The following is a 71,515-nucleotide window of genomic DNA, read 5'->3' on the forward strand; positions in this document are numbered from 1 at the left end:
ACCCACGGGATATGGGCAGGCAGGGCGTAGTGCGGATCTGGCTGTGTCCACTCACCCACGGGAGACGGGCAGGCAGGGCGCAGTGCGGATCCGGCTGTGTCCACTCACACACGGGAGATGGGCAGAGATGGCGGTGTGTGGATCTGGCTATGTCTACTGACCCACGGCAGATGGGCAGGCAGGGCGCAGTACGGATCTGGCTGTGTCCACTCGCCCACGGCAGACGGGCAGGCAGGGCACAGTCCGGATGTGGCTGTGTCCACTCGCCCACGGGAGACGGGCAGGCAGGGCGCAGTGCGGATCTGGCTGTGTCCACTCGCCCACGGCAGGCGGTCAGGCAGGGCGCAGTGCGGATCTGGCTGTGTCCACTCACTCACGGCAGACGGTCAGGCAGGGCGCAGTGCAGATCTGGCTGTGTCCACTCGCCCACGGGAGACGGGCAGGCAGGGCGCAGTACGGATCTGGCTGTGTCCACTAACCTACGGCAGGCGGTCAGGCAGGGCGCAGTGCGGATCTGGCTGTGTCCACTCACCCACGGGAGACGGGCAGGCAGGGCGCAGTGCGGATCTGGCTGTGTCCACTCACCCACGGGAGACGGGCAGGCATGGCGCAATGCGGATCCGGCTGTGTCCACTCACCCACGGGAGATGGGCAGAGACGATGCTGTGTGGATCTGGCTATGTCCACTGACCCACGGCAGACGGGCAGGCAGGGCGCAGTACGGATCTGGCTGTGTCCACTCACCCACGGCAGGCGGACAGGCAGGGCGCAGTGCGGATCTGGCTGTGTCCACTCACCCACGGCAGGTGGTCAGGCAGGGCGTAGTGCGGATCTGGCTGTGTACACTCACCCACGGCAGACGGGCAGGCAGGGCGCAGTGTGGATCTGGCTGTGTCCACTCACCCACGGCAGACGGTCAGGCAGGGCGCAGTGCGGATCTGGCCGTGTCCACTCACCCACGGCAGACCGGCAGGCAGGGCGCAGTGCGGATCTGGCTGTGTCCTCTCGCCCACGGCAGACGGGCAGGCAGGGCGCAGTGCGGATCTGGCTGTGTCCACTCGCCCACGGGAGACGGGCAGGCAGGGCGCAGTGCGGATCTGGCTGTGTCCACTCACTGACGGGAGACGGGCAGGCAAGGCGCAGTGCGGATCTGGCTGTGTCCACTCACCCACGGGAGACGGGCAGGCAGGGCGCAGTGTGGATCTGGCTGTGTCCACTCACCCACGGGAGACGGGCAGGCAGGGCGCAGTGCGGATCTGGCTGTGTCCACTCACTGACGGGAGACGGGCAGGCAAGGCGCAGTGCGGATCTGGCTGTGTCCACTCACCCACGGGAGACGGGCAGGCAGGGCGCAGTGCGGATCTAGCTGTGTCCACTCACCAACGGGAGACGGGCAGGCAGGGCGCAGTGCGGATCTGGCTGTGTCCCCTCACCCAGGGGAGACGGGCAGGCAAGGCGCAGTGTGGATCTGGCTGTGTCCACTCGCCCACGGGAGACGGGCAGGCAGGGCGCAGTGCGGATCTGGCTGTGACCTCTCGCCCACGGCAGACGGGCAGGCAGGGCGCAGTGCGGATCTGGCTGTGTCCACTCACCCACGGCAGACGGTCAGGCAGGGCGCAGTGCGGATCTGGCTGTGTCCACTCGCCCACGGCAGATGGGCAGGCAGGGCGCAGTGCGGATCTGGCTGTGTACACTCACCCACGGGAGACGGGCAGGCAGGGCGTAGTGCGGATCCGGCTGTGTCCACTCACCCACGGGAGACGGGCAGGCAGGGCGCAGTGCGGATCCGGCTGTGTCCACTCACCCACGGCAGACGGTCAGGCAGGGCGCAGTGTGGATCTGGCTGTGTCCACTCACCCACGGCAGGCGGTCAGGCAGGGTGCTGTGCGGATCTGGCTATGTCCACGCACCCACAGCAGGCAGTCAGCCAGGGCGCAGTGCGGATCTGGCCGTGTCCACTCACCGACGGCAGACGGTCAGGCAGGGTGCAGTACGGATCTGGCTGTGTCCACTCACTTACGGCAGACGGGCAGGCAGGGCGCAGTGTGGATTTGGCTGTGTCCACTCACCCACGGCAGACGGTCAGGCAGGGCGCTGTGCGGATCTGGCTGTGTCCACTCACCCACGGCAGATGGGCAGGCAGGGCGCAGTGCAGATCTGGCTGTGTCCACTCGCCCACGGGAGACGGGCAGGCAGGGCGCAGTGCGGATCTGGCTGTGTCCACTCACCCACGGCAGGCGGTCAGGCAGGGCGCAGTGCGGATATGGCTGTGTCCACTCACCCACGGCAGACGGTCAGGCAGTGCGCAGTGCGGACATGGCTGTGTCCACTCACCCACGGGAGACGGGCAGGCAGGGCGCAGTGCGGTTCTGGCTGTGTCCACTCACCCACGGGAGACGGGTAGTCAAGGCGCAGTGCGGATCTGGCTGTGTCCACTCACCCACTGGAGACGGGCAGAGAGGGTCTGTGTGGATCTGGCTATGTCCACTGACCCACGGCAGATGGGCAGGCAGGGCGCAGTACGGATCTGGCTGTGTCCACTCACCCACGGCAGGCGGTCAGGCAGGGTGCAGTGCGGATCTGGCTGTGTCCACTCACCCACGGGAGACCGGCAGGCAGGGCGCAGTGCGGATCTGGCTGTGTCCACTCACCCACGGGAGACGGGCATGCAGGGCGCAGTGCGGATCTGGCTGTGTCCACTCACCCACGGGAGACGGGTAGGAAGGGCGCAGTGCGGATCTGGCTGTGTCCACTCACCCACGGGAGACGGGCAGGCAGGGCGCAGGGCGGATCTGGCTGTGTCCACTAACCCACGGGAGATGGGCAGAGACGGTGCTGTGTGGATCTGGCTATGTCCACTGACCCACGGCAGACGGGCAGGCAGGGCGCAGTACGGATCTGGCTGTGTCCACTCACCAACGGCAGGCGGTCAGGCAGGGCGCAGTACGGATCTGGCTGTGTCCACTCACCCACGGGAGACGGGCAGGCAGGGCGCAGTGCGGATCTGGCTGTGTCCACTCTCCCACGGGAGACGGGCAGGCAGGGCGCAGTGCGATTTTGGCTGTGTCCACTCACCCACAGGAGATGGGCAGGCAGGTCGCAGTGCGGATCTGGCTGTGTCCACTCACCCACGGGAGACGGGCAGGCAGGGTGCAGTGCGGATTTGGCTGTGTCCACTCACCCACGGGAGACGGGCAGGCAGGGCGCAGTGCGGATCTGGCTGTGTCCACTCGCCCACGGGAGACGGGCAGGCAGGGCGCAGTGCGGATCTGGCTGTGTCCACTCACCCACGGGAGACGGGGAGGCAGGGCGCAGTGCGGATCTGGCTGTGTCCACTCACCAACGGGAGACGGGCAGGCAGGGCGCAGTGCGGATCCGGCTGTGTCCACTCACCCACGGGAGATGGGCAGAGACGATGCTGTGTGGATCTGGCTATGTCCACTGACCCACAGCAGACGGGCAGGCAGGGCGCAGTACGGATCTGGCTGTGTCCACTCACCCACGGCAGGCGGACAGGCAGGGCGCAGTGCGGATCTGGCTGTGTCCACTCACCAACGGCAGGCGGTCAGGCAGGGCGCAGTACGGATCTGGCTGTGTCCACTCACCCACGGGAGACGGGCAGGCAGGGCGCAGTGCGGATCTGGCTGTGTCCACTCTCCCACGGGAGACGGGCAGGCAGGGCGCAGTGCGATTTTGGCTGTGTCCACTCACCCACGGGAGATGGGCAGGCAGGTCGCAGTGCGGATCTGGCTGTGTCCACTCACCCACGGGAGACGGGCAGGCAGGGTGCAGTGCAGATTTGGCTGTGTCCACTCACCCACGGGAGACAGGCAGGCAGGGCGCAGTGTGGATCTGGCTGTGTCCACTCGCCCACGGGAGATGGGCAGGCAGGGCGCAGTGCGGATCTGGCTGTGTCCACTCACCCACGGGATACGGGGAGGCAGGGCGCAGTGCGGATCTGGCTGTGTCCACTCACCAACGGGAGACGGGCAGGCAGGGCGCAGTGCGGATCCGGCTGTGTCCACTCACCCACGGGAGATGGGCAGAGACGATGCTGTGTGGATCTGGCTATGTCCACGGACCCACGGCAGACGGGCAGGCAGGGCGCAGTACGGATCTGGCTGTGTCCACTCACCCACGGCAGGCGGACAGGCAGGGCGCAGTGCGGATCTGGCTGTGTCCACTCACCCACGGCAGGTGGTCAGGCAGGGCGTAGTGCGGATCTGGCTGTGTCCACTCACCCACGGCAGACGGGCAGGCAGGGCGCAGTGTGGATCTGGCTGTGTCCACTCACCAACAGCAGATGGTCAGGCAGGGCGCAGTGCGGATCTGCCTGTGTCCACTCACCCACGGCAGACCGGCAGGCAGAGCGCAGTGCGGATCTGGCTGTGTCCACTCGCCCACGGGAGACGGGCAGGCAGGGCGCAGTACGGATCTGGCTGTGTCCACTAACCCACGGCAGGCGGTCAGGCAGGGCGCACTGCGGATCTGGCTGTGTCCACTCACCCACGGCAGACGGTCAGGCAGGGCGCAGTGCGGATCTGGCTGTATCCACTCACCCACGGCAGGCGGTCAGGCAGGGCGCAGTGTGGATCTGGCTGTGTACACGCACCCACAGCAGGCGGTCAGCCAGGGCGCAGTGCGGATCTGGCTGTGTCCACTGACCCACGGCAGACGGGCAGGCAGGGCGCAGTACGGATCTAGCTGTGTCCACTCACCCACGGCAGGTGGTCAGGCAGGGCGCAGTGCGGATCTGGCTGTGTCCCCTCACCCAGGGGAGACGGGCAGGCAAGGCGCAGTGTGGATCTGGTTGTGTCCACTCACCCACGGGAGACGGGCAGAGAGGGTGCTGTGTGGATATGGCTATGTCCACTGACCCACGCCAGAAGGGCAGGCAGGGCGCAGTGCGGATCCGGCTGTGTCCACTCACCCACGGGAGATGGGCAGAGACGATGCTGTGTGGATCTGGCTATGTCCACGGACCCACGGCAGACGGGCAGGCAGGGCGCAGTACGGATCTGGCTGTGTCCACTCACCCACGGCAGGCGGACAGGCAGGGCGCAGTGCGGATCTGGCTGTGTCCACTCACCCACGGCAGGTGGTCAGGCAGGGCGTAGTGCGGATCTGGCTGTGTACACTCACCCACGGCAGACGGGCAGGCAGGGCGCAGTGTGGATCTGGCTGTGTCCACTCACCCACGGCAGACGGTCAGGCAGGGCGCAGTGTGGATCTGGCCGTGTCCACTCACCCACGGCAGACCGGCAGGCAGGGCGCAGTGCGGATCTGGCTGTGTCCTCTCGCCCACGGCAGACGGGCAGGCAGGGCGCAGTGCGGATCTGGCTGTGTCCACTCGCCCACGGGAGACGGGCAGGCAGGGCGCAGTGCGGATCTGGCTGTGTCCACTCACTGACGGGAGACGGGCAGGCAAGGCGCAGTGCGGATCTGGCTGTGTCCACTCACCCACGGGAGACGGGCAGGCAGGGCGCAGTGTGGATCTGGCTGTGTCCACTCACCCACGGGAGACGGGCAGGCAGGGCGCAGTGCGGATCTGGCTGTGTCCACTCACTGACGGGAGACGGGCAGGCAAGGCGCAGTGCGGATCTGGCTGTGTCCACTCACCCACGGGAGACGGGCAGGCAGGGCGCAGTGCGGATCTAGCTGTGTCCACTCACCAACGGGAGACGGGCAGGCAGGGCGCAGTGCGGATCTGGCTGTGTCCCCTCACCCAGGGGAGACGGGCAGGCAAGGCGCAGTGTGGATCTGGCTGTGTCCACTCGCCCACGGGAGACGGGCAGGCAGGGCGCAGTGCGGATCTGGCTGTGACCTCTCGCCCACGGCAGACGGGCAGGCAGGGCGCAGTGCGGATCTGGCTGTGTCCACTCACCCACGGCAGACGGTCAGGCAGGGCGCAGTGCGGATCTGGCTGTGTCCACTCGCCCACGGCAGATGGGCAGGCAGGGCGCAGTGCGGATCTGGCTGTGTACACTCACCCACGGGAGACGGGCAGGCAGGGCGTAGTGCGGATCCGGCTGTGTCCACTCACCCACGGGAGACGGGCAGGCAGGGCGCAGTGCGGATCCGGCTGTGTCCACTCACCCACGGCAGACGGTCAGGCAGGGCGCAGTGTGGATCTGGCTGTGTCCACTCACCCACGGCAGGCGGTCAGGCAGGGTGCTGTGCGGATCTGGCTATGTCCACGCACCCACAGCAGGCAGTCAGCCAGGGCGCAGTGCGGATCTGGCCGTGTCCACTCACCGACGGCAGACGGTCAGGCAGGGTGCAGTACGGATCTGGCTGTGTCCACTCACTTACGGCAGACGGGCAGGCAGGGCGCAGTGTGGATTTGGCTGTGTCCACTCACCCACGGCAGACGGTCAGGCAGGGCGCTGTGCGGATCTGGCTGTGTCCACTCACCCACGGCAGATGGGCAGGCAGGGCGCAGTGCAGATCTGGCTGTGTCCACTCGCCCACGGGAGACGGGCAGGCAGGGCGCAGTGCGGATCTGGCTGTGTCCACTCACCCACGGCAGGCGGTCAGGCAGGGCGCAGTGCGGATATGGCTGTGTCCACTCACCCACGGCAGACGGTCAGGCAGTGCGCAGTGCGGACATGGCTGTGTCCACTCACCCACGGGAGACGGGCAGGCAGGGCGCAGTGCGGTTCTGGCTGTGTCCACTCACCCACGGGAGACGGGTAGTCAAGGCGCAGTGCGGATCTGGCTGTGTCCACTCACCCACTGGAGACGGGCAGAGAGGGTCTGTGTGGATCTGGCTATGTCCACTGACCCACGGCAGATGGGCAGGCAGGGCGCAGTACGGATCTGGCTGTGTCCACTCACCCACGGCAGGCGGTCAGGCAGGGTGCAGTGCGGATCTGGCTGTGTCCACTCACCCACGGGAGACCGGCAGGCAGGGCGCAGTGCGGATCTGGCTGTGTCCACTCACCCACGGGAGACGGGCATGCAGGGCGCAGTGCGGATCTGGCTGTGTCCACTCACCCACGGGAGACGGGTAGGAAGGGCGCAGTGCGGATCTGGCTGTGTCCACTCACCCACGGGAGACGGGCAGGCAGGGCGCAGGGCGGATCTGGCTGTGTCCACTAACCCACGGGAGATGGGCAGAGACGGTGCTGTGTGGATCTGGCTATGTCCACTGACCCACGGCAGACGGGCAGGCAGGGCGCAGTACGGATCTGGCTGTGTCCACTCACCAACGGCAGGCGGTCAGGCAGGGCGCAGTACGGATCTGGCTGTGTCCACTCACCCACGGGAGACGGGCAGGCAGGGCGCAGTGCGGATCTGGCTGTGTCCACTCTCCCACGGGAGACGGGCAGGCAGGGCGCAGTGCGATTTTGGCTGTGTCCACTCACCCACAGGAGATGGGCAGGCAGGTCGCAGTGCGGATCTGGCTGTGTCCACTCACCCACGGGAGACGGGCAGGCAGGGTGCAGTGCGGATTTGGCTGTGTCCACTCACCCACGGGAGACGGGCAGGCAGGGCGCAGTGCGGATCTGGCTGTGTCCACTCGCCCACGGGAGACGGGCAGGCAGGGCGCAGTGCGGATCTGGCTGTGTCCACTCACCCACGGGAGACGGGGAGGCAGGGCGCAGTGCGGATCTGGCTGTGTCCACTCACCAACGGGAGACGGGCAGGCAGGGCGCAGTGCGGATCCGGCTGTGTCCACTCACCCACGGGAGATGGGCAGAGACGATGCTGTGTGGATCTGGCTATGTCCACTGACCCACAGCAGACGGGCAGGCAGGGCGCAGTACGGATCTGGCTATGTCCACTCACCCACGGCAGGCGGACAGGCAGGGCGCAGTGCGGATCTGGCTGTGTCCACTCACCAACGGCAGGCGGTCAGGCAGGGCGCAGTACGGATCTGGCTGTGTCCACTCACCCACGGGAGACGGGCAGGCAGGGCGCAGTGCGGATCTGGCTGTGTCCACTCTCCCACGGGAGACGGGCAGGCAGGGCGCAGTGCGATTTTGGCTGTGTCCACTCACCCACGGGAGATGGGCAGGCAGGTCGCAGTGCGGATCTGGCTGTGTCCACTCACCCACGGGAGACGGGCAGGCAGGGTGCAGTGCAGATTTGGCTGTGTCCACTCACCCACGGGAGACAGGCAGGCAGGGCGCAGTGTGGATCTGGCTGTGTCCACTCGCCCACGGGAGATGGGCAGGCAGGGCGCAGTGCGGATCTGGCTGTGTCCACTCACCCACGGGATACGGGGAGGCAGGGCGCAGTGCGGATCTGGCTGTGTCCACTCACCAACGGGAGACGGGCAGGCAGGGCGCAGTGCGGATCCGGCTGTGTCCACTCACCCACGGGAGATGGGCAGAGACGATGCTGTGTGGATCTGGCTATGTCCACGGACCCACGGCAGACGGGCAGGCAGGGCGCAGTACGGATCTGGCTGTGTCCACTCACCCACGGCAGGCGGACAGGCAGGGCGCAGTGCGGATCTGGCTGTGTCCACTCACCCACGGCAGGTGGTCAGGCAGGGCGTAGTGCGGATCTGGCTGTGTCCACTCACCCACGGCAGACGGGCAGGCAGGGCGCAGTGTGGATCTGGCTGTGTCCACTCACCAACAGCAGATGGTCAGGCAGGGCGCAGTGCGGATCTGCCTGTGTCCACTCACCCACGGCAGACCGGCAGGCAGAGCGCAGTGCGGATCTGGCTGTGTCCACTCGCCCACGGGAGACGGGCAGGCAGGGCGCAGTACGGATCTGGCTGTGTCCACTAACCCACGGCAGGCGGTCAGGCAGGGCGCAGTGCGGATCTGGCTGTGTCCACTCACCCACGGCAGACGGTCAGGCAGGGCGCAGTGCGGATCTGGCTGTATCCACTCACCCACGGCAGGCGGTCAGGCAGGGCGCAGTGTGGATCTGGCTGTGTACACGCACCCACAGCAGGCGGTCAGCCAGGGCGCAGTGCGGATCTGGCTGTGTCCACTGACCCACGGCAGACGGGCAGGCAGGGCGCAGTACGGATCTAGCTGTGTCCACTCACCCACGGCAGGTGGTCAGGCAGGGCGCAGTGCGGATCTGGCTGTGTCCCCTCACCCAGGGGAGACGGGCAGGCAAGGCGCAGTGTGGATCTGGTTGTGTCCACTCACCCACGGGAGACGGGCAGAGAGGGTGCTGTGTGGATATGGCTATGTCCACTGACCCACGCCAGAAGGGCAGGCAGGGCGCAGTGCGGATCCGGCTGTGTCCACTCACCCACGGGAGATGGGCAGAGACGATGCTGTGTGGATCTGGCTATGTCCACGGACCCACGGCAGACGGGCAGGCAGGGCGCAGTACGGATCTGGCTGTGTCCACTCACCCACGGCAGGCGGACAGGCAGGGCGCAGTGCGGATCTGGCTGTGTCCACTCACCCACGGCAGGTGGTCAGGCAGGGCGTAGTGCGGATCTGGCTGTGTCCACTCACCCACGGCAGACGGGCAGGCAGGGCGCAGTGTGGATCTGGCTGTGTCCACTCACCAACAGCAGATGGTCAGGCAGGGCGCAGTGCGGATCTGCCTGTGTCCACTCACCCACGGCAGACCGGCAGGCAGAGCGCAGTGCGGATCTGGCTGTGTCCACTCGCCCACGGGAGACGGGCAGGCAGGGCGCAGTACGGATCTGGCTGTGTCCACTAACCCACGGCAGGCGGTCAGGCAGGGCGCAGTGCGGATCTGGCTGTGTCCACTCACCCACGGCAGACGGTCAGGCAGGGCGCAGTGCTGATCTGGCTGTATCCACTCACCCACGGCAGGCGGTCAGGCAGGGCGCAGTGTGGATCTGGCTGTGTACACGCACCCACAGCAGGCGGTCAGCCAGGGCGCAGTGCGGATCTGGCTGTGTCCACTGACCCACGGCAGACGGGCAGGCAGGGCGCAGTACGGATCTAGCTGTGTCCACTCACCCACGGCAGGTGGTCAGGCAGGGCGCAGTGCGGATCTGGCTGTGTCCCCTCACCCAGGGGAGACGGGCAGGCAAGGCGCAGTGTGGATCTGGTTGTGTCCACTCACCCACGGGAGACGGGCAGAGAGGGTGCTGTGTGGATATGGCTATGTCCACTGACCCACGCCAGAAGGGCAGGCAGGGCGCAGTGCGGATCCGGCTGTGTCCACTCACCAACGGCAGACTGGCAGGCAGGGCGCAGTGTGGATCTGGCTGTGTCCACTCACCCACGGCAGACGGTCAGGCAGGGCGCAGTGCGGATCTGGCTGTGTCCACTCGCCCACGGCAGACGGGCAGGCAGGGCGCAGTGCGGATCTGGCTGTGACCACTCACCCACGGCAGACGGGCAGGCAGGGCGCAGTGTGGATCTGGCTGTGTCCACTCGCCCACGGCAGACGGGCAGGCAGGGCGCAGTGCGGATCTGGCTGTGTCCACTCACCCACGGGATATGGGCAGGCAGGGCGTAGTGCGGATCTGGCTGTGTCCACTCACCCACGGGAGACGGGCAGGCAGGGCGCAGTGCGGATCCGGCTGTGTCCACTCACACACGGGAGATGGGCAGAGATGGCGGTGTGTGGATCTGGCTATGTCTACTGACCCACGGCAGATGGGCAGGCAAAGCGCAGTACGGATCTGGCTGTGTCCACTCGCCCACGGCAGACGGGCAGGCAGGGCGCAGTGCGGATCTGGCTGTGTCCACTCGCCCACGGGAGACGGGCAGGCAGGGCGCAGTGCGGATCTGGCTGTGTCCACTCGCCCACGGCAGGCGGTCAGGCAGGGCGCAGTGCGGATCTGGCTGTGTCCACTCGCTCACGGCAGACGGTCAGGCAGGGCGCAGTGCAGATCTGGCTGTGTCCACTCGCCCACGGGAGACGGGCAGGCAGGGCGCAGTACGGATCTGGCTGTGTCCACTAACCTACGGCAGGCGGTCAGGCAGGGCGCAGTGCGGATCTGGCTGTGTCCACTCACCCACGGCAGGCGGTCCGGCAGGGTGCAGTGTGGATCTGGCTGTGTCCACGCACCCACAGCAGGCGGTCAGCCAGGGCGCAATGCGGATCTGGCTGTGTCCACTGACCCACGGCTGACGGGCAGGCAGGGCGCAGTACGGATCTAGCTGTGTCCACTCACCCACGGCAGGCGGTCAGGCAGGGCGCAGTGCGGATCTGGCTGTGTCCCCTCACCCAGGGGAGACGGGCAGGCAAGGCGCAGTGTGGATCTGGCTGTGTCCACTCACCCACGGGAGACGGGCAGAGAGGGTGCTGTGTGGATATGGCTATGTCCACTGACCCACCGCAGACGGGCAGGCAGGGCGCAGTGCGGATCTGGCTGTGTCCACTCACCCACGGCAGACTGGCAGGCAGGGCGCAGTGTGGATCTGGCTGTGTCCACTCACCCACGGCAGACGGTCAGGCAGGGCGCAGTGCGGATCTGGCTGTGTCCACTCGCCCACGGCAGACGGGCAGGAAGGGCGCAGTGCGGATCTGGCTGTGTCCACTCACCCACGGCAGACGGGCAGGCAGGGCGCAGTGTGGATCTGGCTGTGTCCACTCGCCCACGGCAGACGGGCAGGCAGGGCGCAGTGCGGATCTGGCTGTGTCCACTCACCCACGGGATATGGGCAGGCAGGGCGTAGTGCGGATCTTGCTGTGTCCACTCACCCACGGGAGACGGGCAGGCAGGGTGCAGTGCGGATCTGGCTGTGTCCACTCACTGACGGGAGACGGGCATGCAAGGCGCAGTGTGGATCTGGCTGTGTCCACTCACCCACAAGGGACGGGCAGGCAGGGCGCAGTGCGGATCTGGCTGTGTCCACTCACCCAGGGGAGACGGGCAGGCAGGGCGCAGTGCGGATCTGGATGTGTCCCCTCACCCACGGGAGACGGGCAGGCAAGGCGCAGTGTGGATCTGGCTGTGTCCACACACCCACGGGGGACGGGCAGAGAGGGTGCTGTGTGGATATGGCTATGTCCACTGACCCACGGCAGACGGTCAGGCAGGGCGCAGTGCGGATCTGGCTGTGTCCACTCACCAACGGCAGATGGTCAGACAGGGTGCAGTGCGGATCTGGCTGTGTCCACTCACCCACGGGAGACGGGCAGGCAGGGCGCAGTGCGGATCTGGCTGTGTCCACTCACCCATGGGAGACGGGCAGGCAGGGCGCAGTGCGGATCTGGCTGTGTCCCCTCACCCACGGGAGACGGGCAGGCAAGGCGCAGTGTGGATCTGGCTGTGTCCACTCACCCACGGCAGACGGTCAGGCAGGGCGCAGTGCGGATCTGGCTGTGTCCACTCGCCCACGGCAGACGGGCAGGAAGGGCGCAGTGCGGATCTGGCTGTGTCCACTCACCCACGGCAGACGGGCAGGCAGGGCGCAGTGTGGATCTGGCTGTGTCCACTCACCCACGGCAGACGGGCAGGCAGGGCGCAGTGCGGATCTGGCTGTGTCCACTCACCCACGGGATATGGGCAGGCAGGGCGTAGTGCGGATCTGGCTGTGTCCACTCACCCACGGGAGACGGGCAGGCAGGGTGCAGTGCGGATCTGGCTGTGTCCACTCACTGACGGGAGACGGGCATGCAAGGCGCAGTGTGGATCTGGCTGTGTCCACTCGCCCACGGGGGACGGGCAGGCAGGGCGCAGTGCGGATCTGGCTGTGTCCACTCACCCAGGGGAGACGGGCAGGCAGTGCGCAGTGCGGATCTGGATGTGTCCCCTCACCCACGGGAGACGGGCAGGCAAGGCGCAGTGTGGATCTGGCTGTGTCCACACACCCACGGGGGACGGGCAGAGAGGGTGCTGTGTGGATATGGCTATGTCCACTGACCCACGGCAGACTGTCAGGCAGGGCGCAGTGCGGATCTGGCTGTGTCCACTCACCAACGGCAGATGGTCAGACAGTGTGCAGTGCGGATCTGGCTGTGTCCACTCACCCACGGGAGACGGGCAGGCAGGGCGCAGTTCGGATCTGGCTGTGTCCACTCACCAACGGGAGACGGGCAGGCAGGGCGCAGTGCGGATCCGGCTGTGTCCAATCACCCACGGGAGATGGGCAGAGACGATGCTGTGTGGATCTGGCTATGTCCACTGACCCACGGCAGACGGGCAGGCACGGCTCAGTACGGATCTGGCTGTGTCCACTCACCCACGGCAGGCGGACAGGCAGGGCGCAGTGCGGATCTGGCGGTGTCCACTCACCCACGGCAGGTGGTCAGGCAGGGCGTAGTGCGGATCTGGCTGTGTCCACTCACCCACGGCAGACGGGCAGGCAGGGCGCAGTGTGGATCTGGCTGTGTCCACTCACCCATGGCAGACGGTCAGGAAGGGCGCAGTGCGGATCTGCCTGTGTCCACTCACCCACGGCAGACCAGCAGGCAGGGCGCAGTGCGGATTTGGCTGTGTCCACTCGCCCACGGGAGACGGGCAGTCAGGGCGCAGTACGGATCTGGCTGTGTCCACTAACCTACGGCAGGCGGTCAGGCAGGGCGCAGTGCGGATCTGGCTGTGTCCACTCACCCACGGCAGACGGTCAGGCAGGGCGCAGTGCGGATCTGGCTGTATCCACTCACCCACGGCAGGCGATCAGACAGGGCGCAGTGTGGATCTGGCTGTGTCCACGCACCCACAGCAGGCGGTCAGCCAGGGCGCAGTGCGGATATGGCTGTGTCCACTGACCCACGGCAGACGGGCAGGCAGGGCGCAGTACGGATCTAGCTGTGTCCACTCACCCACGGCAGGCGGTCAGGCAGGGCGCAGTGCGGATCTGGCTGTGTCCCCTCACCTAGGGGAGACGGGCAGGCAAGGCGCAGTGTGGATCTGGCTGTGTCCACTCACCCACGGGAGACGGGCAGAGAGGGTGCTGTGTGGATATGGCTATGTCCACTGACCCACGGCAGACGGGCAGGCAGGGCGCAGTGCGGATCTGGCTGTGTCCACTCACCCACGGCAGACTGGCAGGCAGGGCGCAGTGTGGATCTTGCTGTGTCCACTCGCCCACGGCAGGCGGGCAGGCAGGGCGCAGTGCGGATCTGGCTGTGTCCACTCACCCACGGCAGACGGGCAGGCAGGGCGCAGTGTGGATCTGGCTGTGTCCACTCGCCCACGGCAGACGGGCATGCAGGGCGCAGTGCGGATCTGGCTGTGTCCACTCACCCACGGGATATGGGCAGGCAGGGCGTAGTGCGGATCTGGCTGTGTCCACTCACCCACGGGAGACGGGCAGGCAGGGCGCAGTGCGGATCCGGCTGTGTCCACTCACACACCGGAGATGGGCAGAGATGGCGGTGTGTGGATCTGGCTATGTCTACTGACCCACGGCAGATGGGCAGGCAGGGCGCAGTACGGATCTGGCTGTGTCCACTCGCCCACGGCAGACGGGCAGGCAGGGCGCAGTGCGGATCTGGCTGTGTCCACTCGCCCACGGGAGACGGGCAGGCAGGGCGCAGTGCGGATCTGGCTGTGTCCACTCCCCCACGGCAGGCGGTCAGGCAGGGCGCAATGCGGATCTGGCTGTGTCCACTCACCCACGGCAGACGGTCAGGCAGGGCGCAGTGCGGATCTGGCTGTGTCCACTCAGCCACGGCAGGCGGTCAGGCAGGGCGCAGTGCGGATCTGGCTGTGTCCACGCACCCACAGCAGGCGGTATGGCAGGGCGCAGTGCGGATCTGGCTGTGTCCACTCACCCACGGCAGACGGTCAGGCAGGGCGCAGTGCGGATCTGGCTGTGTCCACTCGCCCACGGCAGACGGGCAGGCAGGGCGCAGTGCGGATCTGGCTGTGTCCACTCACCCACGGGAGATGGGCAGAGACGGTGCTGTGTGGATCTGGCCATGTCCACTGACCCACGGAAGACGGGAAGGCAGGGCGCAGTACGGATCTGGCTGTGTCCACTCACTCACGGCAGGCGGTCAGGCAGGGCGCAGTGCGGATCTGGCTGTGTCCACTCACCCACGGGAGACGGGCAGGCAGGGCGCAGTTCGGATCTGGCTGTGTCCACTCACCAACGGGAGACGGGCAGGCAGGGCGCAGTGCGGATCCGGCTGTGTCCACTCACCCACGGGAGATGGGCAGAGACGATGCTGTGTGGATCTGGCTATGTCCACTGACCCACAGCAGACGGGCAGGCAGGGCGAAGTGCGGATCTGGCTGTGTCCACTCACCCACGGCAGGCGGTCAGGCAGGGCGTAGTGCGGATCTGGCTGTGTCCACTCACCCACGGGAGACGGGCAGGCAGGGCGTAGTGCGAATCTGGCTGTGTCCGTTCACCTAGGGGAGACGGGCAGGCAATGCGCAGTGCGGATCTGGCTGTGTCCACTCACCCACGGCAGGCGGTCAGGCAGGGCGCAGTGCGGATCTGGCTGTGTCCACTCACCCACGGCAGACAGTCAGGCAGGGCGCAGTGCGGATCTGGCTGTGTCCACTCGCCCACGGCGGACGGGCAGGCAGGGCGCAGTGCGGATCTGGCTCTGTCCACTCCCCCACGGCAGATGGTCAGGCAGGGCGCAGTGCGGATCTGGCTGTGTCCACTCACCCATGGCAGACGGGCAGGCAGGGCGCAGTGCGGATCTGGAGTGTCCACTCGCTTACGGGAGACGGGCAGGCAGGGCGCAGTGCGGATCTGGCTGTGTCCACTCACCCACGGGAGACGGGCAGGCAGGGCGCAGTGCGGATCTGGCTTTGTCCACTCACTGACGGGAGACGGGTATGCAAGGCGCAGTGCGGATCTGGCTGTGTCCACTCACCCACGGGGGACGGGCAGGCAGGGCGCAGTGCGGATCTGGCTGTGTCCACTCACCCACGGGAGATGGGCAGGCAGGGCGCAGTGCGGATCTGGCTGTGTCCACTCGCCCACGGGAGACGGGCAGGCAGGGCGCAGTGCGGATCTGTCTGTGTCCACTCACCCACGGGAGACGGGCAGGCAGGGCGCAGTGCGGATCTGGCTGTGTCCACTCGCCCACGGCGGACGGTCACGCAGGGCGCAGTGCGGATCTGGCTGTGTCCACTCACAGACGGGAGACGAGCAGGCAAGGCGCAGTGCGGATCTGGCTGTGTCCACTCACCCACGGGAAAAGGGCATGCAGGGAGCAGTGCGGATCTCGCTCTGTCCACTCACACACGGCAGACGGTCAGGCAGGGCGCAGTGCGGATCTGGCTGTGTCCACTCACACACGGCAGACAGGCAGGCAGGGCGCAGTGTGGATCTGGCTGTGTCCACTCACCTACGGCAGACGGTCAGGCAGGGCGCAGTGCGGATCTGGCTGTGTCCACTCACCCACGGCATACGGGCAGGCAGGGCGCAGTGCGGATCTGGCTGTGTCCACTCGCCCACGGGAGACGGGCAGGCAGGGCGCAGTGCGTATCTGGCTGTGTCCACTCACCCACGGCAGGCGGTCAGGCAGGGCGCAGTGCGGATCTGGCTGTGTCCACTCACCCACGGCAGACGGTCAGGCAGGGCGCAGTGCGGATCTGGCTGTGTCCACTCGCCCACGGCAGACGGGCAGGCAGGGCGCAGTGTGGATCTGGCTGTGTCCACTCACCCACGGCAGACGGTCAGGCAGGGCGCAGTGCGGATCTGGCTGTGTCCACTCACTGACGGGAGACGGGCAGGCAATGCGCAGTGCAGATCTGGCTGTGTCCACTCACCCACGGGAGACGGGCAGGCAGGGCGCAGTGCGGATCTGGCTGTGTCCACTCACCCACGGGAGACGGGCAGGCAGGGCACAGTGCGGATCTGGCTGTGTCCCCTCACCCTGGGGAGACGGGCAGGCAAGGCGCAGTGTGGATCTGGCTGTGTCCACTCACCCACGGGAGACGGGCAGAGAGGGTGCTGTGTGGATATGGCTATATCCACTGACCCACGGCAGACGGGCAGGCAGGGCGCAGTGCGGATCTGGCTGTGTCCACTCACCCCCGGCAGACGGGCAGGCAGGGCGCAGTGCGGATCTGGCTGTGTCCACTCACCCACGGCAGACGCTCAGGCAGGGCGCAGTGAGGATCTGGCTGTGTCCACTCGCCCACGGCAGATGGGCAGGCAGGGCGCAGTGCGGATCTGTCTGTGTCCACTCACCAACGGCAGACGGTCAGGCAGGGCGCAGTGCGGATCTGGCTATGTCCACTCGCCCACGGCAGACGGGCAGGCAGAGCGCAGTGCGGATCTGGCTGTGTCCACTCGCCCACGGCGGACGGGCAGGCAGGGCGCAGTGCGGATCTGGCTGTGTCCACTCACCCACGGGAGACGGGCAGGCAGGGCGCAGTGCGGATCTGGCTGTGTCCACTCACCCACGGGAGACGGGCAGGCAGGGCGCAGTGCGGATCTGGCTGTGTCCCCTCACCCAGAGGAGACGGGCAGGCAAGGCGCAGTGTGGATCTGGCTGTGTCCACTCACCCACGGGAGACGGGCAGAAAGGGTGCTCTTTGGATATGGCTATGTCCACTGACCCACGGCAGATGGGCAGGCAGGGCGCAGTGCGGATCTGGCTGTGTCCACTCACTGACGGGAGACGGGCAGGCAAGGCGCAGTGCGGATCTGGCTGTGTCCACTCACTGACGGGAGACGGGTAGGCAAGGCGCAGTGTGGATCTGGCTGTGTCCACTCACCCACGGGAGACGGGCAGGCAGGGCGCAGTGCGGATCTGGCTATGTCCACTCACTGACGGGAGACGGGCAGGCAAGGCGCAGTGCGGATCTGGCTGTGTCCACTCACCCACGGGAGACGGGCAGGCAGGGCGCAGTGCGGATCTGGCTGTGTCCACTCACCAACGGGAGACAGGCAGGCAGGGCGCAGTGCGGATCTGGCTGTGTCCCCTCACCCAGGGGAGACGGGCAGGCAAGGCGCAGTGTGGATCTGGCTGTGTCCACTCGCCCACGGGAGACGGGCAGGCAGGGCGCAGTGCGGATCTGGCTGTGACCTCTCGCCCACTGCAGACGGGCAGGCAGGGCGCAGTGCGGATCTGGCTGTGTCCACTCACCCACGGCAGACGGTCAGGCAGGGCGCAGTGCGGATCAGGCTGTGTCCACTCGCCCACAGCAGATGGTCAGGCAGGGCGCAGTGCGGATCTGGCTGTGTCCACTCACCCATGGCAGAAGGGCAGGCAGGGCGCAGTGCGGATCTGGCTCTGTCCACTCCCCCACGGCAGATGGTCAGGCAGGGCGCAGTGCGGATCTGGCTGTGTCCACTCACCCATGGCAGACGGGCAGGCAGGGCGCAGTGCGGATCTGGAGTGTCCACTCGCTTACGGGAGACGGGCAGGCAGGGCGCAGTGCGGATCTGGCTGTGTCCACTCACCCACGGGAGACGGGCAGGCAGGGCGCAGTGCGGATCTGGCTTTGTCCACTCACTGACGGGAGACGGGTATGCAAGGCGCAGTGCGGATCTGGCTGTGTCCACTCACCCACGGGGGACGGGCAGGCAGGGCGCAGTGCGGATCTGGCTGTGTCCACTCACCCACGGGAGATGGGCAGGCAGGGCGCAGTGCGGATCTGGCCGTGTCCACTCGCCCACGGGAGACGGGCAGGCAGGGCGCAGTGCGGATCTGTCTGTGTCCACTCACCCACGGGAGACGGGCAGGCAGGGCGCAGTGCGGATCTGGCTGTGTCCATTCGCCCACGGCGGACGGTCAGGCAGGGCGCAGTGCGGATCTGGCTGTGTCCACTCACAGACGGGAGACGAGCAGGCAAGGCGCAGTGCGGATCTGGCTGTGTCCACTCACCCACGGGAAAAGGGCATGCAGGGAGCAGTGCGGATCTCGCTGTGTCCACTCACCCACGGCAGACGGTCAGGCAGGGCGCAGTGCGGATCTGGCTGTGTCCACTCACCCACGGCAGACAGGCAGGCAGGGCGCAGTGTGGATCTGGCTGTGTCCACTCACCTACGGCAGACGGTCAGGCAGGGCGCAGTGCGGATCTGGCTGTGTCCACTCACCCACGGCATACGGGCAGGCAGGGCGCAGTGCGGATCTGGCTGTGTCCACTCGCCCACGGGAGACGGGCAGGCAGGGCGCAGTGCGTATCTGGCTGTGTCCACTCACCCACGGCAGGCGGTCAGGCAGGGCGCAGTGCGGATCTGGCTGTGTCCACTCACCCACGGCAGACGGTCAGGCAGGGCGCAGTGCGGATCTGGCTGTGTCCACTCGCCCACGGCAGACGGGCAGGCAGGGCGCAGTGTGGATCTGGCTGTGTCCACTCACCCACGGCAGATGGTCAGGCAGGGCGCAGTGCGGATCTGGCTGTGTCCACTCACTGACGGGAGACGGGCAGGCAATGCGCAGTGCAGATCTGGCTGTGTCCACTCACCCACGGGAGACGGGCAGGCAGGGCGCAGTGCGGATCTGGCTGTGTCCACTCACCCACGGGAGACGGGCAGGCAGGGCACAGTGCGGATCTGGCTGTGTCCCCTCACCCTGGGGAGACGGGCAGGCAAGGCGCAGTGTGGATCTGGCTGTGTCCACTCACCCACGGGAGACGGGCAGAGAGGGTGCTGTGTGGATATGGCTATATCCACTGACCCACGGCAGACGGGCAGGCAGGGCGCAGTGCGGATCTGGCTGTGTCCACTCGCCCACGGCAGACGGGCAAGCAGGGCGCAGTGCGGATCTGGCTGTGTCCACTCACCCACGGCAGACGGGCAGGCAGGGCGCAGTGTGGATCTGGCTGTGTCCACTCGCCCACGGCAGACGGGCAGGCAGGGCGCAGTGCGGATCTGGCTGTGTCCACTCACCCACGGGATATGGGCAGGCAGGGCGTAGTGCGGATCTGTCTGTGTCCACTCACCCACGGGAAACGGGCAGGCAGGGCGCAGTGCGGATCCGGCTGTGTCCACTCACACACCGGAGATGGGCAGAGATGGCGGTGTGTGGATCTGGCTATGTCTACTGACCCACGGCAGATGGGCAGGCAGGGCGCAGTACGGATCTGGCTGTGTCCACTCGCCCACGGCAGACGGGCAGGCAGGGCGCAGTGCGGATCTGGCTGTGTCCACTCGCCCACGGGAGACGGGCAGGCAGGGCGCACTGCGGATCTGGCTGTGTCCACTCCCCCACGGCAGGCGGTCAGGCAGGGCACAGTGCGGATCTGGCTGTGTCCACTCACCCACGGCAGACGGTCAGGCAGGGCGCAGTGCGGATCTGGCTGTGTCCACTCAGCCACGGCAGGCGGTCAGGCAGGGCGCAGTGCGGATCTGGCTGTGTCCACGCACCCACAGCAGGCGGTATGGCAGGGCGCAGTGCGGATCTGGCTGTGTCCACTCACCCACGGCAGACGGTCAGGCAGGGCGCAGTGCGGATCTGGCTGTGTCCACTCACCCACGGCAGACGGGCTGGCAGGGCGCAGTGTGGATCTGGCTGTGTCCACACACCCACGGCAGACGGTCAGGCAGGGCGCAGTGCGGATCTGGCTGTGTCCACTCGCCCACGGCAGACGGGCAGGCAGGGCGCAGTGCGGATCTGGCTGTGTCCACTCACCCACGGGAGATGGGCAGAGACGGTGCTGTGTGGATCTGGCCATGTCCACTGACCCACGGCAGGCGGGCAGGCAGGGCGCAGTGCGGATCTGGCTGTGTCCACTCACCCACGGCAGACGGGCAGGCAGGGCGCAGTGCGGATCTGGCTGTGTCCACTCACCCACGGCAGACGGGCAGGCAGGGCGCAGTGCGGATCTGGCTGTGTCCACTCGCCCACGGGAGACAGGCAGGCAGGGCGCAGTGCGGATCTGGCTGTGTCCACTCACCCACGGGAGACGGGCATGCAGGGCGCAGTGCGGATCTGGCTGTGTCCACTCACTGACGGGAGACGGGCATGCAAGGCGCAGTGCGGATCTCGCTGTGTCCACTCACCCACAGGGGACGGGCAGGCAGGGCGCAGTGCGGATCTGGCTGTGTCCACTCACCCACGGGACACGGGCAGGCAGGGCGCAGTGCAGATCTGGCTGTGTCCACTCACCCACGGGGGACGGGCAGGCAGGGCGCAGTGCGGATCTGGCTGTGTCCACTCACCCATGGGAGACGGGCAGGCAGGGCGCAGTGCGGATCTGGCTGTGTCCCCTCACCCACGGGAGACGGGCAGGCAAGGCGCAGTGTGGATCTGGCTGTGTCCACACACCCACGGGGGACGGGCAGAGAGGGTGCTGTGTGGATATGGCTATGTCCACTGACCCACGGCAGACGGTCAGGCAGGGCGCAGTGCGGATCTGGCTGTGTCAACTCACCAACGGCAGACGGTCAGACAGGGTGCAGTGCGGATCTGGCTGTGTCCACTCACCCACGGGAGACGGGCAGGCAGGGCGCAGTTCGGATCTGGCTGTGTCCACTCACCCACGGGAGACGGGCAGGCAGGGCACAGTGCGGATCTGGCTGTGTCCACTCACCCACGGCAGACGGTCAGACAGAGTGCAGTGCGGATCTGGCTGTGTACACTCACCCACGGCAGACGGGCAGGCAGGGCGCAGTGCGGATCTGGCTGTGTCCACTCACCCACGGCAGACGGGCAGGCAGGGCGCAGTGCAGATCTGGCTGTGTCCACTCGCCCACGGGAGACGGGCAGGCAGGGCGCAGTGCGGATCTGGCTGTGTCCACTCACCCACGGGAGACGGGCAGGCAGGGCGCAGTGCGGATCTGGCTGTGTCCACTCACTGACGGGAAACGGGCATGCAAGGCGCAGTGCGGATCTCGCTGTGTCCACTCACCCACAGGGGACGGGCAGGCAGGGCGCAGTGCAGATCTGGCTGTGTCCACTCACCCACGGGACACGGGCAGGCAGGGCGCAGTGCGGATCTGGCTGTGTCCCCTCACCCACGGGAGACGGGCAGGCAAGGCGCAGTGTGGATCTAGCTGTGTCCACACACCCACGGGAGACGGGCAGAGATGGTGCTGTGTGGATATGGGTATGTCCACTGACCCACGGCAGACGGTCATGCAGGGCGCAGTGCGGATCTGGCTGTGTCCACTCACCAACGGCAGACGGTCAGACAGGGTGCAGTGCGGATCTGGCTGTGTCCACTCACCCACGGGAGACGGGCAGGCAGGGCGCAGTGCGGATTTGGCTGTGTCCACTCACCCACGGGAGACGGGCAGGCAGGGCACAGTGCGGATCTGGCTGTGTCCACTCACCCACGGCAGACGGTCAGACAGGGTGCAGTGCGGATCTGGCTGTGTCCACTCACCCACGGGAGACGGGCAGGCAGGGCGCAGTGTGGATCTGGCTGTGTCCACTCACCCACGGGAGACGGGCAGAGAGGGTGCTGTGTGGATATGGCTATGTCCACTGACCCACGGCAGACGGGCAGGCAGGGCGCAGTGCGGATCTGGCTGTGTCCACTCGCCCACGGCAGACGGGCAGGCAAGGCGCAGTGCGGATCTGGCTGTGTCCACTCACCAACGGGAGATGGGCAGGCAAGGCTCAGTGCGGATCTGGCTGTGTCCACTCATTCACGGGAGACGGGCAGGCAGGTCGCAGTGCGGATCTGGCTGTGTCCACTCACAGACGGCAGGCGGTCAGGCAGTGCGCAGTGCGGATCTGGCTGTGTCCACTCACCCACCGGAGACGGGCAGGCAGGGCACAGTGCATATCTGGCTGTGTCCACTCACCCACGGCAGGCGGTCAGGTAGGGCGCAGTGCGGATCTGGCTGTGTCCACTCACACACGGCAGACGGTCAGGCAGGGCGCAGTGCGGATCTGGCTGTGTCCACTCACCCACGGCAGACGGGCAGGCAGGGCGCAGTGCGGATCTGGCTGTGTCCACTCACCCACCGCAGACTGGCATGCAGGGCGCAGTGTGGATCTGGCTGTGTCCACTCACCCACGGCAGACGGTCAGCCAGGGCGCAGTGCGGATCTGGCTGTGTCCACTCACCCACGGCAGACGGGCAGGCAGGGCGCAGGGCGGATCTGGCTGTGTCCACTCGCCCACGGGAGACGGGCAGGCAGGGCGCAGTGCGGATCTGGCTGTGACCTCTCGCCCACGGCAGACGGGCAGGCAGGGCGCAGTGCGGATCTGGCTGTGTCCACTGATCCACGGCAGACGGTCAGGCAGGGCGCAGTGCGGATCTGGCTGTGTCCACTCGCCCACGGCAGACGGGCAGGCAGGGCTCAGTGCGGATCTGGCTGTGTACACTCACCCACGGGAGACGGGCAGGCAGGGCGTAGTGCGGATCCGGCTGTGTCCACTCACCCACGGGAGACGGGCAGGCAGGGCGCAGTGCGGATCCGGCTGTGTCCACTCACCCACGGCAGACGGTCAGGCAGGGCGCAGTGCGGATCTGGCTGTGTCCACTCACCCACGGCAGGCGGTCAGGCAGGGTGCTGTGCGGATCTGGCTATGTCCACGCAACCACAGCAGGCGGTCAGCCAGGGCGCAGTGCGGATCTGGCCGTGTCCACTCACCCACGGCAGACGGTCAGGCTGGGTGCAGTAGGGATCTGGCTGTGTCCACTCACTTACGGCAGACGGGCAGGCAGGGCGCAGTGTGGATCTGGCTGTGTCCACTCACCCACGGCAGACGGTCAGGCAGGGCGCAGTGCGGATCTGGCTGTGTCCACTCAACAACGGCAGACGGGCAGGCAGGGCGCAGTGCAGATCTGGCTGTGTCCACTCGCCCACGGGGGACGGGCAGGCAGGGCGCAGTGCGGATCTGTCTGTGTCCACTCACCCACGGCAGGCGGTCAGGCAGCGCGCAGTGCGGATATGGCTGTGTCCACTCACCCACGGCAGATGGTCAGGCAGTGCGCAGTGCGGATCTGGCTGTGTCCACTCACCCACGGGAGACGGGCAGGCAGGGCGCAGTAGGGTTCTGGCTGTGTCCACTCACCCACGGGAGACGGGTAGTCAAGGCGCAGTGCGGATCTGGCTGTGTCCACTCACCCACTGGAGACGAGCAGAGAGGGTCTGTGGGGATCTGGCTATGTCCACTGACCCACGGCAGATGGGCAGGCAGGGCGCAGTACGGATCTGGCTGTGTCCACTCACCCACGGCAGGCGGTCAGGCAGGGTGCAGTGCGGATCTGGCTGTGTCCACTCACCCACGGGAGACGGGCAGGCAGGGCGCAGTGCGGATCTGGCTGTGTCCACTCACCCACGGGAGACGGGCATGCAGGGCGCTGTGCGGATCTGGCTGTGTCCACTCACCCACGGGAGACGGGTAGGAAGGGCGCAGTGCGGATCTGGCTGTGTCCACTCAACCACGGGAGACGGGCAGGCAGTGCGCAGGGCGGATCTGGCTGTGTCCACTAACCCACGGGAGATGGGCAGAGACGGGGCTGTGTGGATCTGGCTATGTCCACTGACCCACGGCAGACGGGCAGGCAGGGCGCAGTACGGATCTGGTTGTGTCCACTCACCCACGGCAGGCGGTCAGGCAGGGCGCAGTACGGATCTGGCTGTGTCCACTCACCCACGGGAGACGGGCAGGCAGGGCGCATTGCGGATCTGGCTGTGTCCACTCTCCCACGGGAGACGGGCAGGCAGGGCGCAGTGCGGATCTGGCTGTGTCCACTCACCCACGGGAGACGGGCAGGCAGGGCACAGTGCGATTTTGGCTGTGTCCACTCACCCACAGGAGATGGGCAGGCAGGTCGCAGTGCGGATCTGGCTGTGTCCACTCACCCACGGCAGACGGGCAGGCAGGGTGCAGTGCGGATCTGGCTGTGTCCACTCACCCACGGCAGACGGGCAGGCAGGGTGCAGTGCGGATCTGGCAGTGTCCACTCGCCCACGGGAGACGGGCAGGCAGGGCGCAGTGCGGATCTGGCTGTGTCCACTCGCCCACGGGAGACGGGCAGGCAGGGCGCAGTGCGGATCTGGCTGTGTCCATCACCAACGGGAGACGGGCAGGCAGTGCGCAGTGCGGATCCGGCAGTGTCCACTCACCCACGGGAGATGGGCAGAGACGATGCTGTGTGGATCTGGCAATGTCCACTGACCCACGGCAGACGGGCAGGCATGGCGCAGTACGGATCTGGCTGTGTCCACTCACCCACGGCAGGCGGACAGGCAGGGCGCAGTGCGGATCTGGCTGTGTCCACTCACCCACGGCAGACGGGCAGGCAGGGCGCAGTGTGGATCTGGCTGTGTCCACTCACCCACAGCAGACGGGCAGGCAGGGCGCAGTGTGGATCTGGCTGTGTCCACTCACCCACGGCAGACGGTCAGGCAGGGCGCAGTGCGGATCTGCCTGTGTCCACTCACCCACAGCAGACCGGCAGGCAGGGCGCAGTGCGGATCTGGCTGTGTCCAATCGCCCACGGATGACGGGCAGGCAGGGCGCAGTACGGATCTGGCTGTGTCCACTAACCTACGGCAGGGGGTCAGGCAGGGCGCAGTGCGGATCTGGCTGTGTCCACTCACCCACGGCAGACGGTCAGGCAGGGCGCAGTGCGGATCTGGCTTTATCCACTCACCCACGGCAGGCGGTCAGGCAGGGCGCATTGTGGATCTGGCTGTGTCCACGCACCCACAGCAGGCGGTCAGCCAGGGCGCAGTGCGGATCTGGCTGTGTCCACTGACCCACGGCAGACGGGCAGGCAGGGCGCAGTACGGATCTAGCTGTGTCCACTCACCCACGGCAGGCGGTCAGGCAGGGTGCAGTACGGATCTGGCTGTGTCCCCTCACGCAGGGGAGACGGGCAGGCAAGGCCCAGTGTGGATCTGCCTGTGTCCACTCACCCACGGCAGACGGTCAGGCAGGGCGCAGTGCAGATCTGCCTGTGTCCACTCACCCACGGCAGACCGGCAGGCAGGGCGCAGTGCGGATCTGGCTGTGTCCACTCGCCCACGGGAGATGGGCAGGCAGGGCGCAGTACGGATCTGGCTGTGTCCACTAACCTACGGCAGGCGGTCAGGCAGGGCGCAGTGCGGATCTGGCTGTGTCCACTCACCCACGGCAGGCGGTCAGGCAGGGCGCAGTGTGGATCTGGCTGTGTCCACACACCCACAGCAGGCGGTCAGCCAGGGCGCAGTGCGGATCTGGCTGTGTCCACTGACCCACGGCAGACGGGCAGGCAGGGCGCAGTACGGATCTAGCTGTGTCCACTCACCCACGGCAGGCGGTCAGGCAGGGCGCAGTGCGGATCTGGCTGTGTCCCCTCACCCAGGGGAGACGGGCAGGCAAGGCGCAGTGTGGATCTGGCTGTGTCCACTCACCCACGGGAGACGGGCAGAGAGGGTGCTGTGTGGATATGGCTATGTCCACTGACCCACGGCAGACGGGCAGGCAGGGCGCAGTGCAGATCTGGCTGTGTCCACTCACCCACGGCAGACTGGCAGGCAGGGCGCAGTGTGGATCTGGCTGTGTCCACTCACCCACGGCAGACGGTCAGGCAGGGCGCAGTGCGGATCTGGCTGTGTCCACTCGCCCACGGCAGACGGGCAGGCAGGGCGCAGTGCGGATCTGGCTGTGTCCACTCACCCACGGCAGACGGGCAGGCAGGGCGCAGTGTGGATCTGGCTGTGTCCACTCGCCCACGGCAGACGGGCAGGCAGGGCGCAGTGCGGATCTGGCTGTGTCCACTCACCCACGGGATATGGGCAGGCAGGGCGTAGTGCGGATCTGGCTGTGTCCACTCACCCACGGGAGACGGGCAGGCAGGGCGCAGTGCGGATCCGGCTGTGTCCACTCACACACGGGAGATTGGCAGAGATGGCGTTGTGTGGATCTGGCTATGTCTACTGACCCACGGCAGATGGGCAGGCAGGGCGCAGTACGGATCTGGCTGTGTCCACTCGCCCACGGCAGACGGGCAGGCAGGGCGCAGTGCGGATCAGGCTGTGTCCACTCGCCCACAGGAGACGGGCAGGCAGGGCGCAGTGCGGATCTGGCTGTGTCCACTCGCCCATGGCAGGCGGTCAGGCAGGGCGCTGTGCGGATCTGGCTGTGTCCACTCGCCCACGGCAGACGGTCAGGCAGGGCTAAGTGCGGATCTGGCTGTGTCCACTCACCCACGGCAGGCGGTCAGGCAGGTTGCAGTGCGGATCTGGCTGTGTCCACGCACCCAGAGCAGGCGGTATGGCAGGGCGCAGTGTGGATCTGGCTGTGTCCACTCACCCACGGCAGACGGTCAGGCAGGGCGCAGTGCGGATCTGGCTGTGTCCACTCACCCACGGCAGACAGTCAGGCAGGGCGCAGTGCGGATCTGGCTGTGTCCACTCGCCTACGGCGGACGGGCAGGCAGGGCGCAGTGCGGATCTGGCTCTGTCCACTCCCCCACGGCAGATGGTGAGGCAGGGTGCAGTGCGGATCTGGCTGTGTCCACTCACCCACGGCAGACGGGCAGGCAGGGCGCAGTGCGGATCTGGCTGTGTCCACTCGCCCACGGGAGACGGGCAGGCAGGGCGCAGTGCGGATCTGGCTGTGTCCACTCACCCACGGGAGACGGGCAGGCAGGGCGCAGTGCGGATCTGGCTGTGTCCACTCACTGACGGGAGACGGGCATGCAAGGCGCAGTGCGGATCTGGCTGTGTCCACTCACCCACGGGGAACGGGCAGGCAGGGCGCAGTGCGGATCTGGCTGTGTCCACTCACCCACGGGAGACGGGCAGGCAGGGCGCAGTGCGGATCTGGCTGTGTCCCCTCACCCACGGGAGACGGGCAGGCAAGGCGCAGTGTGGATCTGGCTGTGTCCACACACCCATGGGGGACGGGCAGAGAGGGTGCTGTGTGGATATGGCTATGTCCACTGACCCACGGCAGACGGTCAGGCAGGGCGCAGTGCGGATATGGCTGTGTCCACTCACCAACGGCAGACGGTCAGACAGGGTGCAGTGCGGATCTGGCTGTGTCCACTCACCCACGGGAGACGGGCAGGCAGGGCGCAGTTCGGATCTGGCTGTGTCCACTCACCAACGGGAGACGGGCAGGCAGGGCGCAGTGCGGATCCGGCTGTGTCCACTCACCCACGGGAGATGGGCAGAGACGATGCTGTGTGGATCTGGCTATGTCCACTGACCCACGGCAGACGGGCAGGCAGGGAGCAGTACGGATCTGGCTGTGTCCACTCACCCACGGCAGGTGGTCAGGCAGGGCGTAGTGCGGATCTGGCTGTGTCCACTCACCCACGGCAGACGGGCAGGCAGGGCGCAGTGTGGATCTGGCTGTGTACCCTAACCAACGGCAGAGGGTCAGGCAGGGCGCAGTGCGGATCTGGCTGTTTCCACTCACCCACTGGAGACGGGTAGGCAAGGCGCAGTGTGGATCTGGCTTTGTCCACTCACCCACGACAGACGGGCAGGCAGGGCGCAGTGCGAATCTGGCTGTGTCCACTCACCCACAAGAGACGGGTAGGCAAGACGCAGTGTGGATCTGGCTGTGTCCACTCACCCACTGGAGACGGGCAGAGTGGGTGCTGTGTGGATCTGGCTATGTCCACTGACCCACGGCAGACGGGCAGGCAGGGCGCAGTGCGGATCTGGCTGTGTCCAGTCACCCACGGCAGACGGGCAGGCAGGGCGCAGTGCAGATCTGGCTGTGTCCACTCACCCACGGGAGATGGGCAGGCAAGGCGCAGTGTGGATCTGGCTGTGTCCACTCACCCACGAGAGACGGGCAGAGAGGGTGGTGTGTGGATCTGGCTATGTCCACTGACCCACGGCAGACGGGCAGGCAGGGCGCAGTGCGGATCTGGCTGTGTCCCCTCACCAACAGCAGACGGTCAGGCAGGGCGCAATCTGGATCTGGCTGTGTCCACTCACCCACGGGAGACGGGCAGGCAGGGAGCAGTGCGGATTTCGCTGTGTCCACTCACCCACGGGAGACGGGCAGGCAGGGCGCAGTGCGGATCTGGCTGTGTCCACTCACCCACGGGAGACGGGCAGGCAAGGCGCACTGTGGATCTGGCTGTGACCACTCACCCACGGCAGACAGGCAGGCAGGGCGGAGTGCGGATCTGGCTGTGTCCACTCACCCATGGGAGACGGGCAGGCAAGGCGCAGTGTGGATCTGGCTGTGTCCACTCACCCACGGGAGACGGGCAGAGAGGGTGCTGTGTGGATCTGGCTCTGTCCACTGCCCCACGGCAGACGGTCAGGCAAGTCGCAGTGCGGATCTGGCGGTGTCCACTCACTCACGGGAGACGGGCAGGCAGGGCGCAGTGCGGATCTGGCTTTGTCCACTCTCCCTCGGGCGACGGGCAGGCAGGGCGCAGTGCGGATCTGGCTGTGTCCCCTCACCCACGGCAGACGGTCAGGCAGGGCGCAATCTGGATCTGGCTGTGTCCACTCACCCACGGGAGACGGGCAGGCAGGTCGCAGTGCGGATTTGTCTGTGTCCACTCACCCATGGGAGACGGGCAGGCACGGCGCAGTGCGGATCTGGCTGTGTCCACTCACCAACGGGAGACGGGCAGAGACGGTGCTGTGTGGATCTGGCTATGTCCAGTGACCCACGGCAGACGGGCGGGCAGGGCGCAGTACGGATCTGGCTGTGTCCACTCACCCACGGCAGGCGGTCAGGGAGGGCGCTGTGCGGATATGGCTGTGTCCAATCACCCACGGCAGACGGTCAAGCAGGGGGCAGTGCGAATCTGGCTGTGTCCACTCACCCACGGGAGACTGGCAGAGACGGTGCTGTGTGGATCTGGCTATGTCCACTGACCCACGGCAGGCGGTCAGGCATGGCGCAGTGCGGATCTGGCTGTTTCCACTCACCCACGGGAGACGGGTAGGCAAGGCGCAGTGTGGATCTGGCTTTGTCAACTCACCCACGACAGACGGGCAGGCAGGGCGCAGTGCGGATCTGGCTGTGTTCACTCACCCACGGGAGACGGGCAGGCAGGGCGCAGTGCAGATCTGGCTTTGTCCACTCACCCACGCGAGATGGGCAGAGAGTGTGCCGTGTGGATCTGGCTGTGTCCACTCACCCACGGGAGACGGGCAGAGAGGGTGCCGTGTGGATCTGGCTACGTCCACTGACCCACGGCAGATGGGCAGGCAGGGCGCAGTGTGGATCTGGCTGTGTCCACTCACCCACGGGAGACGGGCAGGCAGGGCGCAATGCAGATCTGGCTGTGTCCACTCACCCACGTGACACGGGTAGGCAAGGCGCAGTGTGGATCTGGCTCTGTCCACTTACCCACGGGAGACGGGCAGAGAGGGTGCTGTGTGGATCTGGCTATGTCCACTGACCCACGGCAGACGGGCAGGAAGGGCGCAGTGTGGATCTGGCTGTGTTAACTCACCCACGGCAGACGGGCAGGCAGGGCGCAGTGCGGATCTGGCTGTGTCCACTCACCCACGGGAGACGGGCAGGCAGGGCGCAATGCAGATCTGGCTGTGTCCACTCACCCACGTGACACGGGTAGGCAAGGCGCAGTGTGGATCTGGCTCTGTCCACTTACCCACGGGAGACGGGCAGAGAGGGTGCTGTGTGGATCTGGCTATGTCCACTGACCCACGGCAGACGGGCAGGCAGGGCGCAGTACGGATATGGCTGTGTCCACTCACCAACGGCAGACGGTCTGGCAGGGCGCAATGCGGATCTGGCTGTGTCCAATCACCCACGGCAGATGGGCAGGCAGGGCGCAGTGCGGATCTGGCTGTGTCCACTCACACACGGCAGACGGTCAGGCAGGGCGCAGTGCGGATCTGGCTGTGTCCACTCACCCACGGGAGACGTCTAGGCAAGGCGCAGTGTGGATCTGGCTGTGTCCACTCACCCACGGGAGACGAGCAGAGAGGGTGCCGTGTGGATCTGGCTACATCCACTGACCCACGGCAGACGGGCAGGCAGGGCGCAGTGCTGATCTTTCTGTGTCCACTCACCCACGGGAGACGGGCTGGCAAGGCACAGTTTGGATCTGGCTGTTTCCACTCACCCACGGGAGACAGGCCGAGAGGGTGCTGTGTGGATCTGGCTATGTACACTGAACCACGGCAGACGGGCAGGCAGGGCGCACTGCGGATCTGGCTGTATCCAATCACTCATGGCAGACGGGCAGGCAGGGCGCAGTGCGGAACTGCCTGTGTCCACTCACCCACGGCAGACGGTCAGGCAGGGCACAGTGCGGATCTGGCTGTGTCCACTCACCCACGGGAGACGGGTAGGCATGGCCCAATGTGGATCTGGCTGTGTCCACTCACCCACGGGAGATCGGCAGAGAGGGTGCTGTGTGGATCTGGCTATGTACACTGACCCACGGCAGACGGGCAGGCAGGGCGGTGTGCGGATCTGGCTGTGTTAACTCACCCACGGCAGACGGGCAGGCAGGGCGCAGTGCGGATCTGGCTGTGTCCACTCACCCACGGGAGACGGGTAGGCAAAGCGCAGTATGGATCTGGCTGTGTCCACTCACCCACGGGAGACGGGCAGAGTGGGTGCCGTGTGGATCTGGCTATGTCCACTGACCCACGGCAGACGGGCAGGCAGGGCGCAGTGCAGATTAGGCTGTGTCCCCTCCCCCAGGCAGACAGTCAGGCAGGGCGCAGTGCGGAATTGGCTATGTCCACTCACCCACGGGAGACGGGCAGGTAGGGCGCAGTGTGGATCTGGCTGTGTCCACTCACCCACGGCAGACGGGCAGGCAGGGCGCAGTGTGGATCTGGATGTGTCCACTCACCCACGGCAGACGGGCAGGCAGGGAGCAGTGCGGATCTGGCTGTGTCCACTCACCCACGGCAGAGGGTCAGGCAGGGCACAGTGCGGATCTGGCTGTTTCCACTCACCCACGGGATACGGGCAGGCAAGGTGCAGTGTGGATCTGGCTGTGTCCACTCACCCACTGGAAATGGGCAGAGTGTGCTGTGTGGATCTGGCTATGTCCACTGACCCACGGCAGACGGGCAGGCAGGGCGCAGTGTGGATCTGGCTGTGTCCAGTCACCCACGGCAGACGGGCAGGCAGGGCGCAGTGCAGATCTGGCTATGTCCACTCACCCACGGGAGACTTGCAGGCAAGGCGCAGTGTGGATCTGGCTGTGTCCAGTCACCCACAGCTGACGGTCAGGCAGGGCGCAGTGCGGATCTGGCTGTGTCCACTCACCCACGGGAGACTAATAGGCAAGGCGCAGTGTGGATCTGACTGTTTCCACTCACCCACGGGAGACGGGTAGGGAAGGCACAGTGTGGATCTGGCTTTGTCCACTCACCCACGGGAGACGGGCAGAGAGGGTGCTGTGTGGATCTGGCTATGTCCATTGACCCACATCAGACGGGCAGGTAGGGCGTAGTGTTGATCTGGCTGTGTCCCCTCACCCACGGCACACGGGCAGGCAGGGCGCAGTGCGGATCTGGCTGTGTCCACTCACCCACGGTAGACGGGCAGGCAGGGCGCAGTGAAGATCTGGCTGTGTCCACTCACCCTCGGGAGACGGTCAGGCAGGGCGCAGTGCGGATCTGGCTGTGTCCACTCACCCATGGGAGACGGGCAGGCAAAGTGCAGTGTGGATCTGGCTGTGTCCACTCACCCACGGGAGATGGGCAAAGAGGGTGCTGTGTGGATCTGGCTATGTCCATTGACCCACGGCAGACGGGCAGGCAGGGCGCAGTGTGGATCTGGCTGTGTACACTCACCCACGGCAGACGGGCAGGCAGGGAGCAGTGCGGATCTGGCTGTGTCCACTCAACCACGGGAGACGGGCTGGCAAGGCGCAGTGTGGATCTGGCTGTGTCCACTCACCCACGGGATACGGGCCTAGAGGGTGCTGTGTGGATCTGGCTATGTACACTGACCCACGGCAGATGGGCAGGCAGTGCGCAGTGAGCATCTGGCTGTGTCCACTCTCCCACGGGAGACGGGCAGGCAGGGCGCAGTGCGGAACTGGCTGTGTCCACTCACACACGGCAGACGGGCAGGCAGGGTGCAGTGCGGATCTGGCTGTGTCCACTCACCCATGGGAGACGGGCAGGCAATGCGCAGTGTGGATCTGGCTGTGTCCCCTCACCCACGGCACACGGTCAGGCAGGGCGCAGTGCGGATCTGGCTGTGTCCACTCACCCTCTGGAGACGAAAAGGCAAAGCGCAATGTGGATCTGGCTATGTCCACTCAATCCGGGAGACGGGTAGGCAAGGCACAGTGTGGATCAGGATGTGTCCACTCACCCACGGGAGACGGGCAGAGAGGGTGCTGTGTGGATCTGGCTATGTCCATTGACCCACATCAGACGGGCAGGCAGGGCGCAGTGTGGATCAGGCTGTGTCCCCTCACCCATGGCAGACGGTCAGGCAGGGAGCAGTGCGGATCTGGCTGTGTCCACTCACCCACGGGAGATGGGCAGGCAGTGCGCAGTGTGGATCTGGCTGTGTCCACTCACCCACGGCACACAGGCAGGCAGGGCACAGTGCGGATCTGGCTGTGTCCACTCACCCACGGGAGACGGGCAGGCAGGGCGCAGTGAAGATATGGCTGTGCCCACTCACCCACGGGAGACGGGCAGGCAGGGCGCAGTGCTGATCTGGCTGTGTCCACTAACTCTAGGGAGATGGGCAGGCAAGGTGCAGTGTGGATCAGGCTGTGTCCACTGACCCACAGCAGACGGTCTGGCAAGGCACAGTGCGGATCTGGCTATGTCCATTGACCCACGGCAGACGGGCAGGCAGGGCGCAGTGTGGATCTGGCTGTGTCCACTCACCCACGGCAGACGGGCAGGCAGGGAGCAGTGCGGATCTGGCTGTGTCCACTCACCCACGGGAAACGGGCAGGCAAGGCGCAGTGTGGATCTGGCTGTGTCCACTCACCCACGGGATACGGGCCTAGAGGGTGCTGTGTGGATCTGGCTATGTACACTTACCCACGGGAGACGGGCAGGCAGGGCGCAGTGCGGGTCTGCCTGTGTCCACTCTCTCACGGGAGACGGGCAGGCAGGGCGCAGTGCGGAACTGGCTGTGCCCACCCACACACGGCAGACGGGCAGGCAGGGCGCAGTGCGGATCTGGCTGTGTCCACTCAACCACGGGAGACGGGCAGAAAGGGCGCTGTGTGGATCTGGCTATGTTCACTGACCCACGGCAAACGGGCAGGCAGGGCGCAGTGTGGATCTGGCTGTGTCCACTCACCCACGGGAGACGGGCAGGCAGGGCACAATGCAGATCTGGCGGTGTCCCCTCACCCATGGCAGACGGTCAGGCAGGGCGCAGTGCGGATCTGGCTGTGTCCACTCACCCACGGCAGACGGTCAGGCAGGGCGCAGTGCGGATCTGGTAGTGTCCACTCACCCACGGGAGACGGGCATGCAGGGCGCAGTGAGCACCTGGCTGTGTCCACTCTCCCACGGGAGACGAGCAGGCATGGCGCAGTGCGGAACTGGATGTGTCCACTCACACACGGCAGACGGGCAGGCATGGCGCAGTGTGGATCTGGCAGTGTCCACTCACCCATGGGAGACGGGCAGGCAATGCACAGTGTGGATTTGGCTGTGTCCCCTCACCCACGGCAGACGGTCAGGCAGGGCGCAGTGTGGATCTGGCTGTGTCCACTCACCCACGGGAGACAAATAGGCAAGGTGCAGTGTGGATCTGGCTGTGTCCACTCACCCACGGGAGACGGGTAGGCAAGGCACAGTGTGGATCTGGCTGTGTCCACTCACCCACCGGAGACGGGCAGAGAGGGTGCTGTGTGGATCTGGCTATGTCCATTGACCCACATCAGACGGGCAGGCAGGGCGCAGTGTGGATCTGGCTGTGTACCCTAACCCACGGCAGAGGGTCAGGCAGGGCGCAGTGCGGATCTGGCTGTTTCCACTCACCCACTGGAGACGGGTAGGCAAGGCGCAGTGTGGATCTGGCTATGTCCACTGACCCACGGCAGACGGGCAGGCAGGGCGCAGTGCGGATCTGGCTGTGTCCAGTCACCCACGGCAGACGGTCAGGCAGGGCGCAGTGCAGATCTGGCTGTGTCCACTCACCCTCGGGAGATGGGCAGGCAAGGCACAGTGTGGATCTGGCTGTGTCCACTCACCCACGAGAGACGGGCAGAGAGGGTGCTGTGTGGATCTGGCTATGTCCACTGACCCACGGCAGACGGGCAGGCAGGGCGCAGTGCGGATCTGGCTGTGTCCCCTCACCAACAGCAGACGGTCAGGCAGGGCGCTATCTGGATCTGGCTGTGTCCACTCACCCACGGGAGACGGGCAGGCAGGGAGCAGTGCGGAATTCGCTGTGTCCACTACCCACGGGAGACGGGCAGGCAGGGCGCAGTGCGGATCTGGCTGTGTCCACTCACCCACGGGAGACGGGCAGGCAAGGCGCACTGTGGATCTGGCTGTGACCACTCACCCACGGCAGACAGGCAGGCAGGGCGCAGTGCGGATCTGGCTGTGTCCACTCACCCATGGGAGACGGGCAGGCAAGGCGCAGTGTGGATCTGGCTGTGTCCACTCACCCACGGGAGACGGGCAGAGAGGGTGCTGTGTGGATCTGGCTCTGTTCACTGCCCCACGGCAGACGGTCAGGCAAGTCGCAGTGCGGATCTGGCGGTGTCCACTCACTCACGGGAGACGGGCAGGCAGGGCGCAGTGCGGATCTGGCTGTGTCCACTCTCCCTCGGGCGACGGGCAGGCAGGGCGCAGTGCGGATCTGGCTGTGTCCCCTCACCCACGGCAGACGGTCAGGCAGGGCGCAATCTGGATATGGCTGTGTCCACTCACCCACGGGAGACGGGCAGGCAGGTCGCAGTGCGGATTGGTCTGTGTCCACTCACCCATGGGAGACGGGCAGGCACGGCGCAGTGCGGATCTGGCTGTGTCCACTCACCAACGGGAGACGGGCAGAGACGGTGCTGTGTGGATCTGGCTATGTCCAGTGACCCACGGCAGACGGGCGGGCAGGGCGCAGTACGGATCTGGCTGTGTCCACTCACCCACGTGACACGGGTAGGCAAGGCGCAGTGTGGATCTGGCTCTGTCCACTTACCCACGGGAGACGGGCAGAGAGGGTGCTGTGTGGATCTGGCTATGTCCACTGACCCACGGCAGATGGGCAGGAAGGGCGCAGTGTGGATCTGGCTGTGTCCACTCTCCCACGGGAGACGGGCAGGTAGGGCGCAGTGCGGAACTGGATGTGTCCACTCATACACGGCAGACGAGCAGGCAGGGCGCAGTGCGGATCTGGCTGTGTCCCCTCACCCACGGCAGACGGTCAGGCAGGGCTCCATCTGGATCTGGCTGTGTCCACTCACCCACGGGAGACGGGCAGGCAGGACGCAGTGCGGATTTGTCTGTGTCCACTCACCCACGGAAGACGGGCAGGCAGGGCGCAGTGCGGATCTGGCTGTGTCCACTCACCCACGGGAGACGGGCAGGCAGGGCGCAGTGCGGATCTGGTTGTGTCCACTAACCCACGGCAGATGGGCAGGCAGGGCGCAGTGCGGATCAGGCTGTGTCCACTCACCAATGGGTGACGGGCAGGCAAGGCGCAGTGTGGATCTAGCTGTGTCCACACTCCCACGAAAGACGGCCAGAGAGGGTGCTGTGTGGATCTGGCTATGTCCAGTGACCCACCGCAGACGGGCAGGCAGGGCGCAGTGCGGATCTGGCTGTGTCCACTCACCCACGGCAGACGGGCAGGCAGTGCACAGTGCGGATCTGGCTGTGTCTACTCACCCACGGGAGATGGGCAGGCAAGGCGCAGTGTGGATCTGGCTGTGTCCACTCACCCACGGGAGACGGGCAGAGAGGGTGCTGTGTGGATCTGGCTATGTACACTGACCCACGGCAGACGGGCCGGCAGGGCGGTGTGCGGATCTGGCTGTGTCCACTCACCCACAGCAGACGGTCAGGAAGGGCGCACTGCAATTCTGGCTGTGTCAACTCACCCACTGGAGACGGGCAGGCAGGGCGCAGTGCGGATCTGGCTGTGTCCACTCACCCAAGGCAGACAAGCAGGCAGGGCGCAGTACGGATCTGGCTGTGTCCACTCACCCACGGGAGACGGGCAGGCAAGGCGCAATGTGGATCTGGCTGTGTCCACTCACCCACGGGAGACGGGCAGGCAAGGCGCAATGGGGATCTGGCTGTGTCCACTCACCCAAGGGAGACGGGCAGAGAGGGTGCTGTGTGGATCTGGCTATGTCCACTGACCCACGGCCGACGGGCAGGCAGGGCACTGTGCGGATCTGGCTGTGTCCAGTCACCCACGGGAGACGGGCAGGCAGGGCGCAGTGCAGATCTGGCTGTGTCCACTCACCCACGGGAGATGGGAAGGCAAGGCGCAGTGTGGATCTGGCTGTGTCCACTCACCCACCGGAGACGGGCAGAGAGGGTGCTGTGTACATCTGGCTATGTACACTGACCCACGGCAGACGGGCAGGCAGGGTGCAGTGAGCATCTGGCTGTGTCCACTCTCCCACGGATGACGGGCAGGCAGGGCGCAGTGCGGAACTGGCTGTGTCCACTCACACACGGCAGACGGGCAGGCAGGACGCAGTGCGGATCTGGCTGTGTCCACTCACCCTTGGGAGACGGGCAGGCAATGCGCAGTGTGGATCTGGCTGTGTCCCCTCACCCACGGCAGACGGTCAGGCAGGGCGCAGTGTGGATCTGGCTGTGTCCACTCACCCACGGGAGACCAATAGGCAAGGCGCAGTGTGGATCTGGCTGTGTCCACACACCCACGGGAGACGGGTAGGCAAGGCGCAGTGTGTATCTGGCTTTGTCCACTCACCCACGGGAGACGGGCAGAGAGGGTGCTGTGTGGATCTGGCTATGTCCATTGACCCACGGCAGACGGGCAGGCAGGGCGCAGTGTGGATCTGGCTGTGTCCACTCACCCACGGGAGACGGGCAGAGAGGGTGCTGTGTGGATTTGGCTATGTCCACTGACCTACGACAGACGGGCAGGCAGGGTGCAGTGCGGATCTGGCTGTGTCCAATCACCCACGGCGGACGGTCAGGCAGGGCGCAGTGCGGATCTGGCTGTGTCCACCCACCCACGGAAGACGGGTAGGAATGCGCAGTGTTGATCTGGCTGTGTCCACTCACCCACGGGAGACGGGCAGAGAGGGTGCTGTGTGGATCTGGCTATGTCCATTGACCCACGGCAGAGGGGCAGGCAGGTCGCAGTGTGCCTGTGTCTGGCTGTGTCCACTCACCCACGACAGACGGGCAGGCAAGGTGCAGTGCGGATCTGGCTGTGTCCACTCACCCACGGGAGACGGGCAGGCAAGGCGCAGTGTTGATCTGGCAGTGTCCACTCACCCACGGGATATGGGCAGAGAGGGTGCTGGGTGGATCTGGCTATGTCCACTGACCCACGGCAGACGGGCAGGCAGGGCGCAGTGTGGATCTGGCTGTGTCCACTCACCCACGGCAGACGGTCAGGCAGAGCCCAGTGCGGATCTGGCGGTGTCCACTCACCCACGGGAGACGGGCAGGCAGGGCGCAGTGCGGATCTGGCTATGTCCACTCTCCCACGGGAGACGGGCAGGCAGGGCGCAGTGCGGATCTGGCTGTGTCCACTCACACACGAGAGACAGGCAGGGAGGGCGCAGTGCGGATCTGGCTGTGTCCACTCACAAATGGGAGACTGGCAGGCAAGGCGCAGTGTGGATTTTGCTGTGTCCACTCACCCACGGGAGACGGGCACAGATGTTGCTGTGTGGATCTGGCTATGTCCACTGATCCATGGCAGACGGGCAGGGAGGGCGCAGTGCAGATCTTGCTGTGTCCACTCACCCACGGCAGACGGGCAGGCAGGTCGCAGTGCGGATCTGGCTGTGTCCACTCACCACGGGAGACGGGCAGGCAAGGCGCAGTGTGGATCTGGCTGTGTCCACTCACCCACGGGAGACGGGCAGAGAGGGTGCTGTGTGGATCCGACTATGTACACTGACCCACGGCAGACGGGCAGGCAGGGCGCAATGTGGATCTGGCTGTGTCCACTCACCCACGGCAGACGGTCAGGAAGGGCGCAGTGCGGATCTGGCAGTGTCCACTCACACACGGGAGACTAGCAGGCAGGGCGCAGTGCGGATATGGCTGTGTCCACTCACCCACGGCAGACGATTAGGCAGGGCGCAGTGCAGATCTGGCTGTGTCCACTCACCCACGGGAGACGGGCAGGCAAGGCGGAGTGTGGATTTGGCTGTGTCCACTCACCCACGGGAGACGGGCAGAGAGGGTGCTGTGTGGATCTGGCTATGTACACTGACCCACGGCAGACGGGCAGGCAGGGCGCAGTGCGGATCTGGCTGTGTCCAATCACCCACGGCAGTCGGGCAGAGAGGGTGCTGTGTGGATCTGGCTATGGGCACTGACCCACGGCAGAGAGGCAGGCAGGGCGCAGTGCGGATCTGGCTGTGTCCACTCACCCACGGCAGAAGGTCAGGCAGGGCGCAGTGCGGATCTGGCGGTGTCCACTCACCCACAGGAGACGGGCAGGCAGGGCGCAGTGCGGATCTGGCTGTGTCCACTCTCCCACGGGATACGGGCAGGCAGGACGCAGTGCGGAACTGGCTGTGTCCACTCTCCCACGGCAGACGGGCAGGCAGGGCGCAGTGCGGATCTGGCTGTGTCCACTCTCCCACGGGAGACGGGCAGAGAGGGTGCTGTGTACATCTGGCTATGTACACTGACCCACGGCAGACGGGCAGGCAGGGTGCAGTGAGCATCTGGCTGTGTCCGCTCTCCCACGGGAGACGGGCAGGCAGGGCGCAGTGCGGAACTGGCTGTGTCCACTCACACACGGCAGACGGGCAGGCAGGACGCAGTGCGGATCTGGCTGTGTCCACTCACCCTTGGGAGACGGGCAGGCAATGCGCAGTGTGGATCTGGCTGTGTCCCCTCACCCACGGCAGACGGTCAGGCAGGGCGCAGTGCGGATCTGGCTGTGTCCACTCACCCACGGGAGACCAATAGGCAAGGCGCAGTGTGGATTTGGCTGTGTCCACTCACCCACGGGAGACGGGTAGGCAAGGCGCAGTGTGTATCTGGCTTTGTCCACTCACCCACGGGAGACGGGCAGAGAGGGTGCTGTGTGGATCTGGCTATGTCCATTGACCCACGGCAGACGGGCAGGCAGGGCGCAGTGTGGATCTGGCTGTGTCCACTCACCCACGGGAGACGGGCAGAGAGGGTGCTGTGTGGATTTGGCTATGTCCACTGACCTACGACAGATGGGCAGGCAGGGTGCAGTGCGGATCTGGCTGTGTCCAATCACCCACGGAAGACGGGTAGGAATGCGCAGTGTTGATCTGGCTGTGTCCCCTCACCCACGGGAGACGGGCAGAGAGGGTGCTGTGTGGATCTGGCTATGTCCATTGACCCACGGCAGAAGGGCAGGCAGGTCGCAGTGTGCCTGTGTCTGGCTGTGTCCACTCACCCACGACAGACGGGCAGGCAGGGTGCAGTGCGGATCTGGCTGTGTCCACTCACCCACGGGAGACGGGCAGGCAAGGCGCAGTGTTGATCTGGCAGTGTCCACTCACCCACGGGATATGGGCAGAGAGGGTGCTGGGTGGATCTGGCTATGTCCACTGACCCACGGCAGACGGGCAGGCAGGGCGCAATGTGGATCTGGCTGTGTCCACTCACCCACGGCAGACGGTCAGGAAGGGCGCAGTGCGGATCTGGCAGTGTCCACTCACACACGGGAGACGGGCAGGCAGGGCGCAGTGCGGATATGGCTGTGTCCACTCACCCACGGCAGACGATTAGGCAGGGCGCAGTGCGGATCTGGCTGAGTCCACTCACCCACGGGAGACGGGTAGGCAAGGCGCACTGTGGATCTGGCTGTGTCCACTCACCCACGGGAGACGGGCAGAGTGGGTGCTGTGTGGATCTGTCTATGTCCACTGACCCACGGTAGAGGGGCAGGCAGGGCGCAGTGTGGATCTGGCTGTGTCCACTCACCCACCTGAGATGTTCAGGCAGGGCGCAGTGCGGATCTCGCTGTGTCCACTCACCCACGGCAGACGGGCAGGCAGTGCGCAGTGTGGATCTGGCTGTGTCCACTCACCCACGGGATACGGGCAGGTAAGGCGCAGTGTGGATCTGGCTGTGTTCAATCACCCACGGGAGACGGGCAGATAGGGTGCTGTGTGGATCTGGCTATGTACACTGACCCACGGCAGACGGGCAAGCAGGGCGGTGTGCGGATCATGCTGTGTCCACTCACACACGGCAAACGGTCAAGAAGGGCGCAGTGCGGATCTGGCTGTGTCCACTGACCCACGGCAGACGGGCAGGCAAGGCGCAGTGCGGATCTGGCTGTGTCCACTCATCCACGGCAGACGGGCAGGCAGGGCGCAGTGCGGATCTGGCGGTGTCCACACACCCACGGGAGACGGGCAGGCAAGGCGCAGTGTGGATATGGCTGTGTCCACTCACCCACGGGAGACGGGCAGAGAGGGTGCTGTGTGGATCTGGCTATGTACACTGACCCACGGCAGACGGGCAGGCAGGGCGCAGTGTGGATCTGGCTGTGTCCACTCACCCAGGGCAGACGAACAGGAAGGGCGCAGTGCGTATCTGGCTGTGTCCACTCACTCACGGGAGACGGGTAGGCAGGGCGCAGTGCGGATCTGGCTGTGTCCACTCACCCAGGGCAGACCGGCAGGCAGGGCGCAGTGCGGATCTGGCTGTGTCCACTCACCCACGGGAGACGGGCAGGCAAGGCGCAGTGGGGATCTGGCTGTGTCCACTCACCCACGGGAGACGGGCAGAAATGCGCTGTGTGGATCTGGCTATGTCCACTGACTCACGGCAGCCGGGCAGGCAGGGCGCAGTGCGGATCTAGCTGTGTCCACTCACCCACGGCAGACGGGCAGGAAGGGCGCAGTGCGGATCTGGCTGTGTCCACTCAAACACGGGAGACTGGTAGGCAAGGCGCAGTGTGGATCTGGCTGTGTCCACTCACCCACGGGAGACGGGCAGAGAGGGTGCTGTGTGGATCTGGCTATGTCCACTGACCCACGGCAGATGGGCAGGCAGGGCGCAGTGCGGATCTGTCTGTTTCCCCTCACCCATGGCAGATGGGTAGGCAAGGCGCAGTGTGGATATGGCTGTGTCCACTCACCCACGGGAGACGGGCAGAGAGGGAGCTGTGTGGATCTGGCTATGTTCACTGACACACGGCAGACGGGCAGGCAGGGCGCAGTGCGGATCTGGCTATGTCCACTCACCCACGGCAGACGGTCAGGCAGGGTGCAGTGTGGATCTGGCTGTGTTCACTCACCCACGGGAGACGGGCAGAGTGGGTGCTGTGTGGATATGGCTATGTCCACTGACCCACGGCAGACGGGCAGGCAGGGCGCAGTGCGGATCTGGCTGTGTCCACTCACGCACGGCAGACAGTCTGGCAGGGCACAGTGCGGATCTGGCTGTGTCCAATCACCCACGGCAGACGGTCAGGCAGGGCGCAGTGCGGATCTGGCTGTGTCCCCTCACCCACGGCAGACGGTCAGACAGGGCGCAGTGCGGATCTGGCAGTGTCCACTCACCCACGGGACACGGGAAGAGAGGGTGCTGTGTGGATCTGGCTTTGTACACTGACCCATGGCAGACGTGCAGGCAGGGCGCAGTGCGGATCTGGCTGTGTCCACTCACCCATGTCAGACGGGCAGGCAGGGCGAAGTTCGGATCTGGCTGTGTCCAATCACCCACGGCAGACGGGCAGGCAGGGCGCAGTGAGGATCTGGCTGTGTCCACTCACCCACGGCAGACGGTCAGGCAGGGCGCAGTGCGGATCTGGCTGTGTCCACTCACCCACGGGAGATGGGTAGGCAAGGCGACGTGTGGATCTGGCTGTGTCCACTCACCCACGGGAGACGGGCAGAGAGGGTGCTGTGTGGATCTGGCTATGTACACTGACCCACGGCAGACGGGCAGGCAGGGCGCAGTGCGGATCTGGCTGTGTCCACTCACCCACGGCAGACAGTCAGGAAGGGCGCAGTCCGGATATGGCTATGTCCACTCACCCACGGGAGACGGGCAGGAAGGGCTCAGTTGGGATCTGGCTGTGTCCACTCACCCACGGCAGACGGGCATGCAGGTCGCAGTGCGGATCTGGCTGTGTCCACTCACCCACGGGAGACGGGCAGGCAAGGCGCAGTGTGGATCTGGCTCTGTCCACTCATCCACGGCAGACGGGCAGAGAGGGTGCTGTGTGGATCTCGCTATGTCCACTGACCCACGGCAGACGGACAGGCAGGGCGCAGTGCGGATCTGGCTGTGTCCACTCACCCACGACAGACGGGCAGGCAGGGCGCAGAGCGGATCTGGCTGTGTCCAATCACCCACGGCAGACGGGCAGGCAGGGCGCAGTGCGGATCTGGCTGTGTCCACTCATTCACGGCAGACGGTCAGGCAGGGCGCAGTGCAGATCTGGCTGTGTCCACTCATCCATGGGAGACGGGTAGGCATGGTGCCGTGTGGATCTGGCTGTGTCCACTCACACAAGGGAGACGGGCAGAGAGGGTACTGTGTGGAACTGGCTATGTCCACTGACCCACGTAAGACGTGCAGGCAGGGCGCAGTGCGGATCTGGCTGTGTCCACTCACCCACGGCAGACGGGCAGGCCGGGCGCAGTGCGGATCGGGCTGTGTCCAATCACCCACGGCAGACGGGCAGGCAGGGCGCAGTGCGGATCTGGCTGTGTCCACTCACCCATGGGAGACGGGTAGGCAAGGCGCAGTGTGGATCTGGCTGTGTCCACTGACCCACGCAGACGGGCAGGCAGGGCGAAGTGCGGATCTGGCTGTGTTAACTCACCTACGGCAGACGGGCAGGCAGGTCGCAGTGCGGATCTGGCTGTGTCCACTCACCACGGGAGACGGGCAGGCAAGGCGCAGTGTGGATCTGGCTGTGTCCACTCACCCACGGGAGACGGGCAGAGAGGGTGCTGTGTGGATCCGACTATGTACACTGACCCACGGCAGACGGGCAGGCAGGGCGCAATGTGGATCTGGCTGTGTCCACTCACCCACGGCAGACGGTCAGGAAGGGCGCAGTGCGGATCTGGCAGTGTCCACTCACACACGGGAGACTAGCAGGCAGGGCGCAGTGCGGATATGGCTGTGTCCACTCACCCACGGCAGACGATTAGGCAGGGCGCAGTGCAGATCTGGCTGTGTCCACTCACCCACGGGAGACGGGCAGGCAAGGCGGAGTGTGGATTTGGCTGTGTCCACTCACCCACGGGAGACGGGCAGAGAGGGTGCTGTGTGGATCTGGCTATGTACACTGACCCACGGCAGACGGGCAGGCAGGGCGCAGTGCGGATCTGGCTGTGTCCAATCACCCACGGCAGTCGGGCAGAGAGGGTGCTGTGTGGATCTGGCTATGGGCACTGACCCACGGCAGAGAGGCAGGCAGGGCGCAGTGCGGATCTGGCTGTGTCCACTCACCCACGGCAGAAGGTCAGGCAGGGCGCAGTGCGGATCTGGCGGTGTCCACTCACCCACAGGAGACGGGCAGGCAGGGCGCAGTGCGGATCTGGCTGTGTCCACTCTCCCACGGGATACGGGCAGGCAGGACGCAGTGCGGAACTGGCTGTGTCCACTCTCCCACGGCAGACGGGCAGGCAGGGCGCAGTGCGGATCTGGCTGTGTCCACTCTCCCACGGGAGACGGGCAGAGAGGGTGCTGTGTACATCTGGCTATGTACACTGACCCACGGCAGACGGGCAGGCAGGGTGCAGTGAGCATCTGGCTGTGTCCGCTCTCCCACGGGAGACGGGCAGGCAGGGCGCAGTGCGGAACTGGCTGTGTCCACTTACACACGGCAGACGGGCAGGCAGGACGCAGTGCGGATCTGGCTGTGTCCACTCACCCTTGGGAGACGGGCAGGCAATGCGCAGTGTGGATCTGGCTGTGTCCCCTCACCCACGGCAGACGGTCAGGCAGGGCGCAGTGCGGATCTGGCTGTGTCCACTCACCCACGGGAGACCAATAGGCAAGGCGCAGTGTGGATTTGGCTGTGTCCACTCACCCACGGGAGACGGGTAGGCAAGGCGCAGTGTGTATCTGGCTTTGTCCACTCACCCACGGGAGACGGGCAGAGAGGGTGCTGTGTGGATCTGGCTATGTCCATTGACCCACGGCAGACGGGCAGGCAGGGCGCAGTGTGGATCTGGCTGTGTCCACTCACCCACGGGAGACGGGCAGAGAGGGTGCTGTGTGGATTTGGCTATGTCCACTGACCTACGACAGATGGGCAGGCAGGGTGCAGTGCGGATCTGGCTGTGTCCAATCACCCACGGAAGACGGGTAGGAATGCGCAGTGTTGATCTGGCTGTGTCCCCTCACCCACGGGAGACGGGCAGAGAGGGTGCTGTGTGGATCTGGCTATGTCCATTGACCCACGGCAGAAGGGCAGGCAGGTCGCAGTGTGCCTGTGTCTGGCTGTGTCCACTCACCCACGACAGACGGGCAGGCAGGGTGCAGTGCGGATCTGGCTGTGTCCACTCACCCACGGGAGACGGGCAGGCAAGGCGCAGTGTTGATCTGGCAGTGTCCACTCACCCACGGGATATGGGCAGAGAGGGTGCTGGGTGGATCTGGCTATGTCCACTGACCCACGGCAGACGGGCAGGCAGGGCGCAATGTGGATCTGGCTGTGTCCACTCACCCACGGCAGACGGTCAGGAAGGGCGCAGTGCGGATCTGGCAGTGTCCACTCACACACGGGAGACGGGCAGGCAGGGCGCAGTGCGGATATGGCTGTGTCCACTCACCCACGGCAGACGATTAGGCAGGGCGCAGTGCGGATCTGGCTGAGTCCACTCACCCACGGGAGACGGGTAGGCAAGGCGCACTGTGGATCTGGCTGTGTCCACTCACCCACGGGAGACGGGCAGAGTGGGTGCTGTGTGGATCTGTCTATGTCCACTGACCCACGGTAGAGGGGCAGGCAGGGCGCAGTGTGGATCTGGCTGTGTCCACTCACCCACCTGAGATGTTCAGGCAGGGCGCAGTGCGGATCTCGCTGTGTCCACTCACCCACGGCAGACGGGCAGGCAGTGCGCAGTGTGGATCTGGCTGTGTCCACTCACCCACGGGATACGGGCAGGTAAGGCGCAGTGTGGATCTGGCTGTGTTCAATCACCCACGGGAGACGGGCAGATAGGGTGCTGTGTGGATCTGGCTATGTACACTGACCCACGGCAGACGGGCAAGCAGGGCGGTGTGCGGATCATGCTGTGTCCACTCACACACGGCAAACGGTCAAGAAGGGCGCAGTGCGGATCTGGCTGTGTCCACTGACCCACGGCAGACGGGCAGGCAAGGCGCAGTGCGGATCTGGCTGTGTCCACTCATCCACGGCAGACGGGCAGGCAGGGCGCAGTGCGGATCTGGCGGTGTCCACACACCCACGGGAGACGGGCAGGCAAGGCGCAGTGTGGATATGGCTGTGTCCACTCACCCACGGGAGACGGGCAGAGAGGGTGCTGTGTGGATCTGGCTATGTACACTGACCCACGGCAGACGGGCAGGCAGGGCGCAGTGTGGATCTGGCTGTGTCCACTCACCCAGGGCAGACGAACAGGAAGGGCGCAGTGCGTATCTGGCTGTGTCCACTCACTCACGGGAGACGGGTAGGCAGGGCGCAGTGCGGATCTGGCTGTGTCCACTCACCCAGGGCAGACCGGCAGGCAGGGCGCAGTGCGGATCTGGCTGTGTCCACTCACCCACGGGAGACGGGCAGGCAAGGCGCAGTGGGGATCTGGCTGTGTCCACTCACCCACGGGAGACGGGCAGAAATGCGCTGTGTGGATCTGGCTATGTCCACTGACTCACGGCAGCCGGGCAGGCAGGGCGCAGTGCGGATCTAGCTGTGTCCACTCACCCACGGCAGACGGGCAGGAAGGGCGCAGTGCGGATCTGGCTGTGTCCACTCAAACACGGGAGACTGGTAGGCAAGGCGCAGTGTGGATCTGGCTGTGTCCACTCACCCACGGGAGACGGGCAGAGAGGGTGCTGTGTGGATCTGGCTATGTCCACTGACCCACGGCAGATGGGCAGGCAGGGCGCAGTGCGGATCTGTCTGTTTCCCCTCACCCATGGCAGATGGGTAGGCAAGGCGCAGTGTGGATATGGCTGTGTCCACTCACCCACGGGAGACGGGCAGAGAGGGAGCTGTGTGGATCTGGCTATGTTCACTGACACACGGCAGACGGGCAGGCAGGGCGCAGTGCGGATCTGGCTATGTCCACTCACCCACGGCAGACGGTCAGGCAGGGTGCAGTGTGGATCTGGCTGTGTTCACTCACCCACGGGAGACGGGCAGAGTGGGTGCTGTGTGGATATGGCTATGTCCACTGACCCACGGCAGACGGGCAGGCAGGGCGCAGTGCGGATCTGGCTGTGTCCACTCACGCACGGCAGACAGTCTGGCAGGGCACAGTGCGGATCTGGCTGTGTCCAATCACCCACGGCAGACGGTCAGGCAGGGCGCAGTGCGGATCTGGCTGTGTCCCCTCACCCACGGCAGACGGTCAGACAGGGCGCAGTGCGGATCTGGCAGTGTCCACTCACCCACGGGACACGGGAAGAGAGGGTGCTGTGTGGATCTGGCTTTGTACACTGACCCATGGCAGACGTGCAGGCAGGGCGCAGTGCGGATCTGGCTGTGTCCACTCACCCATGTCAGACGGGCAGGCAGGGCGAAGTTCGGATCTGGCTGTGTCCAATCACCCACGGCAGACGGGCAGGCAGGGCGCAGTGAGGATCTGGCTGTGTCCACTCACCCACGGCAGACGGTCAGGCAGGGCGCAGTGCGGATCTGGCTGTGTCCACTCACCCACGGGAGATGGGTAGGCAAGGCGACGTGTGGATCTGGCTGTGTCCACTCACCCACGGGAGACGGGCAGAGAGGGTGCTGTGTGGATCTGGCTATGTACACTGACCCACGGCAGACGGGCAGGCAGGGCGCAGTGCGGATCTGGCTGTGTCCACTCACCCACGGCAGACAGTCAGGAAGGGCGCAGTCCGGATATGGCTATGTCCACTCACCCACGGGAGACGGGCAGGAAGGGCTCAGTTGGGATCTGGCTGTGTCCACTCACCCACGGCAGACGGGCATGCAGGTCGCAGTGCGGATCTGGCTGTGTCCACTCACCCACGGGAGACGGGCAGGCAAGGCGCAGTGTGGATCTGGCTCTGTCCACTCATCCACGGCAGACGGGCAGAGAGGGTGCTGTGTGGATCTCGCTATGTCCACTGACCCACGGCAGACGGACAGGCAGGGCGCAGTGCGGATCTGGCTGTGTCCACTCACCCACGACAGACGGGCAGGCAGGGCGCAGAGCGGATCTGGCTGTGTCCAATCACCCACGGCAGACGGGCAGGCAGGGCGCAGTGCGGATCTGGCTGTGTCCACTCATTCACGGCAGACGGTCAGGCAGGGCGCAGTGCAGATCTGGCTGTGTCCACTCATCCATGGGAGACGGGTAGGCATGGTGCCGTGTGGATCTGGCTGTGTCCACTCACACAAGGGAGACGGGCAGAGAGGGTACTGTGTGGAACTGGCTATGTCCACTGACCCACGTAAGACGTGCAGGCAGGGCGCAGTGCGGATCTGGCTGTGTCCACTCACCCACGGCAGACGGGCAGGCCGGGCGCAGTGCGGATCGGGCTGTGTCCAATCACCCACGGCAGACGGGCAGGCAGGGCGCAGTGCGGATCTGGCTGTGTCCACTCACCCATGGGAGACGGGTAGGCAAGGCGCAGTGTGGATCTGGCTGTGTCCACTGACCCACGCAGACGGGCAGGCAGGGCGAAGTGCGGATCTGGCTGTGTTAACTCACCTACGGCAGACGGGCAGGCAGGGCGCAGTGCGGATCTGGCTGTGTCCACTCACCCACGACAGACGTTCAGGAAGGGCGCAGTGCGGATCTGGCTGTGTCCACTCACCCATGGGTGACGGGCAGGCAGGGCGTAGTGTGGGTCTGGCTGTGTCTACTCACCCACGGCAGACGAATAGGCAGGGCGCAGTGCGGATCTGGCTGTGTCCACTCACCCACGGCAGACGGGCAGGCAGGGCACAGTGCGGATCTGGCTGTGTCCAATCACCCACGGCAGACGGGCAGGCAGGGCGCAGTGAGGATCTGGCTGTGTCCACTCACCCACGGCAGACGGTCAGGCAGGGCGCAGTGCGGATCTGGCTGTGTCCACTCACCCACGGGAGACGGGTAGGCAAGGCGCCGTGTGGATCTGGCTGTGTCCACTCACTCACGGGAGACGGGCAGAGAGGGTGCTGTGTGGATCTGGCTATGTACACTGACCCACGGCAGACGGGCAGGCAGGGCGCAGTGCGGATCTGGCTGTGTCCACTCACCCATAGCAGACAGTCAGGAAGGGCGCAGTCCGGATCTGGCTATGTCCACTCACCCACGGGAGACGGCAGGCAGGGCGCATTTGGGATCTGGCTGTGTCCACTCACCCACGGCAGACGGGCATGCAGGGCGCAGTGCGGATCTGGCTGTGTCCACTCACCCACGGGAGACGGGCAGAGAGGGTTCTGTGTGGATCTGGCTATGTCCACTGACCCACGGCAGACGGGCAGGCAGGGCGCAGTGCGGATCTGGCTGTGTCCACTCACCCACGGGAGACGGGCAGGCAGGGCGCAGTGCGGATCTGGCTGTGTCCACTCACCCATGGCAGACGGGCAGGCAGGGCGCAGTGTGGATCTGGCTGTGTCCACTCACCCACGGGAGACGGGCAGGCAAGTCGCAGTGTGGATCTGGCTGTGTCCACTCACCCACGGCAGACGGGCAGACAGGGCGCAGTGCGGATCTGGCTGTGTCCACTCACGCACGGGAGACGGGCAGAGAGGGTGCTGTGTGGATCTAGCTATGTCAACTGACCCACGGCACAGGGGCAGGCAGGGCGCAGTGCGGATCTGGCTGTGTTAAGTCACCCACGGCAGACAGGCAGGTAGGGCGCAGTGCGGATCTGGCTGTGTCCACTCACCCACGGGAGACGGGCAGGCAGGGCGCAGTGCGGATCTGGCTGTGTCCACTCACCCACGGCAGACTGGCAGGCAGGGCGCAATGTGGATCTGGCTGTGTCCACTCACCCACGGCAGAAGGTCAGGCAGGACGCAGTGCGGATCTGGCTGTGTCCACTCACCCACGGCAGTCGGTCAGGCAGGGCGTAGTGTGGATCTGGCTGTGTCCACTCGCCCACGGCAGACGGGCAGGCAGGGCGCAGTGCGGATCTGGCTGTGTCCACTCACCCACGGGAGACGGGCAGGCAGGGCGTAGTGCGGATCTGGCTGTGTCCACTCACCCACGGGAGACGGGCAGGCAGGGCGCAGTGCGGATCCGGCTGTGTCCACTCACCCACGGGAGATGGGCAGAGATGGTGATGTGTGGATCTGGCTATGTCCACTGACCCACGGCAGATGGGCAGGCAGGGCGCAGTACGGATCTGGCTGTGTCCACTCGCCCACGGCAGACGGGCAGGCAGGGCGCAGTGCGGATCTGGCTGTGTCCACTCGCCCACGGGAGACGGGCAGGCAGGGCGCAGTGCGGTTCTGGCTGTGTCCACTCGCCCACGGTAGGCGGTCAGGCAGGGCGCAGTGCGGATCTGGCTGTGTCCACTCACCCACGGCAGACGGTCAGGCAGGGCGCAGTGCGGATCTGGCTGTGTCCATTCACCCACGGCAGGCGGTCAGGCAGGGCGCAGTGCGGATCTGGCTGTGTCCACGCACCCACAGCAGGCGGTCAGGCAGGGCGCAGTGCGGATCTGGCTGTGTCCACTCACCCACGGCAGACGGGCAGGCAGTGCGCAGTGCGGATCTGGCTGTGTCCACTCACCCACGGAAGACGGGCAGGCAGGGCGCAGTGCGGATCTGGCTGTGTCCACTCACCCACAGCAGACGGTCAGGCAGGGCGCAGTGCGGATCTGGCTGTGTCCACTCACCCACGGCAGACGGGCAGGCAGGGAGCAGTGCGGATCTGGCTGTGTCCACTCACCCACGGGAGACGGGCAGGCAGGGCGCAGTGCGGATCTGGCTGTGTCCACTCACTGATGGGAGACGGGCATGCAAGGCACAGTGCGGATCTGGCTGTGTCCACTCACCCACGGGGGACGGGCAGGCAGGGCTCAGTGCGGATCTGGCTGTGTCCACTCACCCACGGGAGACGGGCAGACAGGGCGCAGTGCGGATCTGGCTGTGTACCCTCACCCACGGGAGACGGGCAGGCAAGGCGCAGTGTGGATCTGGCTGTGTCCACACACCCACGGGAGACGGGCAGAGAGGGTGCTGTGTGGATATGGCTATGTCCACTGACCCACGGCAGACGGTCAGGCAGGGCGTAGTTCGGATCTGGCTGTGTCCACTCACCAACGGCAGATGGTCAGACAGGGTGCAGTGCGGATCTGGTTGTGTCCACTCACCCACGGGAGACGGGCAGGCAGGGCGCAGTGTGGATCTGGCTGTGTCCACTCACCCACGGGAGACGGGCAGAGAGGGTGCTGTGTGGATCTGGCCATGTCCACTGACCAACAGAAGACGGGCAGGCAGGGCGCAGGACGGATTTGGCTGTGTCCACTCACTCACGGCAGGCGGTCAGGCAGGGCGCAGTGCGGATCTGGCTGTGTCCACTCACCCACGGCAGGCGGTCAGGCAGGGCGTAGTGCGGATCTGGCTGTGTCCACTCGCCCACGGCAGACGGGCAGGCAGGGCGCAGTGCGGATCTGGCTGTGTCCACTCCCCCACGGCAGATGGTCAGGCAGGGCGCAGTGCGGATCTGGCTGTGTCCACTCACCCACGGGAGACGGGCAGAGAGGGTGCTGTGTGGATATGGCTATGTCCACTGACCCACGGCAGACGGGCAGGCAGGGCGCAGTGCAGATCTGGCTGTGTCCACTCACCCACGGCAGACTGGCAGGCAGGGCGCAGTGTGGATCTGGCTGTGTCCACTCACCCACGGCAGACGGTCAGGCAGGGCGCAGTGCGGATCTGGCTGTGTCCACTCGCCCACGGCAGACGGGCAGGCAGGGCGCAGTGCGGATCTGGCTGTGTCCACTCACCCACGGCAGACGGGCAGGCAGGGCGCAGTGTGGATCTGGCTGTGTCCACTCGCCCACGGCAGACGGGCAGGCAGGGCGCAGTGCGGATCTGGCTGTGTCCACTCACCCACGGGATATGGGCAGGCAGGGCGTAGTGCGGATCTGGCTGTGTCCACTCACCCACGGGAGACGGGCAGGCAGGGCGCAGTGCGGATCCGGCTGTGTCCACTCACACACGGGAGATTGGCAGAGATGGCGTTGTGTGGATCTGGCTATGTCTACTGACCCACGGCAGATGGGCAGGCAGGGCGCAGTACGGATCTGGCTGTGTCCACTCGCCCACGGCAGACGGGCAGGCAGGGCGCAGTGCGGATCAGGCTGTGTCCACTCGCCCACAGGAGACGGGCAGGCAGGGCGCAGTGCGGATCTGGCTGTGTCCACTCGCCCATGGCAGGCGGTCAGGCAGGGCGCTGTGCGGATCTGGCTGTGTCCACTCGCCCACGGCAGACGGTCAGGCAGGGCTAAGTGCGGATCTGGCTGTGTCCACTCACCCACGGCAGGCGGTCAGGCAGGTTGCAGTGCGGATCTGGCTGTGTCCACGCACCCAGAGCAGGCGGTATGGCAGGGCGCAGTGTGGATCTGGCTGTGTCCACTCACCCACGGCAGACGGTCAGGCAGGGCGCAGTGCGGATCTGGCTGTGTCCACTCACCCACGGGAGATGGGCAGAGACGGTGCTGTGTGGATCTGGCCATGTCCACTGACCCACGGAAGACGGGCAGGCAGGGCCCAGTACAGATTTGGCTGTGTCCACTCACTCACGGCAGGCGGTCAGGCAGGGCGTAGTGCCGATCTGGCTGTGTCCACTCACCCACGGGAGACGGGCAAGAAGGGCGTAGTGCGAATCTGGCTGTGTCCGTTCACCCAGAGGAGACGGGCAGGCAATGCGCAGTGAGGATCTGGCTGTGTCCACTCACCCACGGCAGGCTTTAAGGCAGGGCGCAGTGCGGATCTGGCTGTGTCCACTCACCCACGGCAGACAGTCAGGCAGGGCGCAGTGCGGATCTGGCTGTGTCCACTCGCCTACGGCGGACGGGCAGGCAGGGCGCAGTGCGGATCTGGCTCTGTCCACTCCCCCACGGCAGATGGTGAGGCAGGGTGCAGTGCGGATCTGGCGGTGTCCACTCACACACGGCAGACGGGCAGGCAGGGCGCAGTGCGGATCTGGCTGTGTCCACTCGCCCACGGGAGACGGGCAGGCAGGGCGCAGTGCGGATCTGGCTGTGTCCACTCACCCACGGGAGACGGGCAGGCAGGGCGCAGTGCGGATCTGGCTGTGTCCACTCACTGACGGAAGACGGGCATGCAAGGCGCAGTGCGGATCTGGCTGTGTCCACTCACCCACGGGGAACGGGCAGGCAGGGCGCAGTGTGGATCTGGCTGTGTCCACACACCCATGGGGGACGGGCAGAGAGGGTGCTGTGTGGATATGGCTATGTCCACTGACCCACGGCAGACGGTCAGGCAGGGCGCAGTGCGGATCTGGCTGTGTCCACTCACCAACGGCAGACGGTCAGACAGGGTGCAGTGCGGATCTGGCTGTGTCCACTCACCCACGGGAGACGGGCAGGCAGGGCGCAGTTCGGATCTGGCTGTGTCCACTCACCAACGGGAGACGGGCAGGCAGGGCGCAGTGCGGATCCGGCTGTGTCCACTCACCCACGGGAGATGGGCAGAGACGATGCTGTGTGGATCTGGCTATGTCCACTGACCCACGGCAGACGGGCAGGCAGGGCGCAGTACGGATCTGGCTGTGTCCACTCACCCACGGCAGGTGGTCAGGCAGGGCGTAGTGTGGATCTGGCTGTGTCCACTCACCCACGGCAGACGGGCAGGCAGGGCGCAGTGCGGATCTGGCTGTGTCCACTCACCCACGGCAGACGGTCAGGCAGGGCGCAGTGCGGATCTGCCTGTGTCCACTCACCCACGGCAGACCGGCAGGCAGGGCGCAGTGCGGATCTGGCTGTGTCCACTCGCCCACGGGAGACGGGCAGGCAGGGCGCAGTACGGATCTGGCTGTGTCCACTAACCTAAGGCAGGCGGTCAGGCAGGGCGCAGTGCGGATCTGGCTGTGTCCACTCACCCACGGCAGACGGTAAGGCAGGGCGCAGTGCGGATCTGGCTGTATCCACTAACCCACGGCAGGCGGTCAGGCAGGGCGCAGTGTGGATCTGGCTGTGGCCACGCACCCACAGCAGGCGGTCAGCCAGGGAGCAGTGCGGATCTGGCTGTGTCCACTGACCCACGGCAGACGGGCATGCAGGGCGCAGTACGGATCTAGCTGTGTCCACTCACCCACGGCAGGCGGTCAGGCAGGGCGCAGTGCGGATTTGGCTGTGTCCCCTCACCCAGGGGAGACGGGCAGGCAAGGCCCAGTGTGGATCTGGTTGTGTCCACTCACCCACGGGAGACGGGCAGAGAGGGTTCTGTGTGGATATGGCTATGTCAACTGACCCACGGCAGACGGGAAGGCCGGGCGCAGTGCGGACCTGGCTGTGTCCACTCACCCACGGCAGACTGGCAGGCAGAGCGCAGTGTGGATCTGGCTGTGTCCACTCACCCACGGCAGACGGTCAGGCAGGGCGCACTGCGGATCTGGCTGTGTCCACTCGCCCACGGGAGACGGGCAGGCAGGGCGCAGTGCGGATCTGGCTGTGTCCACTCACCCACGGCAGACGGGCAGGCAGGGCGCAGTGCGTATCTGGCTGTGTCCACTCACTGACGGGAGACGGGCAGGCAAGGCGCAGTTCGGATCTGGCTGTGTCCACTCACCCACGGGAGACGGGCAGGCAGGGCGCAGTGCCGATCTGGCTGTGTCCGCTCACCCACGGGAGACGGGCAGGCAGGGCGCAGTGCGGATCTGGCTGTGTCCCCTCACCCAGGGGAGACGGGCAGGCAAGGCGCAGTGTGGATCTGGCTGTGTCCACTCACCCACGGGAGATGGGCAGAATGTGTGCTGTGTGGATATGGCTATGTCCACTGACACACGGCAGACGGTCAGGCAGGGCGCAGTGCGGATCTGGCTGTGTCCACTCACCAACGGCAGACGGTCAGGCAGGGCGCATTGCGGATATGGCTGTGTCCACTCACCCACGGCAGACGGTCAGGCAGGGCGCAGTGCGGATCTGGCTGTGTCCACTCACCCACGGCAGACGGGCAGGCAGGGCGCAGTGCGGATCTGGCTGTGTCCACTCGCCCACGGGAGACGGGCAGGCAAGGCGCAGTGCGGATCTGGTTGTGTCCACTCACCCACGGGAGACGGGCAGAGAGGGTGCTGTGTGGATATGGCTATGTCCACTGACCCACGGCAGACTGGCAGGCAGGGCGCAGTGTGGATCTGGCTGTGTCCACTCACCCACGGCAGACGGTCAGGCAGGGCGCAGTGCGGATCTGGCTGTGTCCACTCGCCCACGGCAGACGGGCAGGCAGGGCGCAGTGCAGATCTGGCTGTGTCCACTCACCCACGGGATATGGGCAGGCAGGGCGTAGTGCGGATCTGGCTGTGTCCACTCACCCACGGGAGACGGGCAGGCAGGGCGCAGTGCGGATCCGGCTGTGTCCACTCACACACGGGAGATGGGCAGAGATGGCGGTGTGTGGATCTGGCTATGTCTACTGACCCACGGCAGATGGGCAGGCAGGGCGCAGTATGTATCTGGCTGTGTCCACTCGCCCACGGCAGACGGGCAGGCATGGCGCAGTGCGGATCTGGCTGTGTCCACTCGCCCACGGGAGACGGGCAGGCAGGGCGCAGTGCGGATCTGGCTGTGTCCACTCGCCCACGGCAGGCGGTCAGGCAGGGTGCAGTGCGGATCTGGCTGTGTCCACTCACCCACGGCAGACGGTCAGGCAGGGCGCAGTGCGGATCTGGCTGTGTCCACTCACCCACGGCAGGCGGTCAGGCAGGGCGCAGTGCGGATCTGGCTGTGTCCACGCACCCACAGCAGGCGGTATGGCAGGGCGCAGTGTGGATCTGGCTGTGTCCACTCACCCACGGCAGACGGTCAGGCAGGGCGCAGTGCGGATCTGGCTGTGTGCACGCACCCACAGCAGGCGGTATGGCAGGGCGCAGTTTGGATCTGGCTGTGTCCACTCACCCACGGCAAACGGTCAGGCAGGGCGCAGTGCGGATCTGGCTGTGTCCACTCGCCCACGGCAGACGGGCAGGCAGGGCGCAGTGCGGATCTGGCTGTGTCCACTCACCCACGGGAGACGGGCAGGCAGGGCGCAGTGCGGATCTGGCTGTGTCCACTCACCCACGGCAGACTGGCAGGCAGGGCGCAGTGTGGTTCTGGCTGTGTCCACTCACCCACGGCAGACGGTCAGGCAGGACGCAGTGCGGATCTGGCTGTGTCCACTCACCCACGGCAGTCGGTCAGGCAGGGCGTAGTGTGGATCTGGCTGTGTCCACTCGCCCACGGCAGAAGGGCAGGCAGGGCGCAGTGCGGATCTGGCTGTGTCCACTCACCCACGGGAGACGGGCAGGCAGGGCGTAGTGCGGATCTGGCTGTGTCCACTCACCCACGGGAGACGGGCAGGCAGGGCGCAGTGCGGATCCGGCTGTGTCCACTCACCCACGGGAGATGGGCAGAGATGGTGATGTGTGGATCTGGCTATGTCCACTGACCCACGGCAGATGGGCAGGCAGGGCGCAGTACGGATCTGGCTGTGTCCACTCGCCCACGGCAGACGGGCAGGCAGGGTGCAGTGCAGATCTGGCTGTGTCCACTCGCCTACGGGAGACGGGCAGGCAGGGCGCAGTGCGGTTCTGGCTGTGTCCACTCGCCCACGGTAGGCGGTCAGGCAGGGCGCAGTGCGGATCTGGCTGTGTCCACTCACCCACGGCAGACGGTCAGGCAGGGCGCATTGCGGATCTGGCTGTGTCCATTCACCCACGGCAGGCGGTCAGGCAGGGCGCAATGCGGATCTGGCTGTGTCCACGCACCCACAGCAGGCGGTCAGGCAGGGCGCAGTGCGGATCTGGCTGTGTCCACTCACCCACGGCAGACGTGCAGGCAGTGCGCAGTGCGGATCTGGCTGTGTCCACTCACCCACGGAAGACGGGCAGGCAGGGCGCAGTGCGGATCTGGCTGTGTCCACTCACCCACAGCAGACGGTCAGGCAGGGCGCAGTGCGGATATGGCTGTGTCCACTCACCCACGGCAGACGGGCAGGCAGGGCTCAGTGCGGATCTGGCTGTGTCCACTCGCCCACGGGAGACGGGCAGGCAGGGCGCAGTACAGATCGGGCTGTGTCCACTCACCCACGGCAGGCGGTCAGGGAGGGCGCAGTGCGGATCTGGCTGTGTCCAATCACCCACGGCAGACGGTCAGGCAGGGCGCAGTGCGGATCTGGCTGTGTCCACTCGCCCACGGCAGACGGGCAGGCAGGGCGCAGTGCGGATCTGGCTGTGTCCACTCACCCACGGCAGGCGGTCAGGCAGGGCATAGTGCGGATCTGGCTGTGTCCACTCGCCCACGGCAGACGGGCAGACAGGGCGCAGTGCGGATCTGGCTGTGTCCACTCCCCCACGGCAGATGGTCAGGCAGGGCGCAGTGCGGATCTGGCTGTGTCCACTCACCCACGGCAGACGGGCATGCAGGGAGCAGTGCGGATCTGGCTGTGTCCAATCACCCACGGGAGACGGGCAGGCAGGGCGCAGTGCGGATCTGGCTGTGTCCACTCACTGATGGGAGACGGGCATGCAAGGCACAGTGCGGATCTGGCTGTGTCCACTCACCCACGGGGGACGGGCAGGCAGGGCGCAGTGCGGATCTGGCTGTGTCCACTCACCCACGGGAGACGGGCAGACAGGGCGCAGTGCGGATCTGGCTGTGTACCCTCACCCACGGGAGACGGGCAGGCAAGGCGCAGTGTGGATCTGGCTGTGTCCACACACCCACGGGAGACGGGCAGAGAGGGTGCTGTGTGGATATGGCTATGTCCACTGACCCACGGCAGACGGTCAGGCAGGGCGTAGTGCGGATCTGGCTGTGTCCACTCACCAACGGCAGATGGTCAGACAGGGTGCAGTGCGGATCTGGTTGTGTCCACTCACCCACGGGAGACGGGAAGGCAAGGCGCAGTGCGGATCTGGCTGTGTCCACTCACCCACGGGAGACGGGCAGGCACGGCACAGTGCGGATCTGGCTGTGTCCACTCACCCACGGCAGACGGTCAGACAGGGTGCAGTGCGGATCTGGCTCTGTCCACTCACCCACGGGAGACGGACAGGCAGGACGCAGTGTGGATCTGGCTGTGTCCACTCACCCACGGGAGACGGGCAGAGAGGGTGCTGTGTGGATATGGCTATGTCCACTGACCCACGGCAGAAGGTTAGGCAGGGCGCAGTACGGATCTGGCTGTGTCCACTCACCAACGGCAGGCGGTCAGGCAGGGCGTAGTGTGGATCTGGCTGTGTCCACGCACCCACAGGAGGCGGTCAGCCAGGGCGCAGTGCGGATCTGGCTGTGTCCACTGACCCACGGCAGACGGGCAGGCAGGGCGAAGTACGGATCTAGCTGTGTCCACTCACCCACGGCAGGCGGTCAGGCAGGGCGCAGTGCGGATCTGGCTGTGTCCACTCACCCACGGCAGGCGGTCAGGCAGGGCGCAGTGCGGATCTGGCTGTGTCCACTCACCCACGGCAGACGGTCAGGCAGGGCACAGTGCGGATCTGGCTGTGTCCACTCACCCACGGCAGGCGGTAAGGCAGGGCGCAGTGCGGATCTGGCTGTGTCCACGCACCCACAGCAGGCGGTCAGCCAGGGCGCAGTGCGGATCTGGCTGTGTCCACTCACCCACGGCAGACGGTCAGGCAGGACACAGTACGGATCTGGCTGTGTCCACTCACCCACGGCAGACGGGCAGGCAGTGCGCAGTGCGGATCTGGCTGTGTCCACTCACCCACGGGAGACGGGCAGGCAGGGCGCAGTGCGGATCTGGCTGTGTCCACTCACCCACGGGAGACGGGCAGGCAGGGTGCAGTGCGGATCTGGCTGTGTCCACTCGCCCACGGGAGATGGGCAGGCAGGGCGCAGTGCGGATCTTGCTGTGTCCACTCGCCCACGGGAGACGGGCAGGCAGGGCGCAGTGCGGATCTGGCTGTGTCCACTCGCCCACGGGAGACGGGCAGGCCGGGCGCAGTGCGGATCCGGCTGTGTCCACTCACCCACGGGAGATGGGCAGAGACGGTGCTGTGTGGATCTGGCTATGTCCACTGACCCACGGCAGTCGGGAAGGCAGGGCGCAGTAAGGATCTGGCTGTGTCCACTCACCCCCGGCAGGCGGTCAGGCAGGGCGCAGTACGGATCTGGCTGTGTCCACTCACCCACGGCAGACGGGCAGGCAGGGCACAGTACGGATCTGGCTGTGTCCACTCACCCACGGCAGGCGGTCAGGCAGGGTGCAGTGCGGATCTGGCTGTGTCCACTCACCCACGGGAGATGGGCAATCAGGGCGCAGTGCGGATCTGGCTGTGTCCACTCACCCACGGGAGATGGGCAGGCAGGGCGCAGTGCAGATTTGGCTGTGTCCATTCACCCACGGGAGACGGGCAGGCAGGGCGCAGTGCGGATATGGCTGTGTCCACTCACCCACGGGAGACGGGCAGGCAGGGCGCAGTGCGTATCTGACCGTGTCCACTCGCCCACGGGAGACGGGCAGGCAGGGCGCAGTGCGGATCTGGCCATGTCCACTCACCCACGGGAGACCGGCAGGCAGGGCGCAGTGCGGATCTGGCTGTGTCCACTCACCCACGGGAGACGGGCAGGCAGGGCACAGTGCGGATCCGGCTGTGTCCACTCACCCACGGGAGATGGGCAGAGACGGTGCTGTGTGGATCTGGCTATGTCCACTGACCCACGGCAGACGGGCAGGCAGGGCGCAGTACGGATCTGGCTGTGTCCACTCACCCACGGCAGGCGGTCCGGAAGGGCGCAGTGCGGATCTGGCCGTGTCCACTCACCCACGGCAGGCGGTCAGGCAGGGCGCAGTGCGGATCTGGCTGTGTCCACTCACCCACGGCAGACGGGCAGACAGGGCGCCGTGCGGATCTGGCTGTGTCCACTCCCCAAAGGCAGATGGTCAGGCAGGGCGCAGTGCGGATCTGGCTGTGTCCACTCACCCACGGCAGACGGGCAGGCAGGGAGCAGTGCGGATCTGGCTGTGTCCACTCACCCACGGCATACGGGCAGAGAGGGCGCAGTGCGGATCTGGCTGTGTCCACTCCCCCACGGCAGATGGTCAGGCAGGGCGCAGTGCGGATCTGGCTCTGTCCACTCACCCACGGCAGACGGGCAGGCAGGGAGCAGTGCGGATCTGGCTGTGTCCACTCACCCACGGGAGACGGGCAGGCAGGGAGCAGTGCGGATCTGGCTGTGTCCACTCACTGATGGGAGACGGGCATGCAAGGCACAGTGCGGATCTGGCTGTGTCCACTCACCCACGGGGGACGGGCAGGCAGGGCGCAGTGCGGATCTGGCTGTGTCCTCTCACCCACGGGAGACGGGCAGACAGGGCGCAGTGCGGATCTGGCTGTGTACCCTCACCCACGGGAGACGGGCAGGCAAGGCGCAGTGTGGATCTGGCTGTGTCCACACACCCACGGGAGACGGGCAGAGAGGGTGCTGTGTGGATATGGCTATCTCCACTGACCCACGGCAGACGGTCAGGCAGGGCGTAGTGCGGATCTGGCTGTGTCCACTCACCAACGGCAGATGGTCAGACAGGGTGCAGTGCGGATCTGGTTGTGTCCACTCACCCACGGGAGACGGGCAGGCAGGGCGCAGTGCGGATCTGGCTGTGTCCACTTACCCACGGGAGACGGGCAGGCACGGCACAGTGCGGATCTGGCTGTGTCCACTCACCCACGGCAGACGGTCAGACAGGGTGCAGTGCGGATCTGGCTGTGTCCACTCACCCACGGGAGACGGGCAGGCAGGGCGCAGTGCGGATCTGGCTGTGTCCACTCACCCACGGCAGACTGGCAGGCAGGGCGCAGTGTGGATCTGGCTGTGTCCACTCACCCACGGCAGACGGTCAGGCAGGACGCAGTGCGGATCTGGCTGTGTCCACTCACCCACGGCAGTCGGTCAGGCAGGGCGTAGTGTGGATCTGGCTGTGTCCACTCGCCCACGGCAGACGGGCAGGCAGGGCGCAGTGCGGATCTGGCTGTGTCCACTCACCCACGGGAGACGGGCAGGCAGGGCGTAGTGCGGATCTGGCTGTGTCCACTCACCCACGGGAGACGGGCAGGCAGGGCGCAGTGCGGATCCGGCTGTGTCCACTCACCCACGGGAGATGGGCAGAGATGGTGATGTGTGGATCTCGCTATGTCCACTGACCCACGGCAGATGGGCAGGCAGGGCGCAGTACGGATCTGGCTGTGTCCACTCGCCCACGGCAGACGGGCAGGCAGGGCGCAGTGCGGATCTGGCTGTGTCCACTCGCCCACGGGAGACGGGCAGGCAGGGCGCAGTGCGGTTCTGGCTGTGTCCACTCGCCCACGGTAGGCTGTCAGGCAGGGCGCAGTGCGGATCTGGCTGTGTCCACTCACCCACGGCAGACGGTCAGGCAGGGCGCAGTGCGGATCTGGCTGTGTCCATTCACCCACGGCAGGCGGTCAGGCAGGGCGCAGTGCGGATCTGGCTGTGTCAACGCACCCACAGCAGGCGGTCAGGCAGGGCGCAGTGCGGATCTGGCTGTTTCCACTCACCCACGGCAGACGGGCAGGCAGTCCGCAGTGCGGATCTGGCTGTGTCCACTCACCCACGGAAGACGGGCAGGCAGGGCGCAGTGCGGATCTGGCTGTGTCCACTCACCCACAGCAGACGGTCAGGCAGGGCGCAGTGCGGATCTGGCTGTGTCCACTCACCCACGGCAGACGGGCAGGCAGGGCTCAGTGCGGATCTGGCTGTGTCCACTCGCCCACGGGAGACGGGCAGGCAGGGCGCAGTACAGATCGGGCTGTGTCCACTCACCCACGGCAGGCGGTCAGGGAGGGCGCAGTGCGGATCTGGCTGTGTCCAATCACCCACGGCAGACGGTCAGGCAGGGCGCAGTGCGGATCTGGCTGTGTCCACTCGCCCACGGCAGACGGGCAGGCAGGGCGCAGTGCGGATCTGGCTGTGTCCACTCACCCACGGCAGGCGGTCAGGCAGGGCATAGTGCGGATCTGGCTGTGTCCACTCGCCCACGGCAGACGGGCAGACAGGGCGCAGTGCGGATCTGGCTGTGTCCACTCCCCCACGGCAGATGGTCAGGCAGGGCGCAGTGCGGATCTGGCTGTGTCCACTCACCCACGGCAGACGGGCATGCAGGGAGCAGTGCGGATCTGGCTGTGTCCAATCACCCACGGGAGACGGGCAGGCAGGGCGCAGTGCGGATCTGGCTGTGTCCACTCACTGATGGGAGACGGGCATGCAAGGCACAGTGCGGATCTGGCTGTGTCCACTCACCCACGGGGGACGGGCAGGCAGGGCGCAGTGCGGATCTGGCTGTGTCCACTCACCCACGGGAGACGGGCAGACAGGGCGCAGTGCGGATCTGGCTGTGTACCCTCACCCACGGGAGACGGGCAGGCAAGGCGCAGTGTGGATCTGGCTGTGTCCACACACCCACGGGAGACGGGCAGAGAGGGTGCTGTGTGGATATGGCTATGTCCACTGACCCACGGCAGACGGTCAGGCAGGGCGTAGTGCGGATCTGGCTGTGTCCACTCACCAACGGCAGATGGTCAGACAGGGTGCAGTGCGGATCTGGTTGTGTCCACTCACCCACGGGAGACGGGAAGGCAAGGCGCAGTGCGGATCTGGCTGTGTCCACTCACCCACGGGAGACGGGCAGGCACGGCACAGTGCGGATCTGGCTGTGTCCACTCACCCACGGCAGACGGTCAGACAGGGTGCAGTGCGGATCTGGCTCTGTCCACTCACCCACGGGAGACGGACAGGCAGGACGCAGTGTGGATCTGGCTGTGTCCACTCACCCACGGGAGACGGGCAGAGAGGGTGCTGTGTGGATATGGCTATGTCCACTGACCCACGGCAGAAGGTTAGGCAGGGCGCAGTACGGATCTGGCTGTGTCCACTCACCAACGGCAGGCGGTCAGGCAGGGCGTAGTGTGGATCTGGCTGTGTCCACGCACCCACAGGAGGCGGTCAGCCAGGGCGCAGTGCGGATCTGGCTGTGTCCACTGACCCACGGCAGACGGGCAGGCAGGGCGAAGTACGGATCTAGCTGTGTCCACTCACCCACGGCAGGCGGTCAGGCAGGGCGCAGTGCGGATCTGGCTGTGTCCACTCACCCACGGCAGGCGGTCAGGCAGGGCGCAGTGCGGATCTGGCTGTGTCCACTCACCCACGGCAGACGGTCAGGCAGGGCACAGTGCGGATCTGGCTGTGTCCACTCACCCACGGCAGGCGGTAAGGCAGGGCGCAGTGCGGATCTGGCTGTGTCCACGCACCCACAGCAGGCGGTCAGCCAGGGCGCAGTGCGGATCTGGCTGTGTCCACTCACCCACGGCAGACGGTCAGGCAGGACACAGTACGGATCTGGCTGTGTCCACTCACCCACGGCAGACGGGCAGGCAGTGCGCAGTGCGGATCTGGCTGTGTCCACTCACCCACGGGAGACGGGCAGGCAGGGCGCAGTGCGGATCTGGCTGTGTCCACTCACCCACGGGAGACGGGCAGGCAGGGTGCAGTGCGGATCTGGCTGTGTCCACTCGCCCACGGGAGATGGGCAGGCAGGGCGCAGTGCGGATCTTGCTGTGTCCACTCGCCCACGGGAGACGGGCAGGCAGGGCGCAGTGCGGATCTGGCTGTGTCCACTCGCCCACGGGAGACGGGCAGGCCGGGCGCAGTGCGGATCCGGCTGTGTCCACTCACCCACGGGAGATGGGCAGAGACGGTGCTGTGTGGATCTGGCTATGTCCACTGACCCACGGCAGTCGGGAAGGCAGGGCGCAGTAAGGATCTGGCTGTGTCCACTCACCCCCGGCAGGCGGTCAGGCAGGGCGCAGTACGGATCTGGCTGTGTCCACTCACCCACGGCAGACGGGCAGGCAGGGCACAGTACGGATCTGGCTGTGTCCACTCACCCACGGCAGGCGGTCAGGCAGGGTGCAGTGCGGATCTGGCTGTGTCCACTCACCCACGGGAGATGGGCAATCAGGGCGCAGTGCGGATCTGGCTGTGTCCACTCACCCACGGGAGATGGGCAGGCAGGGCGCAGTGCAGATTTGGCTGTGTCCATTCACCCACGGGAGACGGGCAGGCAGGGCGCAGTGCGGATATGGCTGTGTCCACTCACCCACGGGAGACGGGCAGGCAGGGCGCAGTGCGTATCTGACCGTGTCCACTCGCCCACGGGAGACGGGCAGGCAGGGCGCAGTGCGGATCTGGCCATGTCCACTCACCCACGGGAGACCGGCAGGCAGGGCGCAGTGCGGATCTGGCTGTGTCCACTCACCCACGGGAGACGGGCAGGCAGGGCACAGTGCGGATCCGGCTGTGTCCACTCACCCACGGGAGATGGGCAGAGACGGTGCTGTGTGGATCTGGCTATGTCCACTGACCCACGGCAGACGGGCAGGCAGGGCGCAGTACGGATCTGGCTGTGTCCACTCACCCACGGCAGGCGGTCCGGAAGGGCGCAGTGCGGATCTGGCCGTGTCCACTCACCCACGGCAGGCGGTCAGGCAGGGCGCAGTGCGGATCTGGCTGTGTCCACTCACCCACGGCAGACGGGCAGACAGGGCGCCGTGCGGATCTGGCTGTGTCCACTCCCCAAAGGCAGATGGTCAGGCAGGGCGCAGTGCGGATCTGGCTGTGTCCACTCACCCACGGCAGACGGGCAGGCAGGGAGCAGTGCGGATCTGGCTGTGTCCACTCACCCACGGCATACGGGCAGAGAGGGCGCAGTGCGGATCTGGCTGTGTCCACTCCCCCACGGCAGATGGTCAGGCAGGGCGCAGTGCGGATCTGGCTCTGTCCACTCACCCACGGCAGACGGGCAGGCAGGGAGCAGTGCGGATCTGGCTGTGTCCACTCACCCACGGGAGACGGGCAGGCAGGGAGCAGTGCGGATCTGGCTGTGTCCACTCACTGATGGGAGACGGGCATGCAAGGCACAGTGCGGATCTGGCTGTGTCCACTCACCCACGGGGGACGGGCAGGCAGGGCGCAGTGCGGATCTGGCTGTGTCCTCTCACCCACGGGAGACGGGCAGACAGGGCGCAGTGCGGATCTGGCTGTGTACCCTCACCCACGGGAGACGGGCAGGCAAGGCGCAGTGTGGATCTGGCTGTGTCCACACACCCACGGGAGACGGGCAGAGAGGGTGCTGTGTGGATATGGCTATCTCCACTGACCCACGGCAGACGGTCAGGCAGGGCGTAGTGCGGATCTGGCTGTGTCCACTCACCAACGGCAGATGGTCAGACAGGGTGCAGTGCGGATCTGGTTGTGTCCACTCACCCACGGGAGACGGGCAGGCAGGGCGCAGTGCGGATCTGGCTGTGTCCACTTACCCACGGGAGACGGGCAGGCACGGCACAGTGCGGATCTGGCTGTGTCCACTCACCCACGGCAGACGGTCAGACAGGGTGCAGTGCGGATCTGGCTGTGTCCACTCACCCACGGGAGACGGGCAGGCAGGGCGCAGTGCGGATCTGGCTGTGTCCACTCACCCACGGCAGACTGGCAGGCAGGGCGCAGTGTGGATCTGGCTGTGTCCACTCACCCACGGCAGACGGTCAGGCAGGACGCAGTGCGGATCTGGCTGTGTCCACTCACCCACGGCAGTCGGTCAGGCAGGGCGTAGTGTGGATCTGGCTGTGTCCACTCGCCCACGGCAGACGGGCAGGCAGGGCGCAGTGCGGATCTGGCTGTGTCCACTCACCCACGGGAGACGGGCAGGCAGGGCGTAGTGCGGATCTGGCTGTGTCCACTCACCCACGGGAGACGGGCAGGCAGGGCGCAGTGCGGATCCGGCTGTGTCCACTCACCCACGGGAGATGGGCAGAGATGGTGATGTGTGGATCTCGCTATGTCCACTGACCCACGGCAGATGGGCAGGCAGGGCGCAGTACGGATCTGGCTGTGTCCACTCGCCCACGGCAGACGGGCAGGCAGGGCGCAGTGCGGATCTGGCTGTGTCCACTCGCCCACGGGAGACGGGCAGGCAGGGCGCAGTGCGGTTCTGGCTGTGTCCACTCGCCCACGGTAGGCTGTCAGGCAGGGCGCAGTGCGGATCTGGCTGTGTCCACTCACCCACGGCAGACGGTCAGGCAGGGCGCAGTGCGGATCTGGCTGTGTCCATTCACCCACGGCAGGCGGTCAGGCAGGGCGCAGTGCGGATCTGGCTGTGTCAACGCACCCACAGCAGGCGGTCAGGCAGGGCGCAGTGCGGATCTGGCTGTTTCCACTCACCCACGGCAGACGGGCAGGCAGTCCGCAGTGCGGATCTGGCTGTGTCCACTCACCCACGGAAGACGGGCAGGCAGGGCGCAGTGCGGATCTGGCTGTGTCCACTCACCCACAGCAGACGGTCAGGCAGGGCGCAGTGCGGATCTGGCTGTGTCCACTCACCCACGGCAGACGGGCAGGCAGGGCTCAGTGCGGATCTGGCTGTGTCCACTCGCCCACGGGAGACGGGCAGGCAGGGCGCAGTACAGATCGGGCTGTGTCCACTCACCCACGGCAGGCGGTCAGGGAGGGCGCAGTGCGGATCTGGCTGTGTCCAATCACCCACGGCAGACGGTCAGGCAGGGCGCAGTGCGGATCTGGCTGTGTCCACTCGCCCACGGCAGACGGGCAGGCAGGGCGCAGTGCGGATCTGGCTGTGTCCACTCACCCACGGCAGGCGGTCAGGCAGGGCATAGTGCGGATCTGGCTGTGTCCACTCGCCCACGGCAGACGGGCAGACAGGGCGCAGTGCGGATCTGGCTGTGTCCACTCCCCCACGGCAGATGGTCAGGCAGGGCGCAGTGCGGATCTGGCTGTGTCCACTCACCCACGGCAGACGGGCATGCAGGGAGCAGTGCGGATCTGGCTGTGTCCAATCACCCACGGGAGACGGGCAGGCAGGGCGCAGTGCGGATCTGGCTGTGTCCACTCACTGATGGGAGACGGGCATGCAAGGCACAGTGCGGATCTGGCTGTGTCCACTCACCCACGGGGGACGGGCAGGCAGGGCGCAGTGCGGATCTGGCTGTGTCCACTCACCCACGGGAGACGGGCAGACAGAACGCAGTGCGGATCTGGCTGTGTACCCTCACCCACGGGAGACGGGCAGGCAAGGCGCAGTGTGGATCTGGCTGTGTCCACACACCCACGGGAGACGGGCAGAGAGGGTGCTGTGTGGATATGGCTATGTCCACTGACCCACGGCAGACGGTCAGGCAGGGCGTAGTGCGGATCTGGCTGTGTCCACTCACCAACGGCAGATGGTCAGACAGGGTGCAGTGCGGATCTGGTTGTGTCCACTCACCCACGGGAGACGGGAAGGCAAGGCGCAGTGCGGATCTGGCTGTGTCCACTCACCCACGGGAGACGGGCAGGCACGGCACAGTGCGGATCTGGCTGTGTCCACTCACCCACGGCAGACGGTCAGACAGGGTGCAGTGCGGATCTGGCTCTGTCCACTCACCCACGGGAGACGGACAGGCAGGACGCAGTGTGGATCTGGCTGTGTCCACTCACCCACGGGAGACGGGCAGAGAGGGTGCTGTGTGGATATGGCTATGTCCACTGACCCACGGCAGAAGGTCAGGCAGGGCGCAGTACGGATCTGGCTGTGTCCACTCACCAACGGCAGGCGGTCAGGCAGGGCGTAGTGTGGATCTGGCTGTGTCCACGCACCCACAGGAGGCGGTCAGCCAGGGCGCAGTGCGGATCTGGCTGTGTCCACTGACCCACGGCAGACGGGCAGGCAGGGCGAAGTACGGATCTAGCTGTGTCCACTCACCCACGGCAGGCGGTCAGGCAGGGCGCAGTGCGGATCTGGCTGTGTCCACTCACCCACGGCAGGCGGTCAGGCAGGGCGCAGTGCGGATCTGGCTGTGTCCACTCACCCACGGCAGACGGTCAGGCAGGGCACAGTGCGGATCTGGCTGTGTCCACTCACCCACGGCAGGCGGTAAGGCAGGGCGCAGTGCGGATCTGGCTGTGTCCACGCACCCACAGCAGGCGGTCAGCCAGGGCGCAGTGCGGATCTGGCTGTGTCCACTCACCCACGGCAGACGGTCAGGCAGGACACAGTACGGATCTGGCTGTATCCACTCACCCACGGCAGACGGGCAGGCAGTGCGCAGTGCGGATCTGGCTGTGTCCACTCACCCACGGGAGACGGGCAGGCAGGGCGCAGTGCGGATCTGGCTGTGTCCACTCACCCACGGGAGACGGGCAGGCAGGGTGCAGTGCGGATCTGGCTGTGTCCACTCGCCCACGGGAGATGGGCAGGCAGGGCGCAGTGCGGATCTTGCTGTGTCCACTCGCCCACGGGAGACGGGCAGGCAGGGCGCAGTGCGGATCTGGCTGTGTCCACTCGCCCACGGGAGACGGGCAGGCCGGGCGCAGTGCGGATCCGGCTGTGTCCACTCACCCACGGGAGATGGGCAGAGACGGTGCTGTGTGGATCTGGCTATGTCCACTGACCCACGGCAGTCGGGAAGGCAGGGCGCAGTAAGGATCTGGCTGTGTCCACTCACCCCCGGCAGGCGGTCAGGCAGGGCGCAGTACGGATCTGGCTGTGTCCACTCACCCACGGCAGACGGGCAGGCAGGGCACAGTACGGATCTGGCTGTGTCCACTCACCCACGGCAGGCGGTCAGGCAGGGTGCAGTGCGGATCTGGCTGTGTCCACTCACCCACGGGAGACGGGCAATCAGGGCGCAGTGCGGATCTGGCTGTGTCCACTCACCCACGGGAGATGGGCAGGCAGGGCGCAGTGCAGATTTGGCTGTGTCCATTCACCCACGGGAGACGGGCAGGCAGGGCGCAGTGCGGATATGGCTGTGTCCACTCACCCACGGGAGACGGGCAGGCAGGGCGCAGTGCGTATCTGACCGTGTCCACTCGCCCACGGGAGACGGGCAGGCAGGGCGCAGTGCGGATCTGGCCATGTCCACTCACCCACGGGAGACCGGCAGGCAGGGCGCAGTGCGGATCTGGCTGTGTCCACTCACCCACGGGAGACGGGCAGGCAGGGCACAGTGCGGATCCATCTGTGTCCACTCACCCACGGGAGATGGGCAGAGACGGTGCTGTGTGGATCTGGCTATGTCCACTGACCCACGGCAGACGGGCAGGCAGGGCGCAGTACGGATCTGGCTGTGTCCACTCACCCACGGCAGGCGGTCCGGAAGGGCGCAGTGCGGATCTGGCCGTGTCCACTCACCCACGGCAGGCGGTCAGGCAGGGCGCAGTGCGGATCTGGCTGTGTCCACTCACCCACGGCAGACGGGCAGACAGGGCGCAGTGCGGATCTGGCTGTGTCCACTCCCCAAAGGCAGATGGTCAGGCAGGGCGCAGTGCGGATCTGGCTGTGTCCACTCACCCACGGCAGACGGGCAGGCAGGGAGCAGTGCGGATCTGGCTGTGTCCACTCACCCACGGCATACGGGCAGAGAGGGCGCAGTGCGGATCTGGCTGTGTCCACTCCCCCACGGCAGATGGTCAGGCAGGGCGCAGTGCGGATCTGGCTCTGTCCACTCACCCACGGCAGACGGGCAGGCAGGGAGCAGTGCGGATCTGGCTGTGTCCACTCACCCACGGGAGACGGGCAGGCAGGGAGCAGTGCGGATCTGGCTGTGTCCACTCACTGATGGGAGACGGGCATGCAAGGCACAGTGCGGATCTGGCTGTGTCCACTCACCCACGGGGGACGGGCAGGCAGGGCGCAGTGCGGATCTGGCTGTGTCCTCTCACCCACGGGAGACGGGCAGACAGGGCGCAGTGCGGATCTGGCTGTGTACCCTCACCCACGGGAGACGGGCAGGCAAGGCGCAGTGTGGATCTGGCTGTGTCCACACACCCACGGGAGACGGGCAGAGAGGGTGCTGTGTGGATATGGCTATCTCCACTGACCCACGGCAGACGGTCAGGCAGGGCGTAGTGCGGATCTGGCTGTGTCCACTCACCAACGGCAGATGGTCAGACAGGGTGCAGTGCGGATCTGGTTGTGTCCACTCACCCACGGGAGACGGACAGGCAGGGCGCAGTGCGGATCTGGCTGTGTCCACTTACCCACGGGAGACGGGCAGGCACGGCACAGTGCGGATCTGGCTGTGTCCACTCACCCACGGCAGACGGTCAGACAGGGTGCAGTGCGGATCTGGCTGTGTCCACTCACCCACGGGAGACGGGCAGGCAGGGCGCAGTGCGGATCTGGCTGTGTCCACTCACCCACGGCAGACTGGCAGGCAGGGCGCAGTGTGGATCTGGCTGTGTCCACTCACCCACGGCAGACGGTCAGGCAGGACGCAGTGCGGATCTGGCTGTGTCCACTCACCCACGGCAGTCGGTCAGGCAGGGCGTAGTGTGGATCTGGCTGTGTCCACTCGCCCACGGCAGACGGGCAGGCAGGGCGCAGTGCGGATCTGGCTGTGTCCACTCACCCACGGGAGACGGGCAGGCAGGGCGTAGTGCGGATCTGGCTGTGTCCACTCACCCACGGGAGACGGGCAGGCAGGGCGCAGTGCGGATCCGGCTGTGTCCACTCACCCACGGGAGATGGGCAGAGATGGTGATGTGTGGATCTCGCTATGTCCACTGACCCACGGCAGATGGGCAGGCAGGGCGCAGTACGGATCTGGCTGTGTCCACTCGCCCACGGCAGACGGGCAGGCAGGGAGCAGTGCGGATCTGGCTGTGTCCACTCGCCCACGGGAGACGGGCAGGCAGGGCGCAGTGCGGTTCTGGCTGTGTCCACTCGCCCACGGTAGGCTGTCAGGAAGGGCGCAGTGCGGATCTGGCTGTGTCCACTCACCCACGGCAGACGGTCAGGCAGGGCGCAGTGCGGATCTGGCTGTGTCCATTCACCCACGGCAGGCGGTCAGGCAGGGCGCAGTGCGGATCTGGCTGTGTCAACGCACCCACAGCAGGCGGTCAGGCAGGGCGCAGTGCGGATCTGGCTGTTTCCACTCACCCACGGCAGACGGGCAGGCAGTCCGCAGTGCGGATCTGGCTGTGTCCACTCACCCACGGAAGACGGGCAGGCAGGGCGCAGTGCGGATCAGGCTGTGTCCACTCACCCACAGCAGACGGTCAGGCAGGGCGCAGTGCGGATCTGGCTGTGTCCACTCACCCACGGCAGACGGGCAGGCAGGGCTCAGTGCGGATCTGGCTGTGTCCACTCGCCCACGGGAGACGGGCAGGCAGGGCGCAGTACAGATCGGGCTGTGTCCACTCACCCACGGCAGGCGGTCAGGGAGGGCGCAGTGCGGATCTGGCTGTGTCGAATCACCCACGGCAGACGGTCAGGCAGGGCGCAGTGCGGATCTGGCTGTGTCCACTCGCCCACGGCAGACGGGCAGGCAGGGCGCAGTGCGGATCTGGCTGTGTCCACTCACCCACGGCAGGCGGTTAGGCAGGGCATAGTGCGGATCTGGCTGTGTCCACTCGCCCACGGCAGACGGGCAGACAGGGCG

The sequence above is a fragment of the Microcebus murinus genome, chromosome 22 (assembly GCF_040939455.1).
Source record: "Microcebus murinus isolate Inina chromosome 22, M.murinus_Inina_mat1.0, whole genome shotgun sequence".
Taxonomy (NCBI): Eukaryota; Metazoa; Chordata; class Mammalia; order Primates; family Cheirogaleidae; genus Microcebus; species Microcebus murinus.